This window comes from Saccopteryx leptura, chromosome 10 (assembly GCF_036850995.1).
Source record: "Saccopteryx leptura isolate mSacLep1 chromosome 10, mSacLep1_pri_phased_curated, whole genome shotgun sequence".
Lineage (NCBI taxonomy): Eukaryota > Metazoa > Chordata > Mammalia > Chiroptera > Emballonuridae > Saccopteryx > Saccopteryx leptura.
In genome coordinates this window covers 3,363,559-3,425,227 of record NC_089512.1, presented here as the reverse complement: position 1 = coordinate 3,425,227, position 61,669 = coordinate 3,363,559, and the positions used below count along the sequence as shown (strand labels likewise).

Sequence of the window (61,669 nt, the reverse complement as noted above, 5' to 3'; positions counted from 1 at the left end):
TCTAAAATAAATGAAATCTGCATCTTACAGTGTCTGCGTTTTAATGTGGAGTCTTTTTAGTGTAACTTGAAATGACCTAATTTCTCCAAAATTTGCCTAAAAGTTTTAAAGAATTAATTTTTTTTTTATACATTTGCTCTGTAGTATTTCTGTGGCTTTCAGTGGTCAGATCTCTTATCTTCAGTGGTGTTCAGTATCCCATTTTGAGAAGCACAGAACTAGCCTTCTAAGAGTCCATACAGGACACGGTATTGGTTCAATCCAACTTCTTAACACAGTAATAAATATATATATATATAATCTCCTGTGCCTATCCCAACTAGACTGACCAAGAAAAAAAATACAGAGAATTCAAAGTAAAAGAGTATACCAGCACAGATATTAACAGGATAAAAGGAGACATTATGGACAATCTTATATCAACCAATCTGACATTGTAGATGAAATGGACAAATTTTTTGAAAAAAACACAAGTTATCAATACTGAAACAAAATGATGTTTTAAAATCTGAATTGCCCTTTACTGTTAAAGAATTTTGTTCCACAACATTCCCACAGAGATAATTCCAGGCCCAGATGGTTTCAGTGGTCAAATTTATCAACCACTCCAGGAAGAAAACACACCAATCTTGTATAATCTTTGTTTAGAAAATAGAAGAAAGGAACACATTTCCTTTCATTAGAGGTCAGCATAACACTGATTACAACCCTGAAATTATTATTTAAAAAAAGTACAGATCAATATCCGCATGAACATATAAATATCTTTAGTCAAATATTAGAAAATTGAATCTTGCAAGTTGGCTTAATTAAGCTGAATTCATTCCAAGAAGTTAAGATGGATTTAACATTTGAAAAGCAATCAAAGTTACTCACCATATTAACTGATGAAAATGAAAAAACTATTTGATCATCCCAATAGATGCAGAAGAGGCACTTAAAATTCAACACCCATTCATGATAAAAAAAAAAAAACTCAGAAATTTAAGATTAGAGGGATTCCTCAGTTCAGTAAAGAGCATCTACAGAAACATATAGCTAATACTACAGAAACGTATAGCTAATATACTCAATGGTAAACTATCGACCACTTTCTCCCTAATAGCAGCAGTAAGACGAGGATACCCGGCTCTGGTGCTCCTTTTCCGCATTTCACCGTGGCTCCTAACCATTAACATAAGGCAAGAGAGAGAAATAAAACATGTAACAATTGGCTGTCTTCATATGACAATGGCTTACATAGCTAGCTATCACAGGAATCAATAAAACAACTGTTAGAACTAAGAAGTGAATTTAGCAAGGTCTTATGATTCAAACTTAATATATAAAAATCAGTTGTATTTTTATACAGTAGCAGAAAATAGTTATAAATTCTAAGTAACTAAAATTATATGGAGAGATGTACAGACATAGAATATCATGTGGGAATAAATGTAACAAAAGCAGCTATCTCGTTGGCAGCCAAGAATATGTAAAGCTATTGAACATCATCAGTCATTAGGGATATGCAAATTAAAATCACAGTGAGATATAATTACACACCTGTTAGTATGTTTTAATAAAAAATAAAAATAAAAAAAACCTGGTGGTGGCAAGGATGTGGATAAAAAGGCACCCCAGAGCCCTGTAGGTGGCATTGTAACCACTATGGAAAACAGTATGGAGAGTCCTCTTAAAATGAAAAATAGAGCTTCCATAAGACCCAGCAATTCCGCTGCTGGATATTTATCCAAAGAAAACAAAGTAACTAATGAACTAATTTGAAAAGATAGACACAACTCTACATTCATTGCAGCAATAGTTGTAACTAATAGCCAAGATATGTAAGCAACCTAGCTGATCTCTGACAGGCGAATGGATACAGACAATGCGGTACATAGACACAATGGAATATTACTCAGCAATAAAAAGTTATTAAATCTTGCCAAAGGAAACAACTTGGGTGGACCTAGAAGCTAAGTAAAATAAGTCAGACAGAGAAAGGCAAAGGCTGTAAGATCTCACTTATGTGTGGAATCTGAAAAATAAATAAACAAATGCATGAATAAACAAAACAAAATAGAAAGTGACTCATAGAGAACAAGCCAAAGGGGACTGGTTGGAGAGGGATGGAAATTTCTTAAAACCTGGCAATATCAGTGTAGGCAACTGACTGGAATGCTCAGACATTGTGGGTTAGAACACAAACTGTGGCAGCCCCTGTGGGAAACAGTTTGGCGATTTCTGATAGTTCTATATACACTTACCCTACGACCCAGCAATCCTTTTCCTAGATACTCACCTGAGAGAAACAAAATTATGTTGACACACACACACACACAAATGGAATTGACTGGTTAGAGTAACTTTATCCCTAACCATCCAAACTTCCTCCAGCAGATAACTGGACACACTGTGGCACATTCACACGAAGGGACACTCCTCAGCAATGGAAAGGAATGAACTCTACGGAACACACAACCACGTCTCCATCTCAAGCCAGACTCGAGGGGCTACAGACAGGACGCATTTATATGACGTCCTGGAAAACAGAAAACTGAGGAGGCAGAACAGAGGGGTCGTGGGCAGGGACTGGCAGTGGCTGGAGGGGCCCCCTACGTGGGGGCATGAGGGGTGGAGTGGGATGGAACGCTTCTGTATCTTGAAAAGGGTGGCCATGACATGCCCCTCCGTGTGTCAGCACACACAGACCAGGGCACTAAAGAGGATCGATGTGCCACACGTAAATTACCTCAATAAACCTGACAAAAACAGTCTTTCTACATATTATCAAAAAAAAAAAAAAACAACTAGCCCATGAAATTTTTTAAAAAAAGGTATTTTAAAAGGCTCTCAAGGAATGCTTATTCAAATGACTTCAATTATTCAAGCATTTATGTATCAGAATACAATGAAGAACTCTGAGACCATTCAACTCTGGGAAGGAAGAACTCTGTCGATAGATAAGAAAGCCCAACTCACACACACACCCCCAGCCCCCAGTGAGCTACCGAGGACCACCCAAGCCGTCCAAGGGTCATCCCTCCGCTGTGCAAGAGGTTTGATGCTATCTCTTAACATAAAGACTCGTCCTCAGGGAAACAGAACTCTACTTACAAATGAAACTGACCTTATCCTCCAGGAAGTATTCTCTGCGTAGACCCTTTACCCCAAAGTAAATACCGTGAACAGAGAATACAGTTCGGGTAGGGGAGGTTTCCGTTCTTCCCCACAGCTATGGGGACCATTCTGAAGGTAGACGTTCACTTCTGCTCAAAAAGGAAAGTCAAGAGAATGGGATCAATCCAGTTCAGAAACGGGTGCGATCAGTAGGACACATTCGCTGCCTGTGCCCACTTTAGGTCTCCCCGGTGGTCAGTGCCACCGGGACGTCCTGTTAGTGCTTGGTTGGGACGTCCCTCACTGCTCAAGATTCCCTCGAGAGCAGACAGCTGTCCTCCTCCTTCATCCAGTGTACAGATGTGTCTAGTGGCCAAGATGTGGCTCCCGGAAATGCTGAGCTGCCTCTCCGTTCATCTAAGCTTTGGCTCTGTTCCTTGGAAACGGATTCATTTCTGCAAGCGAGAGAGCCAAGTCACGGCCTCTGGATAGCAGCTGGGAATGGGACACTGTTTTCATCCATCCATTCCTTCACCACACGGTTGTTTCGTGACTACTGAGCGCCAACGGCATGTGACGATTGACACTGTGCTCAGTGCAGGGCCAGGCCTGGTACGAATTCGTCAGCTCTCACGAACTGCCCAGGAGGTAGTTCTCCAATGAGGAAACCGAGGCTCGGAGGAGCGAATCTGTCTCAGGCCACACCGCTGGTAAGCAGCGCAAGCCATACGGAAACCCAGGCGTTCTGACTCCAACCACCGCTGTCCTGAGCTGACGCCGGAAACCAGGCAGGGAGACCACCAGCTCCTGGGGGCACATCACAGGACCACATTGGAATTGTATCTTAATGGCAATACCGAGACAGTGAAGGTTCTTTTTATGGGGGGAGGGGAGGGGTCCTTCATAAACCCGATGGTGTCCTGTCATTAGTCTGGTGGCAGCATGGACAACAGGGAGGATGTGCATGAATTCAGCATGAATTTATCTCACAGCTGGGGAGGTCAGGCGCCTAAAACGGGTCCACAGGGCTGAGCCCTTCTGTGGGCACTTGGGGAGGATGTTGTTGGTTTGTTGTTGTTGTTCTGTCTTTCTCAGCTTGTAGAGGTCTCCTTCCCCATCTTCAAAGCCCGCCCCAGCCCAGTAACTCAGGATAATCTTCCCATCAGAAAGTCCTCACCTTAGCACAGCCACAGAGAGGCTCATGGGCTCTGGGAATTGGGGGGCTACAGTCCAGACTGCCACAGCCCCCAAGTGTGTGTTTTAATGGTGGGCGGGGAGATGGGAAGACACAGGGACCCTGAGGAGAAGGATTTACAGAACAACCCACGGGTCTCCTGGGGACATCAACTACACCAGGGGTCAGGGACTTTTTTGGCTAATAGAGCCATGAACGCCACATATTTTAAAATGTAATTCCATGAGAGCCATACAACAACCCAGGTATGTTAAGCATTCTCCAATAAAAATTTGGTGTTATCCCAGAAGACAGCTATGATTGGCACCAGCCACCCGCAACCATGAACATGAGCGGTAGGAAATGAAGGGAGTGTGATACATAAGAATGTTTTATATTTTTAATGTTATTATTTTTTATTAAAGATTTGTCTGCCAGCCAGATGCAGCCATCAAAAGAGCCACATCTGGCTCGCGAGCCATAGGTTCCCGACTCCTGAACTACACCGACCTTAGTGCTGAGGACTCCCTCTGTCTTTGCTCCTTTCTGGGTATGGGGCAGACGGTTTGATTTCAGGTGCAGACAGAGTGAATTCCTCACGTCTGAGGTCTCCAGGCCAATGTCCGCCCCCCACCCCCCACCCCGCCAGGACCTCACTCCTGGACCCTGTGGCAAAAATTGTCCCTAACATATCGCTGCTCCCAGCAGCCTTTGTATTTTAATATAGAACAGAGAAGGGAGAATTATGCTTGACAAAATGATACAAATTTATAATAGCATATTGGGCCCTTGGGGGAAGATAATCTGAGCCAATATGTAGACAAGTCAGACAGAAACATAAGTAGGACCTAATTTTAGTATTCTACAAATTTGGAGAGATGGCAGAATTCTTGAACCCCTCACCTACCGTTTCTGTTCTTTGTAAGTGATACTGAGTAATTTGTTTAAAAGTCTTGCTTCAAGAACACGTTCTTCCCTTGAACCCACAAAAAGTACCTCTTTGAAGGAAAAGTCATTCTACTCATTTTGTTCTCATAAAAGTTTAATAGGAGCCAGGCAAAGTTTAAGATCTCCAAGAGGGCACATAAAGATATTTCTCAGCAAATGTACGACCGCAATTTTCATTGGTGCTGGGGGATTTCACACACAAATGCAATTTTACTTTACATTTCAAGGAGGTAAGTAAATAGACAAATCAATCTGAGCTGTTCTGAAACTGCATACCGGTTCATTAATTTCAGAAGATGGGACTTCAGCAATAGTTAAAAGAGCAGAGTCCCGAGAATAAAGACTAAAAAGAATCACCTTCACAATTCTGACTTAGCAGCAGCATCAGCTCAGAGCCACCAGGGAGCTGACAGGGTTCCTTGTGGGGTGCTGGTCTCCACCGGGTGTCTCACCTTCAGATCCAGGTGCGGGAGGGATTCCGCATCAGCACGGCACACCCCTCTTTTCTGTCCTAAGACTGGTGGGGTCCTGAAAAAACCACATTGGTTAAGACGGAGAAGACCCATCCTCCCGTTAATGGCGGACATAGAGATAAACAAAACGTTTAGTATGGTCTAAAAATAAACTAAAGACAAGCTGAAGTTGAATAAAAATGAGAGAGAGAGAGAGAAATAGAACTTTCAGGCTTAATCTGAAATAATTTTAAGTTTCTTAGGAGGAATTCCCGCACCCACCAAACAAGATCTCCAGTTCCAGTCCTCTTTAGACTGTTCATTTTAAAATAATGATGACAGAGTTAACATTCTGCCATGCTAGGCAATCCAACTTCAGGGAGCATCGCAAGGAAGCAGTGCTGAGTTCTCTGAGCCTCTTGACTCATCTGTGAAATGGGTTCGCAGGGCTCTGATGTGATCCCATCCCCTGTAGAAGGCACAGAAGAAGGTCAGAGTCTCTCTTGACTGACACAGAACTCTCGTTCACGTTAGTAACACAAGCGTCATTGTATCGCTGGTTTGCCTTTGTCTCCTTCGGGCTGATTTTCTGTGTCTGGCCTTGAAAGCCAAGAACTGGTCGCTGTGGGATCATTTGCCAATACATACTTGTGTCAAAGCATTATGCCGTACACCTTAAACAGATACAAAGTTATATGTCAATTGTGGCTCAATAAAACTGGAAAAATTAAAGCAATCCTTTAGAAAAGAATTGGTCACCAGTGAACAGACTGCAAAGCTCCGTGAAGCTACTAAGATGTGTTACTGAGTCAAGACATGCTTCACATCTTAGCTGGGTGTGGCAGATGCAGGGCGGGGTTCACACTAGAATTGTTCTAATAGCTACCCAAGATTCTATTCAAATCCCAGGCAGGCATCCTTCTATTTTTTTTTTTTACAATGGTATTATTGAGTTATAATTCACATGTCATAAAATTCATCTACTTAAAGTGTGTAACTCAGTGTTCAGGATGGTCACAGAGTTGATGATCGTCACCACAATCAATTTGAGAACATTGCCCCCAAAAGTAGCCTTGCCCCCATGAGCCGGCACGGCCTGGTTAGCCTAGATTCCTCCTATCCAGCCGTAGTCCACCCCAATCCACTTCCATCTCTCTAGATGTGCCTGTTTCTAGCTCTCACATGGGAGTGGGGTCCTGGAGTCGGTGGTCTTCTGTTTCTGGGTTCCTTTCCTTCGCATCATGTTTCCACCGTGTCTTCGCATCATGTTTACAAGGTTCAGCTGTGTCTTAGCATCATGTTTACAAGGTTCAGCTGTGTCTTAGCATCATGTTTACAAGGTTCCGCCGTGTCTTCACAGGTAACGGTCCTTCCCCCTTTCTCATGGCTTAATCATATATAGTTCATTCCACGGACGGACCACGTGTTCTTTATCACCTCGTCAATGGATGAACCTTGGTGCTGTTTCACTTTGAGGCTATTCTGAATCACAACATTTAATAAACACTCACATACAGGTTCTCAGGTGGATGTATGTTCTCTGGCTCCTTGGCTATTTATTGGCCTACGGACGGCATTGCTGGGTCACACAGGAACTCTATGTTTAATCTTTCGGAAGAACTGGGAGACTGTTTCCCAAAGTGGCCACACCGGCTTGCCTTCCCCCCAATGGGCTCCGAGGGACCCAGTTTCTCTTCACGCTCCCGCGCACTGCCCCTGCGTGTGTGCGCCCGGTGTTAGCTGTCCCAGTGGGTGTGAAGAGGCGGCTCCTGGTTCTGATCTGCATTCTTCTGATGGATCCTGAAGTGGATTGACCTTATTATGTGCCTCTTGGCTGTTAGGACATCTCCTTTGGGGATGTATTGATGCAAATTCTTCACCTCTGTAAATATCTTTTTCTTTTCTTTTCAGTTGAAGATTTCTTTATTATTTTTTTTTTTTCTGGATCTACCAGCCCATTATCAGAGAAATGATTTTCAAATAATTTCTCCCCTTCTGTGGGTTGTCTTTCCGCTTTCTTCACGGGGTCCTTTGCAGCAGAAAAGCTTTGCAGGTTGGTGAAGTCCCACCCTCTCTATTTTTCTCTCTCCTTGCCTGTGCTTGGCGCCCTATCTCAGGAAGCCCCGTTGAACCCGAGGTCACAGTGATCCACGCCTCTCTCTCCTTCTGAGAATGGGCACTTTCAGCTCTTCCTGTCAGCTCTCTGCTCCCTTTGGCGTTCAATGTTGGTCCTCTTGTCGAAAGACCGACTGATCCTGACCCTGGGTTCCCAATCCCATCCCACTGATCTTGACATTAAAAAAAAACAATAATAATTTTTATTCCTGCATTTGTATAGAATCAAACATTCGCACGTATAAAAGCAGAAGATGAAACATGAAGGCAGATTTTAACCCCACGGCGGTAGGAGGAGCTACGGGGTCCCCCCTGGCCACGCCCCTCTAGCGGTGAGGCACACCCACACCCTTGTCTCAGCCTGGTCATGGCGGGTGGCGGGTGGCGGGTGGCGGGTGGCATGTCCCGCAGGCTTGGTCCCTGTCATTCTGGCCAGTGCCATTTGCTCTGGCTCTTGGGATGCCAGTGGGTGTGGGCCAAACAGACGCTTGCGCCATGGGTCTCGTTTCCTTGAGCTTCTGCGATCCCATGAAAAAAAAAAAAATTATGCCCTGCGGAGCCTTTGGTTCCAGACGCATGACAGACGCTTGGCACAAACCGGACCTCAGCCTGTGATCTGGAGCCCGGCCAAGGCCAGCCAGAGCTGCAGTCAGAACGCAGACACTTGAGCGAGGAATACCTGCTTATCAGTGTCGCCCACGATGGTGCTTATGGCCGGTCGTCCCGTAGCAATAGCTCCCTAGTGCACCTACCACTTAGTGACTAGTGCTCCTATCGGTCGGGCCCTTTGATAAAAAAAATGGGATTATGAAAAATGAGTTTAGGAGTCCCGGGTTCGATTCCCGGCCAGGGCACACAGGAGAAGCGCCCATCTGCTTCTCCACCCCTCCCCCTCTCCTTCCTCTCTGTCTCTCTCTTCTCCTCCCACAGTGGAGGCTCCATTGGAGCAAAGTTGGCCCGGAGCTGAGGATGGCTCTGTGGCCTCTGCCTCAGGCGCTAGAATGGCTCTGGATGCAACGGAGTGATGCCCCAGATGGGCAGAGCATCACCCCCTGGTGGGTATGCCAGGTGGATCCCTGTCGGGCGCATGCAGGAGTCTGTCTGACTGCCTCCCCGTTTCTAGCTTCAGAAAAAAAGAATACAAAAAAAAAAATGATGCCTGTTTTTACTTAACATTTCCCCCCAATACCCGATGTTTAAAAGCGATTGAGAAGCGTTTCTTTCATTAACCACCTAGTTGAATCTTTAAATGATACATTGCTCTTAACTGATTTTATACTGCTTTTCCTAATACCAGTAAAGATACAGTGAATTTCTCTCCTCCCCCCCTCTCTCATATCGCCCTTGGAGTACCTTTCACATTACATCCGCAGAGTGAATTTCTGGACGCAAACCCGTTGAGAAGCTTCCTTACCCAGCGTCCCAGGCGGACCCACGGACTCCCTGCTTCTCTGTTCAGTTCCTCGTATTGTCATCCGGACGATTCACCTAGACCCAGGCTGCTCTGTTTCTTAAGAGATACAAGTCACGCTTGATATCGCTTTATAAGAAGACACCATCGTGTGTGTGTGTGTGTGTGTGTGTGTGTGTCTGTGTGTGTGTGTGTCTGTGTGTGTGTGTCTGTGTGTGTGTGTGTCTGTGTGTGTGTCTGTGTGTGTGTTGTGTGTGTGTGTGTGTCTGTGTGTGTGTGTGCTGTGTGTGTGTCTGTGTGTGTGTGTCTGTGTGTGTGTGTGTCTGTGTGTGTGTGTGTGTCTGTGTGTGTGTGTCTGTGTTGTGTGTGTGTCTGTGTGTCTGTGTGTCTGGTGTGTGTGTGTCTGTGTGTGTGTGTGTGTCTGTGTGTCTGGGTGTCTGTGTGTGTGTGTCTGTGTGTGTGGTGTCTGTGTGTGTGTGTCTGTGTGTGTGTCTGTGTGTGTGTGTCTGTGTGTGTGTGTCTGTGTGTGTGTGTTCTGTGTGTGTGTCTGTGTGTGTGTGTCTGTGTGTGTGTGTGTGTCTGTGTGTGTGTGTCTGTGTGTGTGTGTCTGTGTGTCTGTGTGGTGTGTGTCTGTGTGTGTGTGTGTCTGTGTGTGTGTGTGTGTGTGTCTGTGTGTGTGTGTGTCTGTGTTGTGTGTGCTGTGTGTTTGTGTCTGTGTGTGTGTGTCTGTGTGTGTGTGTCTGTGTGTGTGTCTGTGTGTGTGTCTGTGTGTGTGTGTGTGTGTGTGTGTGTGTCTGTGTGTGTGCTGTGTGTGTGTGTCTGTGTGTGTGTCTGTGTGTGTGTGTGTGTCTGTGTGTGTGTGTGTGTGTGTGTGTCTGTGTGTGTGTGTGTGTGTCTGTGTGTCTGTGTGTGTGTCTGTGTGTGTGTGTCTGTGTGTGTGTGTGTGTCTGTGTGTGTGTGTGTCTGTGTGTCTGTGTGTCTGTGTGTGTGTGTGTCTGTGTGTCTGTGTGTGTGTGTCTGTGTGTGTGTGTGTCTGTGTGTGTGTGTCTGTGTGTCTGTGTGTGTGTGTGTGTGTCTGTGGTGTGTGTGTCTGTGTGTGTGTGTCTGTGTGTGTGTGTGTGTGGTCTGTGTGTGTGTGAATTCTCCCAGCATGCTCCAGAACTGTCTTTGCACATTTCACAGTTTATTCGAGAGCAGAAAACGGTTGCCACAGAAAGATAGATGACACAAAGTTTCAATTCCCCGTCGTCTTCTGCGCTCACACGGAGGTAGGGCGCGGAGACAGACGGGGAGCACGCTTCTCCTTACCTCGGTGCGGTTGGTGCAGGGTCACAGGCGCAGGGAGAGATGGTGGCCAGGGTCTTTCTAAGAGTGCCCAGCTTAGTGCATAGGTGCATCGGATAAACTTGTTCAGTAAATGAGTATCGAAAATAGAGAAAATGGGAAAGCGGCTTTCTTTAAACTGTTATTTTTTTAATTATTTTTTTTATTTATTCATTTTAGAGGAGAGAGAGAGAGAGAGAGAGAGAGAGAAGGGGGAGGAGCAGGAAGCATCTACTCCCATATGTGCCTTCACCGGGCAAGCCCAGGGTTTTGAACCGGCGACCTCAGAGCTCCAGCTCGATGCTTGATCCCCTGTGCCACCACAGGTCAGACGGGAGAGCAGCTTTTAAGGCCAGAATTACCACCCTCACAATGATTAAACACTGTCTTTAAGGCTTCTGCCGTGACCACTAGGCTCCGTCGAACATTAGATGTGGACGACTTTAAAGAAGAGACCGGATGGCTGACTCTACATCTAAACTTTTCTGGGTGCTTCTTAGCAAAAACAAAAACAACCCTCCCCCCCAAAAAAACAAACAAACAGTTCTCTTCGTGTTCCCTCTTTCACATTTCCTTTTCCTAAGAAAAAACATGTGTTCAAGTCGTCTAATCGTGATCCGTCCGATTTCATTTCGGCAACTGCTAAAACGGTTCCCTTGGGGACCCTGGTGGTGCACTGGGCTGTCCTTGCACGGGACGTCCGCCCAGCCTTCCGGGAAGCCCCATCCGTGGTGGTGCTCACGCTTTGTCGTCTTGCAGACAGGACCCTTGATGTCACCTGGCAACCTGTTCCCTGTATCTGCTCTCAGGGGACCTGGGGCCCTCTGCTCCCGCTGCTCGGTCCTGGCTCTTAGCAGCTGGCCTCACTCAGCCCCCGGGCTAAGGCCGGAGAGCCCCTTCCAAACGCAGCCGGCCTCACTCAGCCCCCGGGCTAAGGCCGGAGAGCCCCTTCCAAACGCAACAGCCACCCTCTGCCTCCGACACTCTGACACTCCGCACGGCGGGCGAGTTCCCCCTGAGGTAGCCACACCCAGGCCCCACGTGTCTGTCTACAGGTTAGCTGGCCTAAGTCAGTCCCCTTGAGAGTCCCCCGGACAGAAATGGCATGCAGGACAGGAAATCCCAGCAGGGGTGACCTGAACTGAAACAGCCCGAGGACGCCAGCTGGAGGTGTTCCACTGGGAACAGGAGGGCAGGTCCCCCCGGTGGGCAGCCCTCTGGCCCTGGCGCTGCCACCAAGTGAGTCACAGGACAAGCCCCGGCTGCGGATGCCGCCATCCGCCCCACCCAGGCGCCGGGGGCGGGCAGGGGCCCCTTGCCCCTGACGGCGCTGTGGTCCTTGGAGCCGGGCAGGGGCCCAGCCTGTCCGAGTGCCCCTCGGTATTTGCCCACAGGAGCCCCAGGCTCAGCCCCCAGCGAGGGAAGCTGCCGGCCCGTTTTCACCACGACAGCGGGGATGATGAAACAGCCAAGGAGAACCAACCCCTGAGTCAGAACGGGCCCGAGATAAGGCTCATCCTCAGCGCCTGTGGCCGCCTCTCTGCAGCTCGGCCACCGCCCTGCTCAGTGAGTGGGCTCCGGGCTGACCACTGGCCACCGGCCAGCGAGCCCTGGCTGCTGCTCTAGCCGGATCCCGGGCTCCCCTCTGCGTCATGTTATGACCCGGAGGTGGGGGGTGGGTAGGGTGTCGGGAAGGAAAAGGGAGAAGTCACAATTGATGAATAGGGTGGCAAGCTTTCAAAGAAAAAGGGGAAATAAAAACCCCTTCTTATTAGCAGGGACAGAGCTCACCGTCATGGAGCTATAGACAGGCGCGTCGGGCCGGCAGGCAGCATGGATTCTGGGCAGAGCCCTGTGCCCCGTGGACCGGCTCAGGCGCTGACGGGCGCCAGTCCATGCAAGGTGAGTCACGTGTGGAGAGAGCGCCTGCGGCTTCCTGGAGGCTTCGATGGGAAGCGTGTCGCCCACGGGGCCAGATGCTTTGGGGACCAAACTGAGAACAGCAGCGTCTGCCAAGATGTCTTAGGAAACACCCGAGTTTAGAACAGAGGGTAGAGGGCACGGGAAAAAATCTCAGTGAGGAACTGTGGGAATTACTTAAGAAAGTCCAAGCGAAGGAAGGAGAAGACAGCATTGCCTCTCACCGAAGTTTGTCTGCCTTGTGTTTCTCAGGGCAGGGGGTCTGGGGGGGTGTCTGGGAGTCTCGGGATGGTTTGCTTTTTTTTTTTATAACATGTACGAAAGTTTGCTGAAAATTCTCCCTTGGCTTCAAGTTCACTAATGATTTACCCAAAGCAATGTAAACATGTTTCCATGTATGCAAAAGGAATGGATGAAATGAATAAAAGAACAAGGGACAGAGAGAGAGAGGGAGAGAGAGAGAGAGGTAGAGAGAGAGGGAGAGAGAGAGAGAGAGGGAGAGAGGGAGAGAGGGAGAGAGAGAGAGAAGAGAGAGGGAGAGAGAGAGAGAGGGAGAGAGAGAGAGAGAGGGAGAAAGGGAGAGACAGAGAGAAGAGAGAGAGGAGAGAGAGAGGGAGAGAGAGAGGAGAGAGAGGGAGGGAGAGAGGGAGAGAGAGAGAAGAGAGAAAGAGGAGAGAGAGAGGGAGGGAGAGAGAGAGAGAGAGAGGGAGAGAGAGAGAAAGAGAGAGAAAGAGATAAGTAGAGAGAGAGAGAGAGAGAGAGAGAGAGGGAAAGAGAAACCAGAATGACTCACGCTGCCTGAGCCTAGGACGTCTAAACTCACGGGAAAGCGTCTGCTGTAATGAGGGCATATCGATGAATGCATTTGACGTTTCAGTCAATACCGATCTCACGTGGAAAATTTCATTGCCTGGTACAATTTCTGTTTTGTGGGAAAGGTGGTATGCCCTGCTTCAGGGTGGTTGAAAAAATATCTTAACGTATGCAGTTATATGTTAACCGTTTGCATTTTTTTTAAAAGCGCAATTAAAGTTTTGGAGATCAAACCACCTCATTTGCTTTCATTACTTGAAAGGCGCCCCAGGGAAATTTTTAGGCGAGGGCCAGACCGAGGTGTCACACCTTTCCCCAGACAGACGTGCTGTCCTCCCTGCCCGCCCCCTCGTTCCCGGCCTGCCGCGCTCTGATCTAACCTGTCCCCGTGCCGGGTGTGACCCTACATAGCCTGTCTTGGTAAAGGGACGTGCACTGATTGACCTCTCCTCTGGACAGGGTCTGGCCCGTGCCTCACGCCGGGCCGGGTGCTGGGCGGCAGCCACAAGCTGGGACGTGGTGGACACTGTGCTGCTGCTGGCCCTCTACCTCTGAGCCCGGTCTGCGGATCCCCGGAGCCAGGTACGTCCAGGAACGGGCAGTGTGGATGGAGGATGACAGTTACTGGACAGGCATTTGACCACCGGGGGGACAGCAGCAAGCGCCCCCCGCCCACCCCTGGCCAAACACGCCGGGCGGGCGGGGGCATTTCTCTCTGTCTCTGCTGAAGAGGGTTTACGCCTGTAGCCACTCTCTGAATCCAGGAGTTATCTTTTAGGGCTCTTTCAGAAGATTAATCAGAAGTCTAGTAGTAGTAAAAAAATAAAATAAATAAAAAAAGAAAGAAAAAGAAATTACATGCATTATACATGGTCCTTCTGACACTGATTTTTTTTTGGAGTGTGCAATATACCTAGCTCAACGTGTTGTCGACGGTTCCCACCTTGGTTTCTTTACTGATTCTTCATCACCCTCCCCCCCCCACCCCAAGAGATAGATTTTATTGCCAATTCCCCTGTTCAGTAAAAAAAAAAAAAAAATAAAAAATGAGGAAGTTAAAAGCAAACACTTTAATTTAAGGGCCTAGTGGACCATGAATCCTTCAGCTGCATTCCGAGTTCCATGCCCTGAGGTCGAGTCTGGAGTGAGATGTCACCGCCGCTGACTCAGAAAGACCCCGAAAGCAGGGCAGCAAATAGACCTGCGGTTCTAAAACCAATGCCCCGGGCAGAACAATAAGCTGACTAGATAAAAAAAAAAAAGAGAGAGAGAGAGAGAGAGAGAGACGGGACAGTATTTAGAAGTCTGAACTTCAATAGAATTTGACCAGTTCTCCGGAACACGGGGGAAATCCGACGCCCCCTGTCGGGGCGCGACCCCACTTTCTAGAGAAACATCTGTCAGGTCAAGAGATCGCCTCCTCTTTCCTCCCAGATTTCAAACAGCGCACAGAACACCTGCCAGAAGCCAGACACGCTCGCTCGCAGAGGGCGCTCGAGGAATCTGGGGGGGCTGACTCAGCGAGCTGCGCCTTGAACGGGCTGAAGAAACCGAACGTGCTATTTCTGACGGCTGTAGGTAGGCGCCCTGGGTCTCTGCTTCCTTCTGCTTCCCCTGAGTCTTGCTTTTTTTAACAAGGCCATTGCTTTCTGCTGGATTTTGGTGGGTAGCCATGAGCAGAAGAAGAAAGAGTCAAACATTTTCGTCATTTCGATATAATTTTTAAGCTAGTCAGGTCGCTCTGTTCTTGCACACACACACACACACACACACACACACACACACACACACAATAATCACCCACTTGACATCTATTTTAACAGAATAGGTTTGGATTAAAGAGCTAGCCCAAAAGGGATTGGGGTTGCTTTTCTGGCAGGGGTGATTGCTGTGTCTGGGACCCCAACTATGAAGGGGCTGTAGGCCCATGCCGGTGGGGCTGTGAGGGCAGAGCAGAGAGGGAACGGAATTAGAGAAGAGAAGATTTGCGGTCGGCGGCTGACGCCCCGGCCATAGCCTCATGTCGAATGTCTCCGTCTTACAAAACGTCGTCATCCTTGGTCACCTGTAGAGTCCTCTTGAGGGTTCCATGTTTTCTGTGGGACGAGCAATTGTCTTTCAAAGGAATCATCTTTTCCAGTACAAAAATTATCGCCAAGAGATGGGGGGGGAGGGGGGCAAAGAAAAGGGAAAGGCTGTTTTGTGGCAAAATAGATCCATCATCCAAAAAAAAAAAAAAAAGATGTTTAAATGATGGCATCTGGAGAATAATTCTGTTCTCAGCAGCTGTCAAACCAGAAAACGTGACACATTCTAGGGGCGCGTGCGTGGTTATGTAAAATAGTTCATCATCTCCCCCCAGCCCCCCCGGAGATAGTCAAGGGTTTAACTACTGACTTCAGCAGTTTAAACGCGAAGGATAAACAGGCGTGTGTTATTTTTACAAGTACGGTTGTAACAAACTACTTATTTTCCCAGTCAGTAAGAGTCACAAGGGAATACCAATTTTGCATTTTTTTTTTTCTGACCTTGAATTCCTCCTGTTAATGAAAACTAGCGCAAAGATAGAGCAGGTATAATATCATTTCAGGAAATGCTGACATCTCAAAGACACCGCCTTCTTCATTTGAAGAGGAAGCTGTCTTTGTTGTCGTTTGTTAAGGTTTTGTGTTTTTGGGTTTTTTTTAATCTTTGCTTCTCAGGCTTAGTAAATACTAATTCTTCAATTTATTAAAAAATTTCACTTGTTGACAAATTTAAAAATATTGAAGTATCTGTTTTCATTGTCATTGCCATTGTTGTTTTAAAAAATTCTTCTTCTACATGTGATGGAACCGTTAGGAAGAAACAAGGTTATTTTTGAACAAAAGTGGCATAATTCTTCTGATTAGCAAGACTGAAGTTTATTTCAAAAAAGGGATTGAGTCACTTATAAGCAGTGCCTGTCTTCTACATTGTGACATTTTACTCGTTTCATTAGTAAGTTGAGATAACGATAAACTAAGTGGTAAGTTAGTTAAGTCGTAAGTGAAGAGGTAATAACGTAGGAAGTGTTTTTTAGCATTCCCTGAACATATCTATAAATATTTAGCCAACGTCTAGGTTTTGTGGTTCTACCAGAATTACATTGGGGAAGTACCAAAGCATTGAAATAAAAATTTAAACTAAAAGAAATGGTAAGTCATTCAAATGAGCGCAGAGCCTAGGTTTTGCTGTTGCGAGATCCGAGATCGGGTCTATGTTTTGTGCGCCGGCTGATTGATCTTTGAAGAACGATTGTGGGCAGTTGGATAACAGCCACCCCCCACCCCCAGATCAGTGGGGGAGCAGGAGGGACGGCAGTAAGGTCTGGTTCCTCAAAGTCAGGGCCGCCCACGCCAGGTGGAAGCGTTCTTTCAAGTTCGGCTCGTATGAAAGGTCCCTTTCAAGATTCGCAGAGGAAACACTCAAAGATTTCTCATCTCCAGTTCCCAACAAGAGACCAACTCCTTTCCCTGGACTTGTGAACGCAGACGCTCACACTGCCACACCGAGTGACGCAAACTTCTCTAGCCCAAGCTCACCTTGATTGTCTAATTCTGGCAGGCGGGTAGAATTAGGCTTGCGTGTGCTCTGGACCGATTACCCGGTTTTCAATTCTTCTTCCCGTCCATCTACTCCCATTCGGGTCCACTCAGCCTCCGCCACCCACCCAAAGCTTGAGGCATCACAGGTCCCTGCCAGGCTGTGACACAGACAGTTTCCTTTCCCACATGACCTTTGTTATAGAGTTCAGCTTCTGGTCATGCTGGCCTGTCTTTAAATCCTCCATGATGAACGTGGTAATGGCGTTTCCTTTCCATCCGATGAACTGCACCCGCAGCTTGGACAGTTCCAAGATCTGCCCCTGCTGGGTCTCCCACGGCTCCCCCCACCCCTCCCCCATCCTCTCCTGTTGACTCTGCTCTCCGGGGCTCTGCCCTGGCTGCGTCAGCTCCCAGGAACCCCTTCCCCTGCTCGCTGGCTGGTGTGATGCCTTCAGGGGTCCACACTGAAGTCTCTTTGCTCCTACTGGGCCCCGCCACACGCTGTTATTGGAGCCGTTACTAGACTGAATGGCAATTGTTAGTTGCAGTTCATGCCACCCCTCAGGCAAGGTTTGTTGGTATCTGCCTGGCTGGCACATAGGGGATCGTGCATACATACACGCTTGTGAACTGGCCAGATGACTACATTTCACTTCAGGGACTAGCTGTGGGCTTTTCTTAAAAATGGCCGCCGCGCGAACCTTCTTGTCTCTGTGTTCTGTAGAGTTGGATCACCATGGCGCCCACGTTACTGATTCTCTGGGGGACCACCATGATACTGCAAGCAGACTCACTTCCTGAGAAACAGTGTAAGTGCCCTCGATGAAACCCAGTGATGTCTCTTAACAAAATACACAAGCGCGTTACAAAAAAATGCTAGCATTCTCTTCTGCTAACTGACCCCCCAATTACAAAATTATAGGTGGATTTTTTTTTTAAAGGGGTAGAATATTTGTCCTTACCAGGATACAGACCCCGTACCCGTGCTGTGTTTTGAGAAAGCGAGGTTGGTTGAAATGCAGATTTTACGCTGCGATGGGAAATCCTTTTGCAAGTGTGGGCTCCACGCGACAAAGCCCACAGCCCAGAGCGGGAGCTGGTGGCCACTCCGGAATGTCCCTCCCTGCAAGGGAGCGGACAGGAGGCCTCACGACCGCAGGGCCACCGTCTCCCACTGCGTTTGGTTCGGAAATCTGTTGATCTGTAAGTTTGGTGTGCAAAGAGAGTCTAAGGAAAAAAAAAACCTGTCCCACGGTCCCCGCCTCGTGTTGCCAAAGAGAATGTCCTACAGTAATGACAGTGGTTTATGGCCACACTGTCCAGTGCAGTCGCTACTAGCTATGGGTGACCACTGAGCCCTTGAAATATGGCTCCTGTAATTAAAGCAATGAAGGGTTTGTTGTGTGTGTTTTTTTTTAATTCATTTAAATTTAAAAAGTCATGTGTGGTCAGTAGTGACCGTCATGAGCTATGCCCTGTAGACCAAGCCCTGAGAGTCCGTACGGGGAGGCCACAGAGGCTATTGAACATTCAAGGGTCAATGGAAATGCCCTGGCCATGTAGTCAATGAATCAAAGGACATTCCATAATTGTGGTACAACATTATCTTAATTTTATAAAAAAATGTAAGAAATTTCATTGGCATATGCCCAGGAAATACACGTTAGTACCATTCTCAGCGGTAGGGTTGTAAAAAATTCTTTGCTGTTCTTTTTCTTTTCTTTTTTTCTCATCTGTGGTTTCCACAATTTCTGAAATGAATAGACATTGATTCTGTAATTGAAATAAAGCTTTTATTTTGAAAGCAAAGTTCGAGAAGGGTGTACTAAGAAAAAAAAATAAAACACCTTTTTTTTTTTTCTTTCCAGAAATGACTATGTAAAAAGTTTGGCTTAGAAATCTGTTTTGACTTTGAATTATAATAAGAAATCCATTTCGCCTCATGAACCGGTGCCCATACAGAAGCATAAGTACATTTATATAATGGAAGGGAGACTTTCAGGGGACAGAGCTCGTTCTTACTGTTGTTGCCGCACGAAACAGCGCTTTGATATCTTTTCTGTTCCATTTTCTTCTGTGTCACTAAAATAAATTGCTAGCCACAAACCAATGCATTATCCCAGCCAACTAGTGGGCTGTGACTCTCAGTTTGAAAATGCTGGTTCCTGTAAATAATAATAATATAGCAACATATTCGTATTTCAATTAAAAAAATCTGTCGATGGTATAAATAAACACCTGGACAACGTAAAAAAAATAAATAAATAAGCCTGACCTGTGGTGGTGCAGTGGATAAAGCGTCAACCTGGAAACACTGAGGTTGCCGGTTCAAAACCCTGGCTTGCCTGGTCAAGGCACATATGGGAGTTGATGCTTCCTGCTCCTCCCCCTTCTCTCTCTCTCTCTCCCCCCCTCTCTAAAATTAAAAAAAAATGAAAAAAATAAAATAAAATATAATGAGTTAAAAGCAGCTTTCAAGGAACGCCTTTCAGAATTATGTCAGTGTTGTATGTCCTGCGAACCGTCAGAAAACACGGCAGCACACAATAAAATATTTTAAGACTTTAGAAAGTGCTGTCCATGGACAACGGGACATCCTTGACCTCTTTCTTTCTTTTGGTCAGTTTCACTTCTCCCACCTGTCAATTTCACCATTCAAGTTACTGGTTTGGCTCAAGTTCTTCTACGTTGGGAACCCAATCCTGATCAAGAGCCAACGGACGTTAAGCTGGGGTACCACGTGAAGATCAGCACCCCGGAGGACGATGACGTAAGCTTCCAGGCCAAGGGCCCCCCACCCCTAGAGTTGATTGCAGTTTGGATGGCACTGTCTTTACCGAGGGCTCAGGCTCTGTTCCCAGCTGAGCCGTGTCTCTGCCGAGACGGCTGACAGCTGGTGCCCGTGTGTCCCGTAGCAGCCGAGGACATTTAACCTGCGGACAAAGTTCTTTCTCTCAGAAAAGAAAGCTTAGTGACTTCTAAGGCACAGTGGATGAGATGTAGGATTTTACGTTGTTTTCTAAAATAGCCAAACAGGCCCTGGCCGGTTGGCTCAGCGGTAGAGCGTTGGCCTGGCATGCAGGGGACCCGGGTTCGATTCCCGGCCAGGGCACATAGGAGAAGCGCCCATTTGCTTCTCCACCTCCCCCCCTCTTTCCTCTCTGTCTCTCTCTTCCCCTCCCGCAGTCGAGGCTCCATTGGAGCAAAGATGGCCTGGACGCTGGGGATGGCTCCTTGGCCTCTGCCCGGGGCGCTAGAGTGGCTCTGGTCCTGGCAGAGCGATGCCCCGGAAGGGCAGAGCATCGCCCCCTGGTGGGCAGAGTGTCGCCCCTGGTGGGCGTGCCGGGTGGATCCTGGTCGGGCGCATGCGGGAGTCTGTCTGACTGTCTCTCCCCATTTCCAGCTTCAGAAAAATACAAAAAAAGAAAGAAAGAAAAAAAAAAAAGATAAAATAGCCAAACAGAAGAGAGAGGGCCAATGAAATGGGAGGAGGGCAGATGACCATGTCCAAGGCCACGTTTGTGCCCCGATTCCCACGTTTGTAGCCTTGGACCAGACACTTAACGTCTTAGGGCCCCAGGTGCACTGCAGGGCCACGTTAAAGCACCTGGCACTGAGCAGGTGCCCAATGAAATTCGACCAAGGGTGAAACAGTTGCGTACCCTGAACAATGTTTCAGTCAATCTGGAATTCTCGGGGATTTTCTGTCAGAAGTTATCTATGGGAGGAGGCTGGAAGTAGAGACGGTGGTCAGAGTGGACCAGGAGCCTTACTTGTAATCTGTTTGTTCTTATAAGAAGAATGTATTTGTGTACCATCGAGGAATTGATTATAATGTTTTCATGATATTGTTTATTTAAAGAAAGAAACATGTATCAATACTAGAATTGGAGCATTTACCCACTTCTTAAAAACCACTTAATGAAAGGTTGATTAGTGTGTAAAACCCTGTACACATGTAAGGTATACAACTTAATGAGTTTAGGGTCAAGACTATACTCATGGAACTGTGGGTTTAATTACTGAGTGAACCTATTCCACGGCATTTTACGTGACCCTTAAGAATCGGAAGAAAATGCGTATCTGATTGAAGTATGTAGTTCTCTGAGGGCTAGTTCCCTTTTTACGTGTCATGACCTGTGGGTTTTGTTTTCAGTGTGAAACCAGGAACACGGAGAGCAAACGTGTGACCATCCTTCATAAAGGCTTTTCGGCGAGCGTGCGGACCATCCCGTGGACAGACCGCAGCCTCCCGGCCAGCGGCTGGGTCTCCGCCGAGCTTCCGGCCCCAGCAGGTGAGGCGGGCCTCCGAAAGCCCCGTTTTCCATCTCAGGCTTTGCTTTGTCCCATAGGACAAAGGCAGAGAACTAACCACCCGCTTTGCTAGGGACAGCCCCCGGCCCCGCCCAGCAGCACCCTTCCCCCTCATGACCCTCCTACAAGGCTGCGGTCACTTGTTGTTGGCATAGCCCCATCCAGTGCCAGCTGGCCCATTCCTGCCAACCTCACTCACACTTCTCACCCCCCTGAGCAAAGGCTCAAGGGTCGATCAGGTCGCTCATGATCGAGTTCTAAGGTACCTCTCCAAGGACACGCTGCGTGGTCCCTTTGCTCTGTTCCCCCGGAAGTCTGCCCGTGACCCACGCACAGCACCCGCCTTCCCTGGAGACCGATCTCCCGGCCACCTGCTCCGCCTGCTTTTCTGTGTCTTACTTTTATTTATTTTGACATTATTATTAATTTTTAAACTAAGAAATGCTTCTGAAATGTTATCTTCATATTTATCCATCAGGGGAGGGGGATTACTAACCCCCCGGTACATCAAAGCCTCTGTAAGGCCACCCCCCCCCTTTTTTTTCATTCTGTCTCCTGAAGGATGCTCTCTGTCCTCGCCGCTCATCCACGGGCAAAGCTCTTCATGGGTGCATAGCATCGCTTATCTTTTCTAGATTAGATTACAGCCTGCCATCCCCACGGTGAGCCCGCCGGGGAGCAGGGACCCTGTCTGGTTTGGCCGCAGCTACACAATAGCAGTGCCTACGTCAGACACGGGGTTCCCTTCCGGCTCCGTCACTCCTCACAACAAGCTCTACGACGGCCGGCACTGCCGAGAAGCCGCGAGAGTGAACGCCTCTACTGCTCACAAAAATTAGGAGATATTTTATAGCTTCACATTCATTTTGAAATACCCCCTAATTTTTTGTGAGCTGTATAGTTGCCGTGAGTAAAAGAGGGCTAGACCCACTGTATCTACACTGTCCTCAGTGGGAAGCCAGGGTCACTAACCGGGGACCGGGGTCTCTAATGTGTAAAAGCAGGGATGCTCCCAATTGAAAGCTTGGACACACACACACACACATGTGCGTGCACACCTAACGGAAGGAACAGAGGAAGAGTGGCCACCAGGTCCTGGGACGTGTGAGCGACATAATAACAGAGACCCCGGCCAGTCTGACCCACAGGTAACTGTCCAACCGTTCGCCAGGAGAAGAGGCCTCGCCTCCCGAGTTGTGTCAGTGACTGAGAACCGTGCCGTCCAGGTCGTCCACTTACTCATTACGACACGTTGTAGACCGCAGGGCGGCCGGTTCACAGGGGTCGTGACCTCAAGCTCAGACGCTGACCCGAGGCGGACAGGAGGTCACACACGCAGGCTCCCCCTCCAGCCCCTCTGCCCTTCTCTGGCATTACGACACGTTGTAGACCGCAGGGCGGCCGGTTCACAGGGGTCACGACCTCAAGCTCAGACGCTGACCCGAGGCGGACAGGAGGTCACACACGCAGGCTTCCCCTCCAGCCCCTCTGCCCCTCTCTGGCGCACACTCCTGCAGCACGCCTTTCAGAACGACGTTTCTGCGAGTCTGACGGTCCTCGGAGCACACCCCCCCCCAGGACGACGCGAGTGGAGAACCGGCTATTTCTGCCTGGAATCCAGCCGACCTCACACCAAATCGTCCATACCTCGGACGGGCACTGGGGGACAAGCAGATTCAGACACTCGAGATGGCACGGGGGCGCGGACCGTCTGGGTGTTTAGAGCGTGGGCAGGCTTCCGTGTCTGTATGACAGTGGACATGCGTGTGCATCCTGTCTGCGACCATGTCGTATAAATGACACACACTGCGGTGCACGGAGCCGAGCGGCTGTAGCTGGTCCTCCTCTCATCTTTACCCTCTCTACAGACAACGGCAGGTCCCACTCCTCTCCCTGTTGAATGACATTGGATAACATGACAAAAATGACCAGGTCACGGACTTACACTAAGCGAAAAGACCCCCTCCCCTCACTCAAGACCGAGTCTACAGGCCTGCTTGCCCGTGGACGAGGTCCTCCCCGACCCTCAGCCTAAGTGCTCCTCGGCTCATTCAAGACCGAGTCTACAGGCCTGCTTGCCCGTGGACGAGGTCCTCCCCGACCCTCAGCCTCAGCGCTCCTCGGCTCACTCAAGACTGAGTCTACAGGCCTGCTTGCCCGTGGACGAGGTCCTCCCCGACCCTCAGCCTCAGCGCTCCTCCCCTCACTCAAGACCGAGTCTACAGGCCTGCTCGCCCGTGGACGAGGTCCCCCCCCGACCCTCAACCTCAGCGCCCCTCCCCTCACTCAAGACCGAGTCTACAGGCCTGCTCGCCCGTGGACGAGGTCCCCCTGACCCTCAGCCTCAGCGCTCCTCGGCTCACTCAAGACCGAGTCTACAGGCCTGCTTGCCCGTGGACGAGGTCCTCCCCGACCCTCAACCTCAGCGCTCCTCGGCTCACTCAAGACCGAGTCAACAGGCCTGCTTGCCCGTGGACGAGGTCCCCCCCCGACCCTCAGCCTCAGCGCTCCTCCCCTCACTCAAGACCGAGTCAACAGGCCTGCTTGCCCGTGGACGAGGTCCCCCCCGACCCTCAGCCTCAGCGCTCCTCGGCTCACTCAAGACCGAGTCTACAGGCCTGCTCGCCCGTGGACGAGGTCCTCCCCGACCCTCAGCCTCAGCGCTCCTCGGCTCACTCAAGACCGAGTCTACAGGCCTGCTCGCCCGTGGACGAGGTCCCCCCTGACCCTCAGCCTCAGCGCTCCTCGGCTCACTCAAGACCGAGTCTACAGGCCTGCTTGCCCGTGGACGAGGTCCTCCCCGACCCTCAGCCTCAGCGCTCCTCGGCTCACTCAAGACCGAGTCTACAGGCCTGCTCGCCCGTGGACGAGGTCCTCCCTGACCCTCAGCCTAAGTGCTCCTCCCCTCACTCAAGACCGAGTCTACAGGCCTGCTCGCCCGTGGACGAGGTCCTCCCCGACCCTCAGCCTAAGTGCTCCTCCCCTCACTCAAGACCGAGTCTACAGGCCTGCTCGCCCGTGGACGAGGTCCTCCCCGACCCTCAGCCTCAGCGCTCCTCGGCTCCCCTGAACCAGCCCGAGGCCGGTGCTCCGTGATGGGCTCTGAAAGCACCCAGTCTGCACAGTGACGGGGAGGCTGAAACGAAAACCAGGGCGTTCCCGTCAAGAAAGAGGGGGGACATCCTGGGAGAAACGAACACAAAGGGGTTCTCTTTGCCGTCTCGTGTCCCTGTAAGTCCTTCCGTCACAAGTAGGACCCGAGCACATTAGTGTGCGCTGTGTTCTCTCCAGAAGCGGCGTGATTCCGCAGCGTTCGCGAAAACTGACCTCCTTCCGAGCAGCCCTCTACGCCATCCGCTGCCCGTGACGCATTCGGTTGTAACCGCACGGGTCACTGAGCTCTGGGGTGGAGACCTTCTTCACCCGCTCTCATTGACAGTAAAAAACAAAACCCAGGCCCTGGCCAGTTGGCTCAGTGGTAGAGTGTCGGCCTGGCATGCAGGAGTCCCGGGTTCGATTCCTGGCCAGAGCACATAGGAGAAGAGCCCATTTGCTTCTCCACCCCCCCCTCCTTCCTCTCTCTCTCTCTTCCCCTCCCGCAGCCAAGGCTCCATTGGAGTGGAGATGGCCCGGGTGCTGGGGATGGCTCCAGGGCCTCTGCCCCAGGCGCTGGAGTGGCTCTGGTCACAGCAGAGCGTCGCCCCTGGTGGGCGTGCCGGGTGGATCCTGGTCGGGCGCATGCGGGAGTCTGTCTGACTGTCTCTCTCCCTGTTTCCAGCTTCAGAAAAATACAAAAAACAAACAAACAAACAAAAAAAAACCAAAACCCACATCTGGGGTAGGAGGGATCAAGGTGTCCCAGCGAGCTCTTGACCAACGTGCAATAGAACAGCAAGGCCGCTGGACACGGAGCTCCGAATGACAACAGAGCATACTGCTCTTAAACTCCCACACGTGCATGTCCCCAAGTAGCTAGGCAGCGACCCGATGTCGCACCCTGGGGCTGTGCAGCCCCCGCCTCGTTCCCCAGCCAGCGGGCCCCTTGCCCATGGTAGGTGTCTCTACATAAGTGTGTGACGACAACTGCGTTCTGCGGATGGAGAAGCGTTTCCCGATCCCTGTGGTTTCACAGGCAGTCCCGGATTCAGAGGCGGTCATGAGAACGTCTTGTTCTTTCCCTCTAGGGTCTCCCGGAACCTCGATCGTGAATTTAACGTGCACCACCCACACCGCCGCCAACAACGGCACCGACCCGAGGCCCTACCGAGTCTCCCTGCGCTGTACCTGGCTCGCTGGGGAGGCGGCCCCCGGGCACACGCAGTACTTCCTCTTCTACAGGTCGGGACCTGCTTGTCCTTACGCAAGGGGGCTCGCTCCCTCCCCGCCCTGAAAACTCACGAGTGTTCCGATTCAGGTACAACTCTCAGACCGAAGAATGCCGAGAATACAGCCAAGACGCCCAGCAGAGAAACACCGGCTGCTGGTTCCCGACGACCTTCATTGACAGCAAAGGGCGGGACTCGCTGGTCGTGCACGTGAACGGCTCCAGCGCGCATGCCGTCATCAGGCCCTACGATCAGCTGTTCGCACTCCACGCCATCGGTAAGGTGGACTCAAAGCTAGAGTCGCGGGATCTCGGACGCGCAGCCGTGGAAGGGGTTCTAAATACCAGCTTGCTTGACTCCTTTTCTGATCCTACAACCATGGGGACGGGGTCCTCAGCCTCAGCGCTGCGGATGTTTGGGGGCCGGATAGCCGGGGTCGTGGGGACCGGGCTGTGCGCTCCGCAGGTCGGAAATCTCCCCGACTCTGTGCCTGGCTTCTCCCGACTAGCTGCCAGCAGCACCTCCCCCACCAGTGGTGACGACAGAAATGTTTTCAGCTGTTTCCAAATGTCCCTTTGGGGGGGGGCGATGTCTCCCCCAGTTGAAAACCGCTGCATCAGGGAACATGAACTGACTCCCTGCTTCAGGAAGCCGTTTCATCTCTCAGCGGTGCTGCCTGGTGTCGAGAAGTTTCTGTGTGAGGGTCCTGTGATGGGTTGGTGGCCCCTCCGGGCTGTTCTGATCCATTTCCCCACAGGATGGGCTCCCAGCTCTCCCAAGACAGCCACGTTCCTGCCCTGGGGTCTCTCCTGCCCCATGGCACCCACCCCCAGTCTCATGACCCTTCACCATTCTGGTCTGTCTCCCCCGGAGGCTCCTGAGTTTAGAAATGTCTCTCTCTCGGGCCTGGGATCCTCGGATATAAACATATTACTTAAGGTTTCATTTGCTCAGGTCTCGAGGAGAAGGTGTTCTTCTTCCCTCTAGACGTGAGCATTGGTGACACTTCCCCAGAGCCTGTCACACCGCAGACGTGGTGATTGACATTCGAGGTGGAGGGGTGGGGTCGGGGGGTGGTTAGAGCGGGCTCCGGAGTCAGTCGGCCTGGGCTTGGGTCCTGGCCCCTCTGCTGACCAGCTGAGGGACCTCAGGCACTCTGGTCATTCCTCCGTGCCTCAGTCTCATCTGAAAGAGGGGGACGAAGGAATGCTTCCTACAAGGCTCTGTGAGAATTAAGTGTGCTAATAATTATCAAGTGTGTAGAACAATGCCTTGTACGGGTGTGCATCAAATACGGAAAACGTTCTTGTTTCAAGGACGTGATTTGGATGTGACATACCAGTATCTATCTTAAATGGAACATTAACGTGGTTTAAAGGACCATAGCATTTACTAAAGAGTAACGCGATTCTCTTCGAGAGTACATTTTCTTAAGTGACTTAAAAACGTTGCTTTCAGGGTGAGAGAAGGACTTGGGAAGCCATGAAATTCACTTGAACCCGGACACAACCTGATACAGGCATTCATGTGATGATAGGATTTTCCCTTCGTTGGGACCAGTTCCTCAGATTACTAAGACAAACAGAGACTTGGGGACAGACCTCCTGGGTTCAGAGCCAGCGGGTCCCACTCTCCGCTTGTCCCGATGACTCGTCGACTATGAGACCTTAGTCGCCGGACCTAACACGAGAACCCTCCCTCAGAAACCCCTTCTGCCCACATCACATGGCCGTAGATGGTCAGGCCGAGTCTCGGGGGAAAGGACTTAGTTCTCGTTTAAGTCAAGACAAATTCAGCCCAATTCGTTCTGCTCCTAGGGGTCCCCAAACTTTTTACACAGGGGACCAGTTCACTGTCCCTCAGACTGTTGGAGGGCCACCACATACAGTGCTCCTCTCACTGACCACCAGTGAAAGAGGTGGCCCTTCTGGAAGTGCAGTGGGGGGCCAGATAAATGGCCTCAGGGCCGCATGCGGCCCGCGGGCCGTAGTTTGGGGACGCCTGGCAGAGCTTCCCACTCCATCTCCCAGACAAAGCCAGACAAGCCCCACCCACTCGATAAAACAAAAAAGCTGCAGCCCAGGGTGGGGAAGTGGTCCTCCAGGGGCCACACACCGCCCGGTGGAGGCAGGGGCGCGGTGTACACTCCCGGGCCAGCCCTCTACGGGATCGGTGGTCCTCCGGGGGCCACACACCGCCCGGTGGAGGCAGGGGCGCGGTGTACACTCCCGGGCCAGCCCTCTACGGGATCGGTGGTCCTCCGGGGGCCACACACCGCCCGGTGGAGGCAGGGGCGCGGTGTACACTCCCGGGCCATCCCTCTACGGGATCGGTGGTCCTCCGGGGGCCACACACCGCCCGGTGGAGGCAGGGGCGCGGTGTACACTTCCGGGCCATCTCTCTTTGGGATTGGTGGTCCTCCGGGGGCCACACACCACCCGGTGGAGGCAGGGGCGCGGTGTACACTCCTGGGCCAGCCCTCTACGGGATCGGTGACCCTCCGGGGGCCACACACCGCCGGGTGGAGGCAGGGGCGCGGTGTACACTCCTGGGCCAGCCCTCTACGGGATCGGCAGCCCTCCACCGCGAGGAGCGGAAAGGGATGGGGGGTGGTCTTGCGGTTGGCTGACGAGGGAAGAGACTCCATCCGCGGTTCACTGCCATTCGGGGTAGGAATCCTTGCTGGCGATGGGAGGGGCCTGTCCTGCCCTGGGGACAAGACGGAGTTGGTGGTGAACCACCGGAGTCCCGTGGCTCGCGGTCGGTGAAGCAGGCCCGGGAGGGTGAGTACCGGGGACGATGGACGGGGTGTGCCAGCCCGGCTCACCGGCCTCTCCTTGTCTCACCTAGATCTGGTGAATCCTCCAGGGAGCGTCACGGCCGCCATGGAAGGCACCCGTCTCTTCCTGCGGTGGGAGAAACCGGTGTCCGCCTTCCCCGCCCACTGCTTTGACTATGAAGTGAGAATCCACGACACCCGGAAGGGCTACTCCCAGGTAATTCTTCAGATTGTTCTCATCGTCGATGGCGTCCTTCTTTCAGATCCATTTTTATGTTCAAACGATCCCCAGTGACTGCCCTGGTGACAGCTTGGAACGATTAAGGCCACGGATAACTCACATCCACCCAGGCTGTATGAGAATACGCCAGACCCCACTGGCCTCTTGTGCTGGAGGGACCGAAGGTTTAGTTGAAAATAATACAAACTGTACCAGAATAGAAACTTACCACGGTAGTCAGCACGACCGTGGGTGCATATCTACGAGGGTGCAGCCGCCGTAGAAAGCAGAATGGTGGTCTCTCAGAAGTTCAAAACAGAATCACCACATGACCCAACCATTCTGGGTACACATCCCAGATAACGGAGGGCGCGTTCTCCAAGAGAAACCCGCACGCCCCTGTTCACAGCGGCGTTATTCGCCATAGCGGAAATGAGGAGACCGCCCAAGCGTCCAGACAGAGGAACGAAGAAACAAAATGTGGTGCGGACGTAAGACACGGTATTATTCAGTCTCCGGCGGGGGGTCCTGACACAGGCGACAACACAGAGGAGCCCAGAGGACGCTGGTGAAGTGAGCCCGTCCCGAGAAGACCAGTGCTGCACAAGGCCACTTACGTGGGAGACCGAGAGCGAGAGTCACAGAGACGCAGGGTTGGTGGCGGTCGTGTCCAGGGGCTGGGGGGGGAAGGGGGTGTTTCAGGGGCGGAGCTGCAGGTTTGCAGGATGAAAAACGGGCCGGATGGAGATCAGTGGCCCAACAATGCGGACGTTCTCAGCACCGCCGAACGGCACGCTTGAAAATAATTCAGCCGGCACCTCGTATGTTCCGTGTGTTTTACCACGACATGAAAAACAAAACGAAACTCATTCACACGGATGGACCGAAAAATGCCAGGGGGGAGGAACTGAGGAGGCAGGCAGCACCGACGGAGCGCCGGCCGTGTGCCCGGCTTCGCCACGCCGCCGATGGATTCCATCCTCACAGCGACTCCGGTGCGGGATGACCCTCACCCCCTTTTCCCAGGAGAGTGGGGCGCAGAGAGATGAAGCGACCTGCCCCACTCCACAAAGTGAGAGGCAGAGGGGGACGGCTGGACGCGACCTCACGTCCTACCGAGAGGAGGAGGCGGAGCAAATTCAATGAGAGGAGGCGGAGCAAATTCAATTCGACTCAACAACTCTGGACACATCTGACTTCTCCCAGAACGGGGGGTGCTAGGACTTGGCTAGGAAAAAAAAAAAGAAAAATGGTCTCTGTTTTTAAAACTGCAGACACCGACCGTGGAAGCCACAGAAAGATGCCCACAACTGTAGCGTCCAAGAACAATTCTGGTGGCGGCATGAAAGCCGGATGTGGGTGGGGAGGGGTCCCCTCGATCGGGATGGGTCCCCGCGGACAGGGGTGTCAGGGGATGGCTACTGCTGTGGTCCAGGCGCAAGATGACGAGAGCCAGAACCGGCAGCACTGGAGGGGCAGGGGAGGAAGGGGGGAACGCTTCGAGCAATATACCTCAGGTGCAGGGTCAGGGACACCTCTCGGGTTTGGGGTCCAGGGGCCTAGCTGGACGGTGGTGATGCTGATCGGCAGGGGAGCGTCAGAGAATGGCTCGCTGGTGAGCAAACAGCCTCGTGTCAGCACCAGACAAAGTCAGCTTGAGTGGCCTGTGGCCACCTACGATTAGACCGGACCACCCAAAGTTGCTGTTTTTGCCCGTCAAGAACGGGTTGAATATTAGCCGTTTTCATGTGACCCATTCTAAGATTTTCCTAAGCTTGGGCTGTGCAGCGGTCACTCTGTTTCACTCAATAGCCCACGAGGAGGTAGGTGTCATTGTTCCTGGATTGCAGAGAGGAAACTGAGGCTCAAAGGGGTCAAACAACTGTCCAGCAGGGAGCTGGGGGCCGAGTTAGAATTCAACCTGCCCCTGGAGAGCTCTCTGCTCTTTCCGTTTCCCTGGGCACCCCTCACCCCTCACCCACCCCCCGTGGTTGTAGGTCAGCGATCAGCAAACATGTTTTGGTAAAGGACCAGATATTCTAGGCTTTGCCGGTCCAGTGGTCCCGGCTGCCGTTACCCAGCGCTGTGTGTAGGACCAACGCAGCCGGGGGCGTGGGAGGGTGCCCGTGGGACGTCCCCGGTGGGCCCTGAAACTCAAATCTCACGTTGTGTCCGTGGGTTGTGGAATGTTCTTCTTTCGGTAGTTTTTCAATCCTCCAACGATGCCCGAAGCAGTTTTAAGTCGCAGGCCCCACGGGGGGGACAGGCAGAGGCCAGAGGGACCCACAGAGTGCCGCGGGCCGGTGCAAACCATGATGGAAACCAAGCGACAGTGTTTGGCCATCTGAGTCCAGAACAAGGAGGGACAAGACGGGGGGTCAGGCCCCCATCGGCCGCTCTAGTCTCTCTCTCCTGCAGCGTCATGTGCACCCAGAGTCTCATGTCGGGCTGCCAGTCGCCCGTTTTATTTATTCTGGTCACCAGAGACCCCTCCCTCCCCTGAAGGGTGACTGCCAACCCGTCCACCCTGAAGCAGCCTGAACTGAACTAACCCATACGTGTCCTGTTAGTTTTTAAGCGGGGGGCCACCGCACAGTGAGTCACACGGGTTACACAGGACCTCTCGTTCTGACCGTTAGCATGGCTGAAATGAGGGGTCTACTCTAGAGATGACTGTGATGCTAACTAACCTCACCCCCTCTCCACCCCCATCCAGACGGGAAAAATGACCACCAATGGGTTCAACACAACCGTCAGTGACGCCTCCAGGTACTCCATTGAGGTGAGAGCGGCCGTGAGCTCGGTGTGCCGGCCGGCGGGGCTCTGGAGCGCCTGGAGCTGCCCGGTTTACGTGGGTGAGTCTCTCCCGTTTGCTTATTAAAGCCAGCGGCCCCGTGCCTGGGTCCAGCAGATGACCGGGACGTGCATGACCACTCGTGGGTGTTGAGAGGCTGTCACGCCTGCCCTGCACCCCGTCTCCTGTCCGTCCCATCTGTCTGTCTGTCCCCTGCCCTCCCAACCAGAGAGGGACTCACCCTGCAGCCTGTGACCCCTCCACGTTGACGCGCCCCGCCCACACCAGCCTTTCCGGAGCTCCCGCTCCTGAGTTTTGTTCAGATGATCCGGTTCCACTTCTAAATTTTTTTTTTTTAAATTACATTTTCCGTTTTTGAGATAGTGTTGATTAGGATGCTGTGGTCAGACCTGACCCAGAGCGAGCCGCTGTGGCTTTTAGCCTTTGTCACCGAAGGGGGACACCGGGCAATGCGATGGCTCATCCGAGGTCCCCGCGGGAAAGCTGTCATTGGTGCGGCACGCTGGTCTCACTCGGATTTCATCCACGTCCCGTGTCCTCGCGTGCACTGGGTGCTGCGCGATGTTATCACAGGTGCGGGTTCCTGCCACTGTCCCCACAGTGACAACACAGGACAGGGCCGCCACCCCCCGGGGCCCCTCCTGCATCTCTCTCTCTCTTCCTCCCCTCCCCTCCCTTCCTAACACCCTGGAATGACTGTCCCCCTCTCCATGTCTCTCACGTCCCCGTGACGAATTCGGAATAAATCCGTTCCTTTTTCTTGAAGAAGATTCCGAAATCGCATCCTCTTCAGAGCCCCGTAAAGTCTGGCTCCACCCCCCCACCCCCCGAGCCTCATCCTAACTGGCACCGCGGGTCACATCACAAGGATCCAGTGTCACTTGGGGTCCGAGGTTGGTTCTGCAGCTCTCTCTGCTTTTGACCAGATTGAGTAGTTTACCTGGCCAGTCGGACGGATGACCGTTGTGTCTCCTTTGGGACCTGTGAAGGGCGAGGCCATGCCCAGTGGCGGCTCTGGATGGACGGGCCGTGCTCACTGGGCCACGTGGCACCCCATGACCTAGAGATGGGGCCGGCCGTGCACCTTGAAGACAGGAAATTCATACCCTGTGTTGCTGATCACCTGGGTGTCTTGGGCACCTGCAGGTATTTTATGAGACAGAGACAGAGAACAGCGAATCTACATGGCGTGTGTGACACAGACAGGCAGCTCGGGGGCGCAGACGCCCAGGGTTGTGTCGCTAAGGTCCCCGAGAGATGAGAGTAGCGGGAGGCGCCCCGGAGGCTGAACGCAGGACGTGCGTGTGGGGCGGCCGCCTGGGCGCGCACTGAGCGCGCCCTACGCTTCCCTGGCGTTGCCTTTGCCAAGCCCATCAGCAAACCCACTGCGCAGAGGAGAGAGGAGGTTAGGAAGTCAAGGCCATCTGCTGAACTCTGCGTGGCCGGCAAGTGGCAGAGAAAGGATTCAAGCCCAGGTGGACGCCTTCTCAGCCCTGGATTCGGCGGGTGGCAAAGCCCTGAACAGTGAGGCTTAAATTTATGAGTTCCTGGTGGCTGACCTGGGGGTCCCAGCCGGTCAAGCGCGTGAGTCGTGTTCCTCTCACCGGCGGAGAGTCAGCGGTCGTCTGAAGAGCATTGCTGAGGAGGGATTTCTTTCCGGCGCGTGCTACCGTGGTCTGCGATTTAATTCATTCACTTCGGCTGGCGGGTGGGTCTCCCGGGAATTCCCGGGCAGGGAGCCCTCAGCCTACCTGGGTGTGCGTCGGAGGGATGCTGGTCAGGTGGATTTCCACGGGAGACTGGACAGACGGGAGAGCCCGGCCGAGTCTGCGAGGGGCTGGTTGCCCACGTGAGTTTCCCAGGAGGAGTGTCCCCATTGGAGCTGGGCAGCGCTCCACCCACACAGCCTCCCAGGGAGGCCCTGGCATCGCCCGGAGGGGACTCAGAGGAGCAGCACGGGTCTCCTCTCCTGGGGAGAGGGACCCCCAAAAGGGTGAACGGCAGTGAGAACGGCCCAACGGCCGGCACCTGCTTCCCAACTCGGCCAGTCCCTTACGTCCCCGCCCTGTCCCTACGTGGACGACCCGACCTGGCCACATGGAGGGCACAGCGCACGGGGGCCTCCCTAACGCCACTTCCTGGGCGCGGATAGAACCAGCTCTGCTCACCCAGAGGGAGACACGCCGGAGCAACCTGACTCAGGCCCCCGGGCGTCTTCAACAAGGAGAGGAATGAGATCACAGGCCCGCAGTCGAAGCTCAGTCCTCCTGCCTGGGGTGTGCGTGGTGAATTTCTTGTCTAAAGCGCTTTACGCTGCTCCCCAAGGGCACAGAACACACTGGCCCCCCAACTGTCGGTGCTTCAAAGTGTGGTCCCGACACGACCGCACACACAGCGCCGGAGGTCTGCTCGGGGCTGTCCGAGGACCGCAGGCCAAGGTCACGGTGACCGAGCCAGGAGCCCGGGCCAGGGGGCCGGGCCTGCTTTCTGAGCATCCGCGTTCTGAAGTTCTCGTCCCTGTTGGCCGCACAGCATGTAGAGCGCGTACGAGTGAGGGAGAAACCGGAAATAAACCCGGAGCTCTCGGCTGGAGCCATGGCTCTGCCCCCGTCGGGCTCTGTGACCTGAGTTAGAGACAGCAAAGGGCTCTGCTGTGTGAGCCGCGTGGGAACAGTGACCGCGCGGTGGCTCTGTGGGGGAGGGAGGGTGCCCAGGCTCCTTTAAGTCGTCATACAAAGTCTTGATCCCTTGTCCCCACTGCAGGGGCCAGAGTGGGGACCAGTGTGCCAGGGTCTGGGCCCCTGACCTACTCAGTCCTGCCCTAACCGCTCTGGGTCTCGGTTTCCTCACCTGTGAAATGGGCACGCCACACCCCAGATTCCTTCCGACTCTGCATCATGATGCTTCCCGCCCGGTTGGCCCACCACAGATGTGCTGCAGGTGACGCTGTGCCCCCTGACAAGACTTTATTTTAAGCTTGTGTCTAATTTATTTTTTTTTGAATTATTTTTTCTGAGGTGAGAAGCGGGGAGGCAGAGAGACAGACTCCCACATGCACCCGACCGGGATCCACCCGGCATGCCCACCAGGGGGCGATGCTTTGCCCATCTGGGCCGTTGCTCCATTGTGGCCGGAGCCATTCTAGCGCCTGAGGCAGAGGCCATGGAGCCATCCTCAGTGCAGGGGCCAACTTTGCTCCAATGGAGCCTCGGCTGCGGGAGGGGAAGAGAGAGACAGAGAGGAAGGAGGAGGGGAGGGGTGGAGAAGCAGATGGATGCTTTTCCTGTGTGCCCTGGCCAGGAATCGAACCCAGGACTTCCACACGCTGGGCCAACACTCTACCACTGTGCTAGCCAGCCAGGGCCCACCTCCTGTATTTGAAGGTCAAGGAATGGCGCCCCAGAGATGTCCACTGACCCAGCAGTTACCAAACAGCTGAGAGGCGGCTATTCATGGATACTATCCTCAGATAGGTAACAGATGAGTCAGTTAGTGGAGAGGAGCAGATTCAATGAACCCATCACAGCCCAAGGGTGGTTGAGTACAGAGCGAGATGGGGATGAGTAAGTCTGGGTCCATGAGCAAGAAGAGGCTGGAGGAGCTAGAGCTGTCGTCCACCCCCTGGGCTGGCCAAGACCCCAGAGGTCAGGGTGAGGGAAGGGCACTTGGGGAGGGGGGGACCCCAGCAAGCCTGTGCTCTGCCTGGCCTGGAACTTCTGCGATAGCTGGTCAACTCCTGTGCTAGGATTTCCAGAGCCAGGAATACATGTGTTGTTGTGTGTGTGTGTGTGTGTGTGTGTGTGTGTGTGTGTGTGTGTGTGTGTGTATGTATGTGTGTGTGTTGTGTTTTTTAAACAGAATTAGCAGTTCCCTTTTGTCAGTGGTCGTTATCACTTCCTCAGCAAGCTGCTAGGCCTTATCTGACGAGCTGACTTCCTGCTTTCCACGTCTTTCTCTTTTCTGAGCTTTCTCAACCTCCGCCGTCACAGTTGCTGTTCCCTACTGCCCTATTTACCAACACCGCTCGTTTCCTGACCCTGCTCTTGGGCAAAGCCTTTCTGTTTCTGAGGTCCACTGCCTTGCCCTGTGAGGAGACCCCAGGGTCACGTGGGAGGCGAGCGATGATGGAAACAAAACCTCCCACGGCTCCACCCTTCCCCCACGGGAAAGACGGCGTGCGTGCGTCCACCCTGCGTCTGGTTTCCGGCCAGTGTCGTGTGCGTCCACCCTGCGTCTGGTTTCCGGCCAGTGTCGCGTGCGTCCACCCTGCGTCTGGTTTCCGGCCAGTGTCGCGTGCGTCCACCCTGCGTCTGGTTTCCGGCCGTGTCATCGGTCAGCCTCCGTCACTCTGAGCCCTGCATCTTGGCGACCGGGCTGGCCCCCGATCACAGGGCCAGGCCCCTCACACCGGGCTTTGCTCTGACCGTCGAAGGCCAGGATCTACGCAGTGCCACGGCAGGTGCAGGTGAAAATGTACTTTTAAGAAAGATTTAAGTTAGCGGTGTGCAGGCGGCCCAGGCACCCGGGCAGCACGCGAGGCAGCTTGTCCTCCAGACGGCTCAGCGTGCGGTCGGAGCCCACAGGGGTGCCCGCTGCCGTCCGGGGCAGCCCCTCCCACAGGCAGACGGCCACTCTCCGGAGATCCTGGCCCTTGTCGTCCTGCCACAGTGCGGGGAGAGGACGGGGTGTTCTCAGAGCCTCAGGACGCAGCCCGGAGCCTGTAAGGACTTCATGAGACTGGGTGGTGGCAGAAGGGTGGAGGGGCGCGTAGGATTCAGGCTGGGACGGAAGGAAGCATCCATTCGTACTGACAGACAGGGAACCCTGACCTCTGCCCTCTGATGTGGCATTCACACACTGTGACTGTGGGGAGGAGACCTGGCATCCTGGCCCCAGGCGCCCACATCAAGAGCTGGAGGGGTGGGAGCCATGGTGGGCAGAGGCTCCCACCATGGTGGAGCCATGGTGGGAGGCTCCGGGCGCAGAAGAAAATATTGGGACCCTTAAAATAAAAAGAGAGAGAGAGAGCCCTGGCCGGTTGGCTCAGTGGTAGAACGTCGGCCTGGCGTGCAGAAGTCCCGGGTTCGATTCCCGGCCAGGGCACACAGGAGAAGCACCCATCTGCTTCTCCACCCCTCCCCCTCTCCTTTCTCTCTGTCTCTTCCCCTCCCGCAGCCAAGGCTCCATTGGAGCAAAGATGGCCCGGCCACTGGGGATGGCTCCTTGGCCTCTGCCCCAGGCGCTAGAGTGGCTCTGGTTGCAACAGAGCGACGCTCCGGAGGGGCAGAGCATCGCCCCCTGGTGGGCGTGCCGGGTGGATCCCGGTCGGGCGCATGCGGGAGTCTGTCTGTCTCTCCTCGTTTCCAGCTTCAGAAAAATACAAAAAAAAAGAGAGAGAGAGAGAGAGACAGGGAAAATAAATACATGTTAACCCTCTTTTTAAATAAGTAAAAAATAGTATGTACTATTCATGTTAACATTGTACATATGACACCAAACTTGTTGTCATTAGAAACAGTGTCAAGTTGGGGTGTCGCAAGGCCCTTCAGAAGTCGGGGCCCAGGGCGCGTGCCCAGTGCGCCTGCCGGTATAGCCGCCTCTGACTGTGGGACCTCTAACCTGTCTCCTTCATCATGCCCTTTGGGGGTCCGGCCCCCCCCGTCCCATGGCTCCGACCTCTGCCCTCTGATTCCAGTGCCTGCTCTCTCTCTCTCTCTCTCTCTCTCTCTCCCTCTCTTTCCTTCTTAGCTTTTCTTTTTTTCTACTTTGTTTTACAGAATCCTTTTCCAATTGTCACCCAGCGGTGAGACAGGACAGGGAGGGGCAGGGGGATCCTGTTGAGGTCCCACGTGGGGTCCCCTAACGTCCACTTTCTTCGGTGTCTCATCCTGCAAGTGGACTTGGAAAGTCCTAGAGCAAGGGTCCCCAAACTACGGCCCGCGGGCCACATGCAGCCCCCTGAGGCCATTCATCCGGCCCCCCGCCGCACTTCTGGAAGGGGCACCTCTTTCATTGGTGGTCAGTGAGAGGAGCAAAGCGCAGCAGATGTGAGGGCGATCTGGCTGCGACATCTGTCACCCCATTGATCGCCAGGGTTGATTCGGCTGATTTGGCTGGCTAGGCGGGTGTCCCCTTCCTCCCTCACCGCTCCATGTGCGTCCCTCCCGAAGCTGTGCGCTGCGCTCAGTCGAAGAGGACGACCTTCCCCGCTAGAGGAGAGGATCGTTCTTCGGTCAAGGGTATACGAGTAGCTGCGCTCTCCTGCTAGAACCTCCAAACAAGTCTCAAGACCAAAGCACGGCGTTGCTCACATACAGTACTACTTCTGGTGAGGCGGGACGCATGCGTCACGGCTCCGAAAGCGCGTCATATCACTTGTTACGGCTAGCAGTGACAAATATGGAACCGGACATTTGACCATCTCATTAGCCAAAAGCAGGCCCATAGTTCCCATTGAAATACCGGTCAGTTTGTTGATTTAAATTTACTTGTTCTTTATTTTAAATATTGTATTTGTTCCTCTTTTGTTTTTTTACTTTAAAATAAGATATGTGCAGTGTGCATAGGGATTTGTTCATAGTTTTTTTTATAGTCCGGCCCTCCAACGGTCTGAGGGATAGTGAACTGGCCCCCTGTGTAAAAAGTTTGGGGACCCCTGTTCTAGACCCTCTGTGGGGCGAGAGACAGCCGGCAGCCCCTGGTCAACAGTGACTCAGATTGGCTTAGAAGTACAAAGTTGACCCAGTAACAACCTGAATCCCCCCGCCGGGGCTGACCCGAGACTCACAGAGCTGGCGGGGATTCTGGGATTTCCTCGCCGGTGCCGGGTTTCAGGTTGGTCAGCCAGGTAGCTAATTTAGTCAACTGCTTCCTTTCGCCCAGGTGCCTGTGGGTTCCAGGTGGGTCAGAGCACGCCTGGCAGCCCCAACGCCGTCCCCAGCAGGCGGGCAGGACACCCTCACCCCGGGGGGGAGGGGGCCCCCAGGCCTGAAGGAGGGCTGGCCGGGAGCTTCCAGAGTCCGCCCCAAGTGTCAGGAGCAGGGAGTTCCCTCCGTGCTGTGAGGCTTGGCCACCACTCGTGACGTCCACACTGGCCTTTCGTGCAAGGACTTTGGCCTCACGATGCGGCCGCCAGGCGGGATGGGATGGCAGCTTAGAGGAGGGAGGGGCTCTTGCATGGGGCACGGTCATCGACCTCAACCTGCACGTCTTCACAAAGACAGGATTCTCCTCATTATACAGACTCGCAGGTTATAGACGACACAGATGGTAGGGAACGTCAAGAACTGGCCCGAGTGACAGCTGGACAGTGGTGGGCGTGGCCTGGAACAGCCCCCGGACAGGCTCCTCGCCTTTCTCTCTGGGGTGCTTCATTACCCAGGGTCAGGGCGCCTGCCGGAGACCAGCCAGCGATGGGCCGTCCAGCGGCTGGGACAGGGTGGCCCGGTCAGCCTCTATGCAGACTATGCAAAGCAGTCATTTTCTTTCTTTTTTTAAATTTTTTTTTTTGTTTTGTTTTTTAGTATTTTTCTGAAGTGAAAAGCAGGGAGGCAGACAGACAGACTCCCGCATGTGCCCGACTGGGATCCATCCGGCACACCCACCAGGGGGCGACGCTCTGCCCCTCAGAGGCGTCACTCTGCCGAGACCAGAGTCACTCTAGCACCTGGGGCAGAGGCCATGGAGCTATCCCCAGCGCCCAGGCCAACTTTGCTCCAATGGAGCCTTGGCTGCAGGAGGGGAAGAGAGAGACAGAGAGGAAGGAGAGGGGGAGGGGTGGAGAAGCAGATGGGCACTTTTCCTGTGTGCCCTGGCCGGGAATCAAACCCGGGACTCCCACATGCCGGGCCGACGCTCTACTGTTGAGCGAACCGGCCAGGGCAAAGGAGTCATTTTCAATGATTTCATTGGGCCACCCTTGTCTCCACGTCCCTCCCCAAGCTGTCCACAATGTCCATGTGAACACAGACCCCGAGGGCTTGAACCATCTGTGCCCCTGGCCCTTCCTTGTCCCCAGTGTCTGTGACATTGGGTGTACACCCCCCCCCCCATAGGCCTGGGCTCTCTTACTCTGCATTTGGGGGATTCTGACAGCACTCGGATTTCCATCCTGCTTTGGTGATTGAGGGAGAGTAACCCGATGCCTTATTTCGGAAACAATGTGCTGAGTCATCGTTACAATCACAATAGCTAATATGTATCGAGCTCTGACTACCTATCCACCCCAGACTGAGTACTTTAAACCTATTGACCCATTCCGTCTTGACCCCTCTGTCTCCCACCTCACAAGGCAGACCGGGGAAGCTGGACACCTGGGTCAAGGTCACCTTGGTAGCCAGGGGCAGAAGCAGGCTCCACCACCCCCACCCCCCGGCCCTAGTGGCTCCCTCTCCGTGCTGACCGCAGCCTGCAGCCGGCTCTGGCCACTGGAGCAGGTTCAGAGAGTGGGCTTGGCAGCCCCCCAGGGGAGAGGGTCCTGGTGGCCGGGGCCCCAGGGGGCCTGTGCCCATAGGTGCCGTGCGGGAGGGCCTGCCTAGAAGAAGTGATGCTTAGAGCTCTGTCGGCGTCACGGGGTCTCGTCCCGCCGGGGGTGGGAAGGGGCGTGCGGACCACCCACGTGTCCCGATTGTGCGTGCGCAGGGTCCCCATGTCCCTGCACCCCGCAGCTTCCCAGAGCTGGTTTCCCGGGTGAGCGCGTGCACGTCTGGGGTGCCCTGGACTTCTCGACGCTGGCTGACCCTCTCGTGCCCCTGATCCAGGTCACGCCCACCGTTCATGCCAGCTGCCTCCCAGGCTCCCCTGCCAAAAGGTTGGCTCTGACCTGTCTGTGCACAGGGAGCTGGTGACCCGGTCAGGGGACGCCGTTCACAAACACCACCACGGCCTCACCTCCCCATCGGAGGCCAGCCCTGCCGCTTCCCGGGCGGACTCGGTGCCCCCCCCCCCCCAGGGACCTGCCCCTCCCAGGGGACCTGCTCCTCCCAGGGTCCTGCTCCTCTCAGGGGACCTGCTCCTCCCGGGACCTGCTCCTCCCAGCACCTGCTCCTCCCAGGGGACCTGCTCCTCCCAGGGGACCTGCTCCTCCCAGGGACCTGCTCCTCCCGGGACCTGCTCCTCCCAGGGGACCTGCTCCTCCCGGGACCTGCTCCTCCCAGGGGATCTGCTCCTCCCAGGGTCCTGCTCCTCTCAGGGGACCTGCTCCTCCCAGGGACCTGCTCCTCCCGGCACCTGCTCCTCCCAGGGACCTGCTCCTCCCGGGACCTGCTCCTCCCAGGGACCTGCTCCTCCCGGGACCTGCTCCTCCCAGCACCTGCTCCTCCCAGGGGACCTGCTCCTCCCAGGGACCTGCTCCTCCCGGGACCTGCTCCTCCCAGGGACCTGCTCCTCCCGGCACCTGCTCCTCCCAGGGACCTGCTCCTCTTGGGACCTGCTCCTCCCAGGGACCTGCTCCTCCCAGCACCTGCTCCTCCCAGGGACCTGCTCCTCCCAGCACCTGCTCCTCTCAGGGGACCTGCTCCTCCCAGGGACCTGCTCCTCCCAGGGACCTGCCCCTCCCAGGGACCTGCTCCTCCCAGGGACCTGCTCCTCCCAGCACCTGCTCCTCCCAGGGACCTGCTCCTCCCAGGGGACCTGCTCCTCCCAGGGACCTGCTCCTCCGGGCACCTGCTCCTCCCAGGGACCTGCTCCTCCCAGGGACCTGCCCCTCCCAGGGACCTGCTCCTCCCGGCACCTGCTCCTCCCAGGGACCTGCTCCTCCCAGGGACCTGCTCCTCCCAGGGGACCTGCTCCTCCCAGGGACCTGCTCCTCCGGGCCCCTGCTCCTCCCAGGGACCTGCTCCTCCCAGGGACCTGCTCCTCCGGGCACCTGCTCCTCCCAGGGACCTGCTCCTCCCAGGGACCTGCTCCTCCGGGCACCTGCTCCTCCCAGGGACCTGCTCCTCCCAGGGGACCTGCTCCTCCCAGGGACCTGCTCCTCCCAGCACCTGCTCCTCCCAGGGACCTGCTCCTCCCAGGGACCTGCTCCTCCCGGCACCTGCTCCTCCCAGGGGACCTGCTCCTCCCAGGGACCTGCTCCTCCCAGGGACCTGCTCCTCCGGGCACCTGCTCCTCCCAGGGATCTGCTCCTCCCAGGGACCTGCCCCTCCCAGGGACCTGCTCCTCCCGGGACCTGCTCCTCCCAGGGACCTGCTCCTCCCAGCACCTGCTCCTCCCGGCACCTGCTCCTCCCAGGGACCTGCTCCTCCCGGCACCTGCTCCTCCCAGGGACCTGCTCCTCTTGGGACCTGCTCCTCCCAGGGACCTGCTCCTCCGGGCACCTGCTCCTCCCAGGGACCTGCCCCTCCCAGGGACCTGCTCCTCCCGGCACCTGCTCCTCCCAGGGACCTGCTCCTCCCAGGGACCTGCTCCTCCCAGGGGACCTGCTCCTCCCAGGGACCTGCTCCTCCGGGCACCTGCTCCTCCCAGGGACCTGCTCCTCCCAGGGACCTGCTCCTCCGGGCACCTGCTCCTCCCAGGGACCTGCTCCTCCCAGGGGACCTGCTCCTCCCAGGGACCTGCTCCTCCCAGGGACCTGCTCCTCCCGGCACCTGCTCCTCCCAGGGACCTGCTCCTCCCAGGGACCTGCTCCTCCCAGGGACCTGCCCCTCCCAGGGACCTGCTCCTCCCGGCACCTGCTCCTCCCAGCACCTGCTCCTCCCAGCACCTGCCATTTCTGTTAACACAGATCTTGGCTGCTCGCACCAAGATCCTATCCGGTGACTCATTAGCTCAGAGTCTGCCGTCAGGTTCAGACCCCACGCGGAAGCGGGGAAGCTCCCACGCTGTGTGGACAGGCAGAGGGGAGCAGGCTCCTGAATGGAGGTGACCCCCCGAGAGTTGGCGCTCTGAACTCTACGGACCACAGAAGCCCAGGTCAGGCGGGGCGGCCACCCAGGAGGAAAGGGACTTGACGTGGGTCCCCGGCCCCGGAGGCAGAGCTGGGACGAGGTCTGGCTCTGGCTGGGGCCCAGGCCGCGGTCTTTTACTCTCGGTGACCACCAGCCCGTCCCACCGCCCACCCCACGCCCCCCTCATCCTCTCTGCATCGGCTGCGTCTCACGGTCAAATGGTGAGATGCCAAAGACGACGGAAGCCACCAGAGTCACCAGAAACGGGTCAGCTGAGCTCTCACAAGCTGGCAAACGTGTGAACAGCCTCCAGGAACGAGGGACAGTCGAAAGGGTTTAGAAGGATGAGTGTGGCAACTTCTTCTTTCTAGAGCTCATCTCTGTGTCACCCCAGAGCAGTGCCCACTGATTTCCTGAAAAGAAATGTCTGTGAGCTGCTCCTGGGGGCAGAGAGAAGGTTCAAGAGATCAGAAATATTGCTCGTTCTTAAGAAATTTCGCCAAGGCTAGAGACTGCAGAATTCAAACAAATGACCCGTTTCGGGGATGTCCCGACTTCCACAGCATCGCAGGGCTAATCACTTTGACCCAAAGGGACACACCGTCAGTGGGAACTGTCCCCCTGGGCTCTGTCACGCCCGAGTCTCAGAGGACATGCTAATTCATAGAAAGGACTCTCAGTACTTTGCGTTAATAAGTGACTGAGCAGCAGACGACCTTCAGCAACTTCTCTCTGGCGGTGAGCGTGCGAAACCTTCTTCTGGCCGTTTTTGTTTCCTCAGCGGCAGAGCTGACCTTGCTTGGCCCTCTTCTCTGGGGTGGCTCTGTCCTGGGCATGGGGACATGGCAGGAACCAGGCAGGAGGAATGCCTGACTCGTCCCCTTCCTCCGGGCCGCGGCCACGACTCTGCCGCCCACATGCGGCCTGATCACACCGGATCCCTCGAGGTGACGGAGAAATAGAAAATCAGGCCCCTCTCTCCTTGTGTGAATTCAGCAGGAATCTCCGACTCTCAGAGGAAGCACGGATGGGAGCATTCGGTGAGGGGTTTAACTGAAGGCACTTTCGTCATCACGGTCGGAAGTGAGCGGAGCCATTATCAGGCCCTGGCAGACACGGCCGCACGGGGCATTGCGCCACGTGGGACGAATGCGGGACCCTGATAACTCTCACCTCGCTGTTCCTGCTTTCGGCGGGACCCGAACTGAACGGGTCTGTTTGGCCTCATTGTAAACGGGACCCCCCGGCTGGACTCGTATTCGGGGTGCATGAGTCTGGCGTGTCTGAATGTATTTACTAGGGTGCTCGTTGCGGAATGGCTGAGGGTGGAAAGGTGAGTTTCAGCGATGGGGCAATGAGCCAGGAGGAGATCCCAGTTCAGGACGTCCCGCTGGGACACAGAACAAGACGGTCCCCGACTGTACGGCATCGGTGCTTCCCGGCTGCTCTGATCTTAGCCCTGAGCACGTGCAGTGAACACCAGGTTTAACTGGACACCGGGTCCTGGGGTCCAGCCCAGGGAGCCCTGCTGACCCCAGAGCCTCTGAGTGTCCGTGGGGCTGGGGAGATGGGAAGGTGTGCCTCTCGGGGCTTCTCTTCTTTCCCCAGCATGTCACACAGTGTGGCTGTGACTGTCGGTCAAATCATAGGTGTAAATACATGAACACTTTTTTTTAAAATGTGAGGCCACAGGTTTTTCATAAAAGGACACGTCCCCGTCCAGAGCCTCGGGGACATGAGCAGACATGTCAGCGTGTGAGGCAGCCCCCCTCGGAGGGAGACACAGCCTGCAAACCGAGCTCTGTCCGAACAGCTGCCCCTCGGGGAGGTGGCGTCCAGTCGGGAGGTGGCGTCCAGCTGGGAGGTGGCGTCCAGCCGGGAGGGGGCGTCCAGCCGGGAGGTGGCGTCCAGCCGGGAGGTGGCGTCCAGCCAGGGGGGGGCGTTCAGCCGGGAGGGGGCGTCCAGCCGGGAGGTGGCGTCCGGCCGGGAGGTGGCGTCCAGCCGGGAGGTGGCGTCCAGCCGGGCGGGGGCCGCTCAGGAGGGTGGCTGATGACACGAGAGGCTCCGGATGTGCGTTCCGTGACCCGCCTGCCGGGACAGTGTGACCCGGGCTGGGGTTGGTGGGGAGCAGAATGGTCCCCCAGCCCCGTTCACAGTTTGAAGGCTGCTGGTCTGGGGCTGGAACCGTGTGATGCTGTGTGTCCTTGGCCGATGGCCTCCCCCTCTCGGACCCGGCTTCTCCCTCTGGGACGGGAGGAGGGCGCTGCCCGCCCCTCGAAGCACTTCAGTAAGAATTACATGGAGGATGCATGTTGAGTCCGTGGCAAAGTGCAGGGGGGGACCCGGGGCTCGGGGAGACTCAGCTGCTGGCCCGGCGCCCGTGACTGAGAGCCCAGCTCCCCCCACTGTCGGTGGCCACGTTCAGCTCCGGTTTCCTTCTGTCCCCGTCTCCCCAGGACGCGAGGAGCAGAGGTCCTGGACAGAATGGTTCCTGATGGTGCTCATGGCCGTCGTCTGCTTCCTGTCCACCTGCCTGCTCGTCTGTCGCACGTAGGTGCTCCCTGCAGCGGGGAGCTCCGCGGGGCGGGGGGTGGGCGCTCCCTCTCTGGCCGACTCCGCCAGGGTTCTGGTCGGCGGGAGGTCACGGCGCTCCCGTGCCCTCTGGGCAGCGTTTCCGACAAGTGTGGACCGGGTCACAGACTGAGAAACGCCAGACGCCGACGGAGTAGGACGTGCTGCCGTCACACGTCCCTGAGACAGCTGGTCCTCGGTCCGTTCACTGGTGTGAGGGTTTTCACGGTCACCGCCTTTCGGTGCCTACGGCCTGGCTGTCGCCTCAGCACATGGCCGCCCTGGTCCACATGCCTTTTACATCTCGGCCGCAGGAAGGGCCGAGACCCCTCTGTCGGCCGCAGGAAGGCCTGAGACCCCTCTGTCGGCCGCAGGAAGGCCTGAGACCCCTCTGTCGGCCGCAGGAAGGGCGGAGACCCCTCTGTCGGCCGCAGGAAGGGCCGAGGCCCCTCTGTCGGCCGCAGGAAGGGCCGAGACCCCTCTGTCGGCCGCAGGAAGGCCTGAGACCCCTCTGTCGGCTGCAGGAAGGCCTGAGACCCCTCTGTCGGCCGTAGGAAGGCCTGAGACCCCTCTGTCGGCCGTAGGAAGGCCTGAGACCCCTCTATCCCCCCCCACGTGAGCCCTCCGTAGGAAGTGCCTACTGCCACCCCAGCCCTGCGCTCTCCCGTCCCTGAGGGGCTGGTGTTCTCAGGTCAGACAGCACTCCAGAACTGTCACGCAGATCTGGGGACGCACGCAGGAGCCTGCCACCAGCCCAGGGGAACCCCTCTCCCATCTCAGCAGCAGCGAGTGCCGTTCAGGAGCCCCCGGAATGTGCTGTGTCTCAGCCCTTGCACAGTGTACATTCGAAGAACGTCACTATTGGAAATGTTACACGGAGGCGGCCTCTGGGGGCTGGAAAGGCAGCATTTCGAAGGAGAGGAAAGAGAGAGGGAATTCTGTGAGCCGGCACGGTTCAGGGTGGGTCGCTGACCAGACTGCGTGGACAGGGCGCCACGCCACACCCGTGACAGGAGTCTCCTCTTTCCAGGACGGAGTCCTGGTGACATGTGCCAGCCCGGGTTGGTCACCACCTGTCCTTCTTGGGTGGTCCCTCCACCCCCAAGGTCTGCAGCTGCTGTGACAGTGTAGATCAGCGGTAGTCCACCTTTTTATACCTACCACCCACTTCTGTATCTCTGTCAGTAGCGAAATTTTCTAACCGCCCACCGGTTCCACAGTCATGGTGATTTATAAAGTAGGGAAGTCACTTTACTTTATAAAACTTATAAAGCAGAGTTACAGCAAATGAAAGCATAGAATAATAATTACTTACCAAGTACTTTATGTCGGATTTTCGCTAAGTTTGGCAGAATAAATCTTTATAAAACGACTTACTATAGTTAAATCTATCTTTTTATTTATACTTTGGCTGCTCTGCTACTGCCCACCATGAAAGCTGGAGCGCCCCCTAGTGGGCGGGAGGGACCAGGTTGACCAGCACTGGTGTAGATGTTTGGAAGTCTCGGTCCCGGGATTCACCAGGTCATCTTCTAGAATAACACTTAAGGACCTAATTCCCTCCTTGACTCCGTTTCCAGATGTCACCTGTGGACCAAGCTGTTCCCACCAGTCCCAGCGCCCAAAAGTAGCGTGAAGGATTTGATCACCACCGTTAACTACGAGGTAATGGGGAAGGAAGGAAGGCTGTTTGGATACGTCTGCTCCGCCCAGGGTCGTGCGCCCGGCGAGCTGTGGTTGGGTGGCCGGTTTTCCGTATCATAAGGCAGGGTCAGCACCCAGGAGGTTCTCCGTGGCTTCAGCCACTGTACGCTCTGGCTGACCGTTCAGTGACATGTGTTTTACGGTCGCTGAACATCGGACAAGGTCCTACTCAACCGTGAGTGTCCTCAATCGCTTCAACCCCCTGAGCCCTGACTTCCGTTTCTGGGGAGTAAGAGGCAGCGGGGAGAGGGTCCGACATCCCTTTTAGTCTGACGTGTGACCGAGCTGTGCTTCCTCCCAGCGAGCCACAGTTTCTCACAGGAACTATTCCCAGTTCTTTTTTTTTTTTTTTTTTTTTCCATTTTTCTGAAGCTGGAAACAGGGAGAGACAGTCAGACAGACTCCCGCATGCGCCCGACCGGGATCCACCCGGCACGCCCACCAGGGGCGACGCTCTGCCCACCAGGGGGCGATGCTCTGCCCATCCTGGGCGTCGCCATGTTGCGACCAGAGCCACTCTAGCGCCTGGGGCAGAGGCCACAGAGCCATCCCCAGCGCCTGGGCCATCCTTGCTCCAATGGAGCCTTGGCTGCGGGAGGGGAAGAGAGAGACAGAGAGGAAGGCGCGGCGGAGGGGTGGAGAAGCAAATGGGCGCTTCTCCTATGTGCCCTGGCCGGGAATCGAACCCGGGTCCTCCGCACGCTAGGCCGACGCTCTACCGCTGAGCCAACCGGCCAGGGCTATTCCCAGTTCTTTAGGGTAAGAACCAGGGAGGAGGCTGATGGACGTTCTGAGCACCTGGCCTGACCAGGTGCTGACTTACCTGGGGCTGTTCGGTTGTTCCAGCATCACTTGCCGGAAACCCCCCCCACACACACACAAATACTCACTTGCCCCAGGGGATCCTCTCAACACCGTTGTCGAAAACCCAGCTGTTCATCTAAGCGTGGGTCTCCTCCTGGACGAGCCATGTGGCTTTACCGATCGGTTTGTCTATCTCTGTGCCAACCCGGTCCTGTCTTAATTACTGTAGCTCGATTGTAAACCCAGGGCCCCGGGTCACATAAGGCATCCAACTGGAATGCTTTTCCGGGTCGTTTTTCTTAGTCCGGGGGCTTTTCATTTCCGTAAAGGGTGTTAGAGCCAGTCCGTCAACTTCCTCAGGAAAGGTCCCTGAGAATCGTGTTATATCGTCGGTGACCCTGGGGAGAAGAGACAGCTCAGCCACCGGGAGTCTCCCGGGCAGTGAACACGGCGTGTCCGTCCACCTGTGTGGGTTTTCTCATGGCGACACCTTAGTTGTTCATTGATTGCTTTCTCATATGTGCCTTGACCGCGGGCCTTCAGCAGACCGAGTAACCCTTTGCTCGAGCCGGCGACCTTGGGTCCAAGCTGGTGAGCTTTTGGCTTAAGCCAGATGAGCCCGTGCTCAAGCTGGCGTCCTCGCGGTCTCGAACCTGGGTCCTTCCGCATCCCAGTCCGACGCTCTATCCACTGCACCACCGCCTGGTCAGGCAGCATGGGTTTTCTTTCATCTCCCTCAGCAGGGCTTCCTGGTATCCAGCGTGTTCTTGTCACTTTGTTTGTCAAACCCGTCCTTACGCCGAATGGTCCCTCAGCTCGGGGATCAGCAAGCGTTTCCCATAAAGAGACAGAGTGTGAATATTTGAGGGTGAAATGGTTTATCTCTAGGATGCGACACTCCCGTTGCGGTGTGACCTCAGCCACAGGCTGTATGCAAATTGATGCACTGAGTTCTGCACCAATAAAACTTTATTTAATGCACAAACAGGCAACAGGGCAGACCTGTCGCACAGGCTGCAGTCGGCAGACCTCGGCTGCAGATCAAGCAACCTTCTTGCCAAATTTAGTTTTCTCTCCAACGAAGCACTGCTGATTGGATGAATCAATGGGCACCTTGTTCTAGGGACATGAGAAGGGCCAATCTAACACTCGCCCAAGCGGGTCATTTCAGTAAGCGGTGACCTTGGGGTTTGGAATGATGACAGACAGTGGTCATCGCAGCCTAGCTCAGCGGAGTGTCGGGCTGGAGAGGAATCCCCCTGCCCTTAGTCCCGTCCTGGATGACAGGGGAACGGCCCCCGTGCTCTCGTTAACCACAGCTTTCTGGAGGACAGCGGCCCCAGGGAGGAACTGCCGTGGTTGGCGGTGCGTCTCGTGGTGTAACCTGTGCTGTCAGTCAGTCAGCCTTACACCCCGAGAAGCGGGCTAAGCCCTCGTCCTGCCTCTTCATGGAACATCTTAACCTGGTATCGGGGCTCCCTGCCGAGTCCCCAAAGAGTGCTCCTGCTATCCTGAGGTGGGCGAGAGAAACTGGCTCAAGAGCTTACTGTTGTTCACTACAATCCTGCCATGTGGGTGAATGAACTATGGGGGTCGATGAGCTGGGTTCAGAATGAACGAAGATGAAGGAGCGTCAGAGCTCGGCATGCCAGGCTCCTGGGACGCTCTGTGTCTTTTCACGCCGCGGAGTCATGTAAAACCGAGAGAGAGAGAGAGAGAGTCAGAGAGAGAGAGAGGGAGGGAGAGGGAGAGAGAGTCAGAGAGAGAGAGAGGGAGGGAGAGGGAGACAGAGAGAGAGAGACAGAGAGAGAGAGACAGAGAGTCAGAGAGAGAGACAGAGAAAGAGAAAGAGGAAGAGAGAAAATGAAAGAGAAAGAAAGGGAGAGAGAGGAAGAGAGAGAGAGAGTGGGTAGCATTGGGAATAGGTACTCTTGCCCCGTCTCCCTGCAGCCTGAGTCCTGCGCCCGGGAGAGCGTGGGAGCCCGTGAACAGCTGGGCAGCACCGGCCCAGGTCCTGCGCCCGGGAGAGCGTGGGAGCCCGTGCACAGCTGGGCAGCACCGGCCCAGGTCCTGCGCCCGGGAGAGCGTGGGAGCCCGTGCACAGCTGGGCAGCACCGGCCCAGGTCCTGCGCCCGGGAGAGCGTGGGAGCCCGTGCACAGCTGGGCAGCACCGGCCCAGGTCCTGCGCCCGGGAGAGCGTGGGAGCCCGTGCACAGCTGGGCAGCACCGGCCCAGGTCCTGCGCCCGGGAGAGCGTGGGAGCCCGTGCACAGCTGGGCAGCACCGGCCCAGGTCCTGTGCCCGGGAGAGCGTGGGAGCCCGTGCACAGCTGGGCAGCACCGGGCAGCACCTCAACCTCTGCCTCCAAAGGCAAAGCCTGTCCAGTCCCCTTTCAGGACCCGGGAAGCACTGGCTGAGTGGGAAAGGAACCCTATCCTGTGATTACGCCTGGTGCCTCTGAGCTTGGCCGGGTACCCGTCCTGGGCACAGACCCTGGCGGCCATCCCAGACCTCTCCCTAAGCAACTTCTGCTTGTTCAGACCCAAGTTAGAAACTGTGCCCTGGCCGGTTGGCTCAGTGGTAGAGCGTCGGCCTGGCGTGTGGATGTCCCGGGTTCAATTCCCGGCCAGGGCACACAGGAGAAGCGCCCATCTGCTTCTCCCCCCCTCCCCCCCTCCTTCCTCTCTGTCTCTCTCTTCCCCTCCTGCAGCCAAGGCTCCATTGGAGCAAAGATGGCCCGGGCACTGGGATGGCTCCTTGGCCTCTGCCCCAGGCGCTAGAGTGGCTCTGGTCGCGACAGAGCGACGCCCTGGATGGACAGAGCATCACCCCCTGGTGGGTGTGCCGGGTGGATCCCGGTCGGGCACATGCGGGAGTCTGACTGCTTCCCCGTTTCCAGCTTCAGAAAAATATTAAAAAAAAAAAAAAAAGAAAGAAAGAAAGAAACTGTCATTCAAAGGGCAGATACTTGGGGGTGTCGGAGGGGGAGAGGAGGGAGGTGAAAGAGAAATAGCTGACATTTAGTATTTTTATTAAAAAGGCTTATTGAAAAAAAAAAAAGTCTTATTCTGAGCTTTTAATTTGCTAGACACTGGTTTCCAGGCAGCCTCTGTTTCCAGAATAGTAACCTGAGAGGGTTCCTTCCAAAGCCCAGGGACCACAGACTGACCACTCAGGTGCACGAGGCAGATACCCCCCGTGTGGGTGGGTCACAGCACGCCTGGTGTCCAGCAGTGCCCGAGGCAGAGACCGAAAATGTTGGCAAAGAACATGGTCTCTTACAGGCAGTGTTATTTAAAAAAAAAAAATTATTTTTTTTTTTGTATTTTCTGAAGTGAGAGACAGGGAGGCAAAGGGACAGACTCCCACATGTGTCCGACTGGGATCCACCGGACACGCCCACCAGGGGGCGATGCTCTGCCCATCTGGGGCGTCGCTCTGTTACAATCAGAGCCACTCTAGAGCCTGAGGCAGAGGCCATGGAGTCATCCTCAGGGCCCTGGCCATCTTTGCTCCAATGGAGCCTCGGCTGCGGGAGGCGAAGAGAGAGACAGAGAGGAAGGAGAGGGGGAGGGGTGGAGAAGCAGATGGGCGCTTCTCCTGTGTGCCCTGGCCGGGAATCGAACCCGGGACTCCCGCACACCAGGCCGACGCTCTACCACCGAGCCAACCGGCCAGGGCCCAGGCAGTGTTATTTTTTATCACAAATTTTCTAATTCGTATCGGTATTATTTATAATCAACAAAATGGGACCTAGATGGAAACTGCGGACAAAATAGGACGGAGCCCTTGACAGTGACGCGGCCAGGGCTCCCGGAAGGGAATGTCACACGAGACGGTGCTGCAGGAAGAGACTGGTCCATGCAGCCCTGTGTCCCCTTGACGTCCCGTAACTGGAAAGATAGTTTCATTCACAGGAAGAAAGGGCCGAGGAGAAACCGTGGGCCGTGTCTGGGGGGGACGGGTTTACCAATCATTTCTTTTTGTTGTCTTTCTAATTTATTTCCCACAGCATCTTCAGTGAACATGCACTATGTTTAGAGGCAAAACAGAGAAAACAATAATAAAAAAATTGTCGATTGTGAAGCAGTTCGAGACACAAGACGTGTTCCGTGCACGACAGCTAAGGATGTTCTGTTTTGCAGAAAGCCGGCTCGGGCGAGACGGAGAGTGAGCTGGTGAGCACCGTGGAGGAGCTCGGGACGGAGGCGCTGGAGGACCTGGTGTTCTGACGGAGGCAGCGGCAGCGTAGACTGTGCCTGCGCGCCCCCACACCGCCCTCCGAGGGAAGGAGAGCGAGGACTGTGCTCCCCTGTGGCTAAGAGGCGTCCAGGATTTATGGAGCACGGGGGGGGGGGGGCGTAGCTACCTGTGGGTGCTGCGTCCAAACCGCCTCCCTCACCCGGGGCGCCTGGCTGATGGATCGGACCGTTCCACCATGTGTTTCGTCCCCACCCTGTGCCAGGCGGTGGCATGGCTGTCTGTGCAATCCCAGCAGTTTGCTCGAATGCTTTGGGCAGGAGACAGTGTTAAAGGCCATGGTCAGCCGTGTTTCCTGCCACCCTGCAGTGCTGGGGTGGCTGTTTGAGTTCACATCTCAGGAAGAAAGCACCGTGCACTGTCCCGGAGTGAATCCTTAATGTGGGTTCCAAACTGTCTTTCTTACAAGTGGAAGCCACGGTGCCTTATTTTTCCCCCCGAGTTCTTGAATAGTTTTGAGAGAGAGAAAGAGAGAGAGGGAGAGAATAAGAGAAGGAGAGGGGGGGGGAGAGGGAAGGAAGGGGAGTGATGGAGGGAGAGAGGGAGAGAGAGGGAGAGAGAGGGGGGGAGAGGGAGAGAGAGAGAGAAGGAGAGAGGGAGAAAGAGGGAGAAAGAGAGAGAGAGGGAGAGAGAGAGAGAACAGAGAGCCTCTCAAGCTCCACAGGCACGAGCCAGGTGGCATCATTTGAGCCAAACTAATTTAAAACCAGGAAGAGCTCCCACGTCGCTCCTGACCAAAAGGGAGACAGGATTTGAAGCCCGGAAACTCTGGGATACACTGAACAAAGGCGCCGGGCAGAGCCGGGTCGTGAAGGGAGCCCTGGGTCAAGCATGAGCGTCAGGAACAGACGTCTGAGGGTGCAGACTGCAGGGCAACCTGTTTGGCGTCTGCTCGGGGAGCAGCAGGTGGCCCCCGGCTCTCAGGAAGGGCCGCTACGGGCCTCTGCATCGACCAGCCCACCCCAGACAGGACTGCCCGCCCCCGGCAGCACCCTCCTGGAATCCGCACCGAGGCTGGGTGCCCTCTCACGAGGGACAGGTGACGGGCACAGGTAGAACCAGGCACCGGTGTGTCCGTCCTGGGCAGAGGGCGGGCAGGAGGAACCGGTCACCCCCCAGCCTGGGCAGAGGGAGGGCAAGAGGAACGGGTCACCCCTGCACTGGGGGGGGGCGGGGAAGGACATGTGGGTGCTCAGCCCCCCACGGCACTCTTTCTGGACTTGGTTCCGTTGGTTCCAGCTCAAGAAAGGGGCAAACTGACGACCAGACACACCCAGGGCTGGTTGTCCTGGTGACACCCCGGCAGGCCGCAGGGAGGTGGCCCGGGACGGCAGGCACAGCTCTGTGACCGCTGCCAGTTGTGGCTCGTTCCGTAGAGTCACGGGCCGCGTGTTGTGATCTACCCCCAACTCCCGTGCGAACCTCTTCCCTCCCATGTGACCGTGAGGGGTAATCAGGTCCTGGGGCTGGAGGCCCTGTGCGTGGGACCCGGGAGAGTGTCCTCTGTCCCATGTGGAGACACGAGCAGTCTGGGACCAGGGAGAAGGCTCTCAGCAGAACCTGACCACACCGGAACCCTGGTCTCAGACGTCCAGCCCTCAGAACCGGGGGAAATAAATGTCTTGTTTCTAAGTCACCTGCCAGCCTGTGGTCCTTTGTTCCGGCAGCCTGAGCCGTGACACCAGTGTGGGGAGCCGTGACACCGGTGTGGGGAGCCGTGACACCGGTGTGGGGAGCCGTGTCGCTGGGGTGGGGAGCCGTGTCACTGGGGTGAGGAGCCGTGACACCAGTGTGGGGAGCCATGTCACCTGTGTGGGGAGCCATGTCACCGGGGTGGGGAGCCATGTCACCTGTGTGGGGAGCCGTGTCACTGGGGTGAGGAGCCGTGACACCAGTGTGGGGAGCCATGTCACCGGGGTGGGGAGCCATGTCACCTGTGTGGGGAGCTGTGACACCGGGGTGGGGAGCCGTGCCACCTGTGTGAGGAGCCGTGTCGGCGGGTGTGGGGAGCCATGACACCGGGGTGGGGAGCCGTGTCGCCGGGGTGGGGAGCCGTGACGCCGGGGTGGGGAGCCGTGACACCGGGGTGGGGAGCCGTGACACCGGTGTGGGGAGCCGTGTCACCGGTGTGGGGGGCCGTGTCGCCGGGGTGAGGAGCCACATGCCTCCCGCACTGTCCCTAAACCTGACAGGCCGACATCGTCACTCTGACACCCCCTTCCACAGAGGCCACCGCTGAGGCTCAGAGGGACAGTTAGGGGACAGCATGGCGGGGAATTGAGTAGCGGGTCCCAGTGGCCCCAGGACTGGGCGTGAATGTGCGTGAGGAGCACCCGGAAGGAGGGTCATGACAACACAGACCGCTGGGCCCACCATGGGTTTCTGGTGGGGGGGTCCCGGGGCCAAGGCCCTCGGACAATCTGCCTTTCTAACACGTTCGCAGGCAACGCTGCCGCGGGCTCCTGACCCCGTCTGGAGGGACAGAGCTGCCGGGTGGTGCTGATGAACGCCCAGGTTTGAAAGCTAACCGCTGAAGAAGCTAGTGATGGAAACATCTGGCCGAACCCGCGGCCCCTTTGGGCGCATTGCTGCTCCGCTCTCTCTTTCAAACTGGAGCTGGGACCCCTTGGATGGCGGACCCTGCATCTGCCTAGGACCCACTCCGTGTGGCCCCTTCCCCGTCGGGTGCGGAGTCAGCATCAGAACTGCCTCCCCTGAGAGCCGGCCATGCCCGGGGCACCGAGGTGGAGCAGCACCCGGCTCCCGGGATGGGTGTCGGGTACCATGGCCTCCTTCCTCATTGCTCAGCTCACGGGACTCGTGCTCAGGCTGTGGGAGCCCCCTCTCTCGTCCCCGCCTCTGTGAAGCCTTCACACGCAGTGATGCCGCCTCCAGGGTGTCGCTCTGGGCCCCAGCTCCCCTCACCCCGGAGCCAGTGCCCTGCTGACTGACCGTCCAGCCAGGACGTCTAGATCCCCTGGACTGTGCTCCGGGAGGCTGGGCGCCTGTGACACGCGCCTTTCCATCTGCGTGTTTGGACACAGCGTGACCCTCAGGAAGGAGAGATGCTTATGGACCCTGTTAACCCCTCGCGCCCCCCAGCCCGGCTCCCCGAGGGGTACATGACAGAGATCGAGGCCCCCCGGCCCGGCTCCCCGAGGGGTACATGACCGAGATCGAGGCCCCCCGGCCCGGCTCCCCGAGGGGTACATGACCGAGATCAAGGCCCATGGGGTGGGGGGCGTCACAGAGAGGAAAGGCAGGCGTCAGTGAGAACATGGCTGGAAATGTTGGGAGACGTGTGCTGAACATCTGGCTTCCGTGGCCGGCTCTTCCTGCCCACGGGGCGGCTCAGTGTGACGTACGCGTGGCCGTACGAGAGGCGTGGGGCTGTGGGAGAGAGTGGCCACCGGCCTGCTCATGGCTGGACAGGGTGAATATGTTCACTGAACAGTCCGTCCCCTCGCCAGCAAGTGGACGAGACGCTGGACAGATGGACAGACACCTTCTCCTCAGCCTCAGTCACCGGCCCGGACACACAGGGGCTGCCCACGACATCCCTGCCCGTGAGAGTTCAGCCCCGGCTCTCTCTTTGGCCTTTGGAATTGTCTAAGTGCCCGCGGGGGCCGGGGGCTGGAGGGGGCTGTTTGCCCGCCATGCACCCGCCTGACCCTTGTGGGAAAGCCTCGGGCCTCAGCCGGGGGTGTAGACGGGGGGGGGGGGGGATGTGTGCAGAGAACCACAGGATTAAAAACCCAAACTCTTGACCCTGGCCGGTTGGCTCAGTGGTAGAGCGTCGGCCTGGTGTGCAGAGGTCCCGGGTTCGATTCCCGGCCGGGGCACTTAGGAGAAGCGCCCATCTGCTTCTCCACCCCTCCCCCTCTCCTTCCTCTCTGTCTCTCTCTTCCCCTCCCGCAGCCGAGGCTCCACTGGAACAAAGATGGCCCGGGCGCTGGGGATGGCTCCTTGGCCTCTGCCCCAGGCGCTAGAGTGGCTCTGGTCGCGGCAGAGCGACGCCCCGGAGGGGCAGAGTGTCGCCCCTGGTGGGCGTGCCGGGTGGATCCCGGTCGGGCGCATGCGGGAGTCTGTCTGACTGTCTCTCCCCGTTTCCAGCTTCGGAAAAATACAAAAAACAAAAAACAAAAAAAAAACCCCAAACTCTTCCAGGGCGAGACTTGCCCGGACCAGGACCCTCAGCCAGCGGGATGAACGAGCCTCAGGTGCTGATTGGTGAGAGAAGAACGAGATCCCCGGAAGCGCGGACAGGACTGAAAACAGGCACACCGGCGGGTGGCACGCGCGGGCGGGGAACCTGATTAGAGCGGGACCGAGGGTGAGCCCGGGAGCCTGGGTGACGGTCACTCAGCGGCTCCTCCCTGCTTCCCCGTCCCACAGATCGAGTCTCCAGACACAGCCTTTTAGAAGACCATTCTTTTGTTGTTGTTTTTTTAAATTGTATTAAACTAAAAGATGGTCTTGCTTTTTATTTTTCCTCCCCACCCCGCAGTAACCCCGTGTTAGGTAACAGACGCGAATCTCAACGCAGTTCCGGGTGACAAATGTTAACACAAGCGATGAGGACATGGTCCGCGTCTGCAAACGGGACGGAATGCTTCCCACTCCCCCCCCCCCCAGAGAGCCCCTGGTCCCCGCCAGTCCTAGCCGCCTGTCCTCGGAACCTGCCTCCTGGAATTCCCGCCTTTGAGGAGTCTGTGTAAACGGCACATCTGCCTGTGACTCTCCCGGGTCCAAAACCCATCCATGACCCGCCCCCATCAAGTGCAAACTCCTTTTTAAAAAAAGGTTCCGGGCCCTGGCCAGTTGGCTCAGTGGTAGAGCGTCGGCCTGGCGTGCAGGAGTCCCGGGTTCGATTCCCAGCCAGGGCACACAGGAGAGGCGCCCATCTGCTTCTCCACCCCTCCCCCTCTCCTTCCTCTCTGTCTCTCTCTTCCCCTCCCGCAGCCGAGGCTCCATTGGAGCAAAGATGGCCCGGGCGCTGAAGATGGCTCCTTGGCCTCTGCCCCAGGCGCTAGAGTGGCTCTGGTCGCGACAGAGCGACACCCCGGAGGGGCAGAGCATCGCCCCCTGGTGGGCATGCTGGGTGGATCCTGGTCGGGCGCATGTGGGAGTCTGTCTGACTGCCTCCCCGTTTCCAGCTTCAGAAAAATACAAAAAAAAAAAAAAAAAAGGTTCCCTCTGCTGGCTGGTCAGCAGCTCTGCTGCCGGGTCTGTCCCCAAGGCCAGCTCCGTCCTCCCCTGTCCCCCCCCATCCTCCCCTGTCCCCCGTGTCCTCCCCTGTCCCCCCGTCCTCCCGTCCCCCCCCGTCCTCCCCTATCCTCCCCCGTCCTCCCCTGTCCTCCCCTGTCCTCCCCTGTCCCCTGTGTCCTCCCCTGTCCTCTCCCCGTCCTCCCGTCCCCCCCGTCCTCCCCTGTCCTCCCCTGTCCTCCCCTGTCCTCCCCTGTCCTCTCCCCTGTCCTCCCCTGTCCTCCCCTGTCCTCCCCCGTCCTCTCCCGTCCTCTCTCCTGTCCTCCCCTGTCCTCTCCCCCGTCCTCCCCCGTCCTCCCCCCGTCCTCCCCCCGTCCTCTCTCCTGTCCTCTCCCCGTCCTCCCCCCGTCCTCTCCCCCGTCCTCCCCCCGTCCTCCCCCCGTCCTCCCCCCGGTCCTCCCCCCGTCCTCCCCCCGTCCTCCCCCGTCCTCCCCCGTCCTCTCCCGTCCTCCCCTGTCCTCCCCCCGTCCTCCCCTGTCCTCTCCCCTGTCCTCTCCCCGTCCTCCCCCCGTCCTCCCCCGTCCTCCCCCCGTCCTCCCCCATCCTCTCCCGTCCTCCCCCCGTCCTCCCCCCGTCCTCCCCCCGTCCTCTCCCCGTCCTCCCCTGTCCTCTCCCCGTCCTCCCCCCGTCCTCCCCCCGTCCTCCCCCCGTCCTCCCCCCGTCCTCCCCCCGTCCTCCCCCCGTCCTCCCCCGTCCTCCCCCGTCCTCCCCTGTCCTCTCCCCTGTCCTCCCCTGTCCTCTCCCCGTCCTCCCCTGTCCTCTCCCCTGTCCTCCCCTGTCCTCTCCCTGTCCTCCCCTGTCCTCTCCCCGTCCTCTCCCCTGTCCTCTCCCCGTCCTCCCCCCGTCCTCCCCCCGTCCTCTCCCCGTCCTCCCCTGTCCTCTCCCCCGTCCTCCCCTGTCCTCTCCCCGTCCTCCCCTGTCCTCTCCCCTGTCCTCCCCTGTCCTCTCCCCGTCCTCCCCTGTCCTCTCCCCTGTCCTCCCCTGTCCTCTCCCTGTCCTCCCCTGTCCTCTCCCCGTCCTCCCCTGTCCTCTCCCCTGTCCTCTCCCCGTCCTCCCCCCGTCCTCCCCCCGTCCTCTCCCCGTCCTCCCCTGTCCTCTCCCCCGTCCTCCCCCGTCCTCCCCCGTCCTCCCCCCGTCCTCCCCCGTCCTCCCCCGTCCTCCCCCGTCCTCCCCCCGTCCTCCCCTGTCCTCTCCCCGTCCTCCCCCGTCCTCCCCCGTCCTCCCCTGTCCTCCCCTGTCCTCTCCCCTGTCCTCCCCTGTCCTCTCCCCCGTCCTCCCCCCCGTCCTCTCCCCGTCCTCCCCTGTCCTCTCCCCTGTCCTCCCCTGTCCTCTCCCCGTCCTCCCCTGTCCTCCCCTGTCCTCTCCCCTGTCCTCTCCCCTGTCCTCTCCCCGTCCTCCCCTGTCCTCTCCCCTGTCCTCCCCTGTCCTCTCCCCGTCCTCCCCCCGTCCTCTCCCCGTCCTCCCCTGTCCTCCCCTGTCCTCTCCCCGTCCTCCCCTGTCCTCCCCTGTCCTCTCCCCTGTCCTCTCCCCTGTCCTCCCCTGTCCTCTCCCCTGTCCTCTCCCCTGTCCTCCCCTGTCCTCCCCTGTCCTCTCCCCTGTCCTCCCCTGTCCTCTCCCCGTCCTCCCCCGTCCTCCCCCTGTCCTCCCCTGTCCTCTCCCCTGTCCTCCCCTGTCCTCCCCTGTCCTCTCCCCGTCCTCCCCCCGTCCTCCCCCCGTCCTCCCCTGTCCTCTCCCCTGTCCTCCCCTGTCCTCCCCTGTCCTCTCCCCGTCCTCCCCCCGTCCTCCCCTGTCCTCTCCCCTGTCCTCCCCTGTCCTCCCCTGTCCTCTCCCCGTCCTCCCCTGTCCTCTCCCCGTCCTCCCCTGTCCTCCCCTGTCCTCTCCCCGTCCTCCCCCCGTCCTCCCCCCGTCCTCCCCTGTCCCCCGTGTCCTCCCCTGTCCTCTCCCCGTCCTCCCCTGTCCTCTCCCCGTCCTCCCCCCGTCCTCCCCTGTCCTCTCCCCTGTCCTCCCCTGTCCTCCCCTGTCCTCTCCCCTGTCCTCCCCTGTCCTCTCCCCTGTCCTCCCCTGTCCTCCCCTGTCCTCTCCCCGTCCTCCCCCGTCCTCCCCTGTCCTCTCCCCGTCCTCCCCCGTCCTCCCCTGTCCTCTCCCCTGTCCTCCCCCCTGTCCTCCCCTGTCCTCCCCTGTCCTCTCCCCGTCCTCCCCCGTCCTCCCCTGTCCTCTCCCCGTCCTCCCCCCGTCCTCCCCTGTCCCCCGTGTCCTCCCCTGTCCTCTCCCCGTCCTCCCCTGTCCTCTCCCCGTCCTCCCCCCGTCCTCTCCTGTCCTCTCCCCTGTCCTCCCCTGTCCTCCCCTGTCCTCTCCCCTGTCCTCCCCTGTCCTCTCCCCTGTCCTCCCCTGTCCTCCCCTGTCCTCTCCCCGTCCTCCCCCGTCCTCCCCTGTCCTCTCCCCGTCCTCCCCCCGTCCTCCCCTGTCCTCTCCCCGTCCTCCCCCGTCCTCCCCTGTCCTCTCCCCTGTCCTCCCCTGTCCTCCCCTGTCCTCCCCTGTCCTCTCCCCTGTCCTCTCCCCGTCCTCCCCCGTCCTCTCCCCGTCCTCCCCTGTCCTCCCCTGTCCTCTCCCCGTCCTCCCCTGTCCTCTCCCCTGTCCTCCCCTGTCCTCTCCCCGTCCTCCCCCCGTCCTCCCCTGTCCTCTCCCCGTCCTCCCCCGTCCTCCCCTGTCCTCTCCCCTGTCCTCCCCTGTCCTCTCCCCGTCCTCCCCCGTCCTCTCCCCGTCCTCCCCTGTCCTCCCCTGTCCTCTCCCCGTCCTCCCCCGTCCTCCCCTGTCCTCTCCCCTGTCCTCCCCTGTCCTCTCCCCGTCCTCCCCTGTCCTCCCCTGTCCTCTCCCCGTCCTCCCCCGTCCTCCCCTGTCCTCTCCCCTGTCCTCCCCTGTCCTCTCCCCGTCCTCCCCTGTCCTCTCCCCTGTCCTCTCCCCTGTCCTCCCCTGTCCTCTCCCCGTCCTCCCCCGTCCTCCCCTGTCCTCCCCTGTCCTCCCCTGTCCTCTCCCCTGTCCTCCCCTGTCCTCCCCTGTCCTCTCCCCTGTCCTCCCCTGTCCTCCCCTGTCCTCTCCCCGTCCTCCCCTGTCCTCCCCTGTCCTCCCCTGTCCTCCCCTGTCCTCCCCTGTCCTCTCCCCGTCCTCCCCTGTCCTCCCCTGTCCTCTCCCCTGTCCTCCCCTGTCCTCCCCTGTCCTCTCCCCGTCCTCCCCTGTCCTCTCCCCTGTCCTCCCCTGTCCTCCCCTGTCCTCCCCTGTCCTCTCCCCTGTCCTCCCCTGTCCTCCCCTGTCCTCTCCCCTGTCCTCCCCTGTCCTCCCCTGTCCTCCCCTGTCCTCTCCCCTGTCCTCCCCTGTCCTCTCCCCTGTCCTCCCCTGTCCTCCCCTGTCCTCTCCCCTGTCCTCCCCTGTCCTCCCCTGTCCTCCCCTGTCCTCTCCCCTGTCCTCCCCTGTCCTCTCCCCTGTCCTCCCCTGTCCTCCCCTGTCCTCTCCCCGTCCTCCCCCCGTCCTCCCCTGTCCTCTCCCCGTCCTCCCCCGTCCTCCCCCGTCCTCTCCCCTGTCCTCCCCTGTCCTCCCCTGTCCTCTCCCCGTCCTCCCCCGTCCTCCCCCGTCCTCCCCTGTCCTCCCCTGTCCTCTCCCCTGTCCTCCCCTGTCCTCCCCTGTCCTCTCCCCTGTCCTCCCCTGTCCTCCCCTGTCCTCTCCCCGTCCTCCCCCGTCCTCCCCCGTCCTCTCCCCGTCCTCCCCTGTCCTCCCCTGTCCTCTCCCCGTCCTCCCCCGTCCTCCCCTGTCCTCTCCCCTGTCCTCCCCTGTCCTCTCCCCGTCCTCCCCTGTCCTCCCCTGTCCTCTCCCCGTCCTCCCCCGTCCTCCCCTGTCCTCTCCCCTGTCCTCCCCTGTCCTCTCCCCGTCCTCCCCTGTCCTCTCCCCTGTCCTCTCCCCTGTCCTCCCCTGTCCTCTCCCCGTCCTCCCCCGTCCTCCCCTGTCCTCTCCCCTGTCCTCCCCTGTCCTCCCCTGTCCTCTCCCCGTCCTCCCCCGTCCTCCCCTGTCCTCCCCTGTCCTCCCCTGTCCTCTCCCCTGTCCTCCCCTGTCCTCCCCTGTCCTCTCCCCTGTCCTCCCCTGTCCTCCCCTGTCCTCCCCTGTCCTCTCCCCGTCCTCCCCCGTCCTCCCCTGTCCTCTCCCCGTCCTCCCCTGTCCTCCCCTGTCCTCTCCCCGTCCTCCCCCGTCCTCCCCTGTCCTCCCCTGTCCTCTCCCCGTCCTCCCCTGTCCTCTCCCCGTCCTCCCCCGTCCTCCCCTGTCCTCTCCCCTGTCCTCCCCTGTCCTCTCCCCGTCCTCCCCTGTCCTCCCCTGTCCCCTCCCCCGTCCTCCCCTGTCCTCTCCCCTGTCCTCCCCTGTCCTCCCCTGTCCTCTCCCCTGTCCTCCCCTGTCCTCTCCCCTGTCCTCCCCTGTCCTCCCCTGTCCTCTCCCCGTCCTCCCCTGTCCTCTCCCCTGTCCTCCCCTGTCCTCCCCTGTCCTCCCCTGTCCTCTCCCCTGTCCTCCCTTGTCCTCCCCTGTCCTCTCCCCTGTCCTCCCCTGTCCTCCCCTGTCCTCCCCTGTCCTCTCCCCGTCCTCCCCCGTCCTCCCCTGTCCTCTCCCCGTCCTCCCCTGTCCTCCCCTGTCCTCTCCCCGTCCTCCCCCGTCCTCCCCTGTCCTCTCCCCTGTCCTCCCCTGTCCTCTCCCCGTCCTCCCCTGTCCTCTCCCCGTCCTCCCCCGTCCTCCCCTGTCCTCTCCCCTGTCCTCCCCTGTCCTCTCCCCGTCCTCCCCTGTCCTCTCCCCGTCCTCCCCCGTCCTCCCCTGTCCTCTCCCCTGTCCTCCCCTGTCCTCTCCCCTGTCCTCCCCTGTCCTCTCCCCGTCCTCC

At 56.7% G+C, this 61,669-nt stretch overlaps 1 protein-coding gene across 1 annotated transcript; it reads left to right on the top strand.

The window, feature by feature from the left end:
• Nucleotides 1-12,299: 12,299 nt before the first annotated feature.
• On the top strand, nt 12,300-51,977 carry IL5RA (interleukin 5 receptor subunit alpha). The gene is made up of 12 exons (XM_066351051.1): nt 12,300-12,424; nt 13,715-13,837; nt 17,546-17,630; nt 19,446-19,591; nt 20,978-21,116; nt 25,320-25,473; nt 25,550-25,737; nt 28,311-28,456; nt 31,176-31,314; nt 44,617-44,710; nt 46,312-46,396; nt 51,384-51,977. The coding sequence occupies exons 3-12, from the start codon at nt 17,558-17,560 to the stop codon at nt 51,468-51,470; spliced, it is 1,251 nt and encodes a 416-aa protein (XP_066207148.1). The 5' UTR covers nt 12,300-12,424; nt 13,715-13,837; nt 17,546-17,557; the 3' UTR covers nt 51,471-51,977.
• Nucleotides 51,978-61,669: the final 9,692 nt, after the last annotated feature.

Bases quoted from the DNA above. Each gene is read 5' to 3' on its own strand.
- IL5RA (XM_066351051.1), top strand. From the start codon at position 17,558: ATGGCGCCCACGTTACTGATTCTCTGGGGGACCACCATGATACTGCAA. The intron at 17,631-19,445 runs GTAAGTGCCCTC...TCTTTTGGTCAG, and splicing joins CTCACTTCCTGAGAAACAGT to TTTCACTTCTCCCACCTGTC. The intron at 25,474-25,549 runs GTCGGGACCTGC...GTTCCGATTCAG, and splicing joins CAGTACTTCCTCTTCTACAG to GTACAACTCTCAGACCGAAG.